The 58,167-nt window shown below is 39.8% G+C and overlaps 3 protein-coding genes across 4 annotated transcripts; 1 reads left to right on the top strand and 2 right to left on the bottom strand.

The window, feature by feature from the left end:
* Positions 1-1,328: 1,328 nt before the first annotated feature.
* On the bottom strand, positions 1,329-18,391 carry mospd2 (motile sperm domain containing 2). Its single transcript, XM_022740550.1, has 15 exons — positions 18,225-18,391; positions 18,063-18,120; positions 17,555-17,710; positions 16,588-16,674; positions 16,236-16,390; positions 14,792-14,852; positions 14,616-14,654; positions 14,371-14,495; positions 13,567-13,740; positions 8,837-8,955; positions 5,379-5,472; positions 4,028-4,124; positions 3,170-3,290; positions 2,893-2,995; positions 1,329-1,847 (listed from the first exon to the last, which is right to left on the bottom strand). The coding sequence occupies exons 1-15, from the start codon at positions 18,255-18,257 to the stop codon at positions 1,695-1,697; spliced, it is 1,575 nt and encodes a 524-aa protein (XP_022596271.1). The 5' UTR covers positions 18,258-18,391; the 3' UTR covers positions 1,329-1,694.
* Positions 18,392-18,669: 278 nt separating this feature from the next.
* fancb (Fanconi anemia complementation group B) lies at positions 18,670-26,716 on the top strand. Its single transcript, XM_022740549.1, has 8 exons — positions 18,670-19,740; positions 19,854-20,009; positions 20,120-20,206; positions 20,497-20,625; positions 21,212-21,381; positions 23,765-24,189; positions 24,272-24,512; positions 25,304-26,716. Exons 1-8 carry the CDS (start codon positions 18,832-18,834, stop codon positions 25,713-25,715), a joined length of 2,529 nt encoding a protein of 842 aa, XP_022596270.1. The 5' UTR covers positions 18,670-18,831; the 3' UTR covers positions 25,716-26,716.
* Positions 26,717-31,344: 4,628 nt separating this feature from the next.
* Positions 31,345-42,821, bottom strand: glra2 (glycine receptor alpha 2). Of its 2 annotated transcripts, none has more exons than XM_022740596.1 (9): positions 42,736-42,821; positions 41,945-42,066; positions 39,349-39,416; positions 37,421-37,644; positions 36,060-36,142; positions 35,820-35,957; positions 35,485-35,699; positions 32,922-33,071; positions 31,345-31,697 (listed from the first exon to the last, which is right to left on the bottom strand). In XM_022740596.1, the coding sequence occupies exons 1-9, from the start codon at positions 42,819-42,821 to the stop codon at positions 31,416-31,418; spliced, it is 1,368 nt and encodes a 455-aa protein (XP_022596317.1). In that variant the 3' UTR covers positions 31,345-31,415. The 2 variants fall into 2 exon arrangements, with proteins under 2 accessions (XP_022596317.1, XP_022596318.1); XM_022740597.1 differs by lacking the exon at positions 39,349-39,416 and adding an exon at positions 39,493-39,560 and having other exon boundaries at positions 42,736-42,813.
* Between the last annotated feature and the right edge of the window lie 15,346 nt (positions 42,822-58,167).

The following is a 58,167-nucleotide window of genomic DNA, read 5'->3' as shown; positions in this document are numbered from 1 at the left end:
ACATCGAACCGGGTTTCGAATTTACTGGTGTGTAATGTTAAATCAATACTGTGGAGGAGCTTCTGACTTCAGAAGCTGTCGGGAAAGACATACAGTATGCACTGCCCATAATTAGCGACACCTACACAATCAGGTGAGACAAGTCTGTCTGGAAATGTCTGCCACATGACCGCTCAAATCATTTTCCACTTCAACCGTCATGGCATAACTGATGGCTGTGTTCTGTCTTGCTCTGTGCAGTGCAGTGTATCTGAACAACATCCTGAGTTCAGTCAGGTACTATGTGGCTCTCACATGCACTTAAAAATCAAGCCACCTATGTGTGATAGCAAAGCTTTTACTTTTATTCTCTAGAGGCTGGCACTCCATTAACCCCCATCCGGTTTTTTAGTACATAGGCACTTACTACCCAAATAGTGCAAAATGCACTTCTTACTGAGGGTTTAAGTGAAACACGCACATGAAAGTTTTACATCCAGCACACACGTTCACTTAAAACTATCCTGTTCCTTCTACAAACGGCTAATAATGGAACAGTTTTACACTCAGAGCAGAAGGAACCATATGAAGAGTTACCACTAATATAGAATGAGTTACAGAACCAGCAGTACAATGCAATCTTCAGGGAATAAACATTTTGTGGCCGCCAAAACAGCCCAATGTTTATAATCAGTGTAGGATTAGTTTACTCATTATTGCTTGAATCTTTCTAATCATCCCTCGAATGCAAGCAGCCACCACCTACTATGAACAGGCTGCAAATGTTGCTGCCAGACAACCCTTATGTGCACACATCTAATAACCAAATTGTAATCATTCCTAGTGCGGCTGGCTCATGTCCTGATTGCTCCGAGCTGGATCTTGTTATAGATATCAGTGCTTCCCACTAAGCTACAAGTGGGTTGTGCCGTGTCCTTGTACTCGCCAGTAATTGCTTTGGTATTTTTAGTTTGCAAGTGTCAGGGTAATTAAAACAAATGGAGGAGATTGTGGAGACAGAGATCTCCTGTGGCTTCTTGGTCTGAGTGTGGAGAGGTTTAGTTAGGTCATACACTGCAATGTTTTCAATTAGACACTGCCGCACTAATGAGGGTTTATTAAAGAGTGTGAATACTTATGCAAAACAGGACAACTGAGTGGCCACAACATCTACATCTCAAGATAAAGTGGGTGGCTAGATGTTGTTTCAAGTTACACAAGTTTACTCTTTTATCTGTGCTTGACTTAACTATACAAGGAGAAAAGTATTATAATGTAAAAAAAAAAAAAAAAAAGATTAGTTGAAAAAAAGTTTATTTTAGATTCTGTAGATTTATATAATGTAAAAAATTATACATCATGATCACAAAAATAACTCATCTTTACTAAATATTGTAACTTTTGCAATAAATACACATTTATTTGTCCATAATCAGTTTTTAAAAAAATGCATTAATGATTTGTTAAAAGTGTCTCTGTTATGATAACTCACAAGTGCCTGGAAAGAGACGGTACAATCTCTCCATATAATAACTCCATAACAACTCACATGTCCCTAAAGTCAGCGCTCCTCCTCTCCATGACAGCAGCCTTTAGGGAGGGCGGGGGAGGGAAGGGGAACGCACGAAGACCATCCCTCGGGTGGTTGACTGTGGCCCCGCTGAAACCGTCTGTGTCTGTGGTTGACAAATGCAGGCGGAAGGAGCTGTGGCATGTCAAGATGTCCGCTGGGCGGTGCCCAGCAGGTAGAGACACAGCAGGTTCAGCACCATGAGGACCAGCACCAACCCAATGAGAACCTTCTGCACCCACAGACACGTACTCAGCTTCTGCTCCATCCGCAAGTTGCTCGCCATCATTCGCATGAGCTGGTGGAATAAAACGGAATCACATGGTTTATTAGTGTAACACTTTTGTAATGAAAGTCCCAGAAACAAGTCAGGCTACAATAGATGTATGTAAAGGAAAATAAAGGAATAGTTCAAGATTTTGTTTGTATTTTAAGCATGAAACTAGAGCAAGGAGGCTATTAGCTTAGCTTAGCATAAAAACTGAAAGCATGGGGAAACTGCTAACCTGGTTTTCTCTGAACTTCAAAAATTAGCCTACCACAACTTCTAAAAACTTAACATTGTATTTTGTTTGTTTTAAACTATACACAACCAGAAATGCAAAACCACAATTTGTGTTTCAATGTGGAGTTAAGCAGAACCTAGTGAACAAGTCAAGTGCAGTGACTTGTTGAGTCTTGTTGTCACTGTGATGTTGTGAGACAATCAAGTGCTAGGAGGCCACCTAAATTTGTTTGTCAAGGAATAGTAACTCTCCCCAAAAGCTCAAATTGTCATTTTTACATTCTTCTTAGTGTACAGATTTAACAAACAGAGACACAACGTGTTCATTTAGGAGCTTTACAGGTGCTGGAAAGCAAATTTTTTTAACATTGGAAAGAGCAAGACTAACTATTTCTCCATTTTCAGTCTTTATGCAAAGCAAAGCTAACTACTTTCCTGTTCCAGCACCATAGTTAGCACATAGAGATGAGTGTTATCAATCTTCTCATGTAACTCTCTGTAAGGAAGCAAATGAGCAAATTTCCCGAAATGATGAACTATTCATTTAACAATGTAACCAATTATTTTACCTAGCATTATACTGGACTTTTAATAGCAATACTACTTAATGAACCTACACTCAACTTACACTTACTAACGTGAAAATGAAGTTATCATCCAGAGTGTGCAATGAAAATACAAAAAAACTATTAATTACATCTTTATTGCGGCATTTCATGTATGGAAATGTATGACAATCTATAATGGTGTTTAAAAGTATGTCAAGGAACAAATGTATCATAACTTAAATATAGTAAGTAATGTAGAGGAACAAGGCTTCTCTTCCACCAGCACTCACCACTGTGTTTAATTCCTGCTGCCCACTGGTCCCTGTATCCACAGGGCTGTCCCTGAGAAGGCTCATTGTTGGTTTAACACTCTCCAGAACATGACAGCGCAATCTGTGGGAAAGTTACAATCTAATGAGTCATGAGACCATAGGGAGGATATATATCCTAGTCCACTGTCATAACTGTCATGAGAACTGTGTGGCGGCAAGAGGCCATCACCAACAGTGTACATAGTCCTTCAAGTATTTACTGTCATGGTTAAATAAAGAGCACAGATGTGTGTACCTGTGTTCCATGATTTTGTTTTTTGGTATTTCTTTCCAGAACTGTGCAAGTTCTTGTGATCCAACATTGTCCATCTCCGCAGCCATAACCAAAAATCTGTCTTGTGGAGAGGCCTGAGAACCTGCACGAAACCATCGAGGTCGACATTAAACCAAAAGATTTATGAAAGCTAGTACAATTAGGACAAAAATGTTGTTGTAGTAAATCCTGGATGGATATCCACATTTTTATGAGAAAACATTGTTTCGAATGCCATTACATGAAAACAAAAAAGGGAAGGATTAGATTCTTCCAGTAAAGGTGAGAAAAGAATTAAAATCGCTGTTTAAATCAATAACAAACCAAGGGAGCTGAGAGAGGCTGTGTTAAAAAAATTCAGTGCAAAGTATTGAAAAGAAAACACCACAACTACATCCTAGAATTAAAGGCGCTCCTAAGATATCGTGTTCACGAGAATGGAAGGGACAGACAGACAGAGAGTGGACCGTACGTAAAGACAACCTGAAAACATAATTCCACAAGCCACAGCTGTCGCTGATGTGGAGGCATAAAAATGCAACCCTAAAGTGGGCAGTGCTGATTCCTCTGAGCTATGTGCAGCACATCTTAACCTGCAGCTGACATTTTAGAGCTCGAAGGCCACAAAATGTTTTTATTCAAAGAGTGCTGTCAGTTTTCTGATGGTTTGTTTTGGGGAGATTACTCTTTTATCACTCTTGAAATATGTATGTCAGGGAAAGAACAGTTCCTGCTGGCACTTTGGGAGAGTAATAGACTGGACCATTTGATTATTCTAAGGTTCAGAATTTGGAAACATCTGCTGGGAGTGGAGTAGAGTGCAAAGCTTAAGTGCGGTACCTCCATGTAAGGACACCACTATGTCTACTGAAGCTCCCGGTTCACAGCAGCTGCTACTGGGCTTCACTCTGTACTTCTCAGGTGCTGTGGTCCGTACCTGTGGAGATATCAGATGCACCTTTAATAAATCTTTTGATTTTTGTTTTGTCTGACTAACAATCTAAAACCATGACAAATTCACTTTACAAATATATATACATGCATTCAGTAAGTATTCACTTTTTCACATGTTATAATTCAGCCTTATGCTAAAATCATTGAGATTTAGCTCAGATGCCTCCCACTTCTCTCAGCCACTTTTGAGATGTTTCTACACCTTGATTGGAGTCTAGCTGTGGTAAACGCAATTGATTGGACATGATTCGGAAAGACACACCTAAGGTATAAGGTCTCACAGCTGACAATGCATATAAGAGCAAAGACCAGGCCATGAGGTAGAAGGAACTGCTTGCAGAGCTCCGGGACAGGATTGTGCCAAGGCACAGATCCGGGGTTTGACGGTTCCCAAGAGCACAGCGAGCTCCATAATTCTTAAATGGAAGAAGTTTAGAACAATCAGGACTATACTTAGAACTGGCGTGAGAAACAAGATTCTTTGGTCTGATGAAATTATGATTCAACTGTTTGGCCTCAATTCTTAGCGTCTTGTCTGGAGGAAACCAGGCACCGCTCAGCACCTGCTTAATACCATGCCACTGGTGAAGCATGGTGGTGACAACATCATGCTGTGGGGGTGTTTTTCAACAAAGAAGCAAAGTACAGATATGTGCTCAATGAAAACCTGGTCCAGAGCGCTCAGGACCTCAGACTGAGCCCAAGGTTCACCTTTCAACAGGACAATGGGTTCAAGTCAGGGCTCTGGCTGGGCCACTTAGGGACACTCACAAAGTTGTTCCTAAGCCCTAATCCTTTGTTATCTTGGCTGTGCACTTTGAGTCAATCAAATATCTCTGGAGAGACCTGAAAATGGCAGTCAACCAACAGTTCCCATCCAACCTGACAGAGCTGGAGAGGATCTGCAGACTTTCCAAATCCAGGTGTGCAAAGCTTGTTGCATCATAACTAAGAAGACTTGGCGTTGTAATCGCTGCCAAAGGTGCTTCAACTAAGTACAGAATGAAGTCAATGTGACATTTCAGTTTTTCCTTTTTAATAAATTTGAAGCAAATCATTATGGGGTATTGAGTGTTGACTGATGGGGGAACAAATTTAAACAAGACTGCAATATGAATGTGAAAAAAGTGAAGGGGTCTGGATACTTTCTGAATGCACTATAATAAAACAACAAATCCTCACATTTGAGAAGCTGGCACACACACACACACACACACACACACACACACACACACACCTTGAAGGCCACTTGATTTTTAGTCACATTGCTCAGGATAATGAGACATTTCTTCTCCATCTCTCCAGAACCAAAGCTGAGCTCCTCTGCAGGGCTGGAGGGAGAGGAAAACACACACACAGTGTGTCTTACACAAGTCTTAAATAAAATACAGTGGTTTATTATTGCCTTTCAGAACAGATACAGCTGCTAGATGCACACAGGAGTTTCCATTTGTTTCACACCATGCTTTGTTGTTTCTTTTGTTAAATAATACAGATTGGGCTTCTGTGATACCTGTGCATTGCTGCCTGTGTGATAGGATTATCCTGGGACTTGTTGCCTTTCCTGCTACACATCACCTTAACTATCTGCTTCTGCAAGTCTTTCTTGGATGATGATATAATAGCAATATTGTGCAGCTCAAAAAAATCATAAACATAAAAATGCAGGGTTTCTGTCAACCATGTTTACATAAATCTAGTCAGATGTGGTCTACAATCAATAAAACACCTCCCATGACTGGATTAGCTTGCCCTAGAGGGGTTCTGTGTACGAAAGCTGAATTGTGGGCCGCTATAGACCACCTGTTGTGGCAATGTGGTTTAACACCAATTCATTTACAAGAATGCACCGCAAATGTCTTGACAAATGAGACAAACGATAAGTAATCAACACAGGTAACAGCAGCTCTCGCCTTAACGCCCTTTCTAATTCAGTTGGTAATGTGCGTTTGTGCTGCATATTTCGCCGCATGTTCGCGTTAATCACACTGACAAATTAACTGACACATAGCTAATATGAGGCTGAAACAATTAGTCGATTTATCAATTAGGTGATAGACCTGTTCACCCTGTTGATATTGGCAGAATTAACATCCTGTGGTTTGCAGATTTCAAGATTCTTCCACAGCTCCTGACAACATATCTTTACACGCAGCTTATTCTTCACACTAATGGATCTCTCTCAGGCTTTTGAGCCATCTGGCCATAGTTAGAGGCTATAAGAGAAATTAAACAGCATTATTATCAGGTTTAAAGTCCAACTGAAATCACATTCAGGCATCCCTTTTTGCAGGAAGAACAATGTGTTTTTTTATTTACTGTTAATAGTTTTTTATTATTCAAAAGGAAGGGAAAAATGGGGGAATTTCAGAAATACTCCTTTTCTTTCAGCATGTTGATGTCTATGCTTCTGTGTTTGATTGACAGCAGCTGACAGGCTAAGCACCGGAAAGGGAATGAGAGAAAATGTAAACAAACTTGTCCTGTAAGTTACAAGCCATGGGCAGATGGTGTGCTGCTAGCAGTGGTAGTGAAGAGTAAGGCTCACAACAGCACCTATAGGGACCTAAATGACATTTGCAGATGTGCTTACATGCTATTTAGTGTGCTGCCGCTGACCCGCTAGCTAATTAAATATCCAGCCTGCAAACTGACATTTGCAGTGCACTTATCCCCGTTGAATGGTTGTTTGTTGGCTCTTTCATCAAGTTAAGGTGCATGACGGAACATATGTCCACGTAAGTTAGATAAGAAGGAGCAGAAAAGCTAAAGGAGGTTGTTGTTCAAAGTCTCTGGCTTTTGTGTGGTGTATCAGGGTGCTGCCTGGCTTTTAGTCAATTTGACTATCTGCTCATGATAGAGTTGACGTTACTGCTTCGTAAGTATGGATTAAAATGAAGCATCTGAATGGCTGTATGGAAACAAGTTTATATTTTAATCTCTGTAGATGGAGAAACTAATGGTATTCTGACAAATTAATACATAAAATGGGAAGTGCAATCATGGAATCAACACAGATTTCTCCCTTTTGGTTTCTTATTTTGTTCCACAGGAGAACACACGTCATGTGTTTTATAGAGCACATATGTATGCTGTAGCAGAAAAAAAATATGCAATATAATTTCTGTTGGTCTTCAGGCAGGATAGAGCTCTGATCATGCATCAAAGCTGTGAAATTCAGAGCTAAAGCAAATCTGTGGCCTAAATTCTAGGGATGAGACCCCTTGCCTCACTCTCTTATTCTTGTTGGTGTGAACTTGATGCTTCTTCTAACCAGGTTCGCAACACTAAAATCTGGCTATATATAGTATGCGATTTCATTCAGTCACCCTCAGTGGAAACTGAACACTTACTCCATTGGGGTCTTTAGTTTTGCCAAGAAAAAAATTGGTGAATAGACAATAATATCTGCCTTCTATGTCTAAAGGTTCTCATTGATGCGACTTGGCTACGTTTCATGGACTAAACAAAGATATATTTTTCTTTTTCATGTCCTCGTGTGTTCTTTTCTCCAGTGAAACAGCTGTAGAGTCTGGCATTTGCTTGAGCTCAGCGTGAGTCTTCTGGCTCTGGGAACCTTTGGCAAACACAAGATCAAAGCCCCCTACTCCCTACCAAAGCCCCCAGCCTCGAATTAAGGCTAACACAGCTCAGAAACATAATTGCATTTAAGGCTCATTTAAATCTGTTTATCACTATAATTCACAGCCCAGAGCTGTCAGAATCCTCACATCAAAGGCGTTACTCCATAAAAAAAAAATGAACTCAACGGACATTATTCATGAAAACGAGGAGTAATATCATACAGAGTGTGAATGCACTGCTAAGTATTTACCCAAGATCCAACCACATCACTGTGTGATTGCTATACTCCTCCGCAATACACAGCTTTTGAAGTTGACACTCTTTGCAATAAAATGAAAGCTTAATTAAAATATATGATGTGTCTATTGACAGGTGTGAGACATGACGAGTGCTCCTTTCTTAAAGGTTAATTGATCACTGGATCAGTCTCTCCCCCTGATTACTGTGGCACCATTAATAATGAACAGCACCGGCTCATTTCTACTCATTGAACAATTGATTGGTGGCATCCTTAATTCCCGCCCACGTGTGACCAGATCAATTGAGCTATAAAGGCACAAACACATCAATAATGACTTTAGGCTTTGAGCCAATACACGAAGAGAACATTTTTGTCAATACCTACAAGGCAATTATAATTTGTCATTTTTGCATATGGCTCCTCAATACACATACACTCAGTTGCAAGTTTATTAGATACACCAGTCTTACCTTCATAATGGTTATAATGTTCAGTTTTGTTATTTTAGATTAACTGGCAACTGATTGTACATTTATTCAGATGGGGCACAGTGTGAAGTCAATCACAGTGCAGCACCTGAACAAGCTTTGGAGTTCGGCAGAAATGTTGGGAACAGAATCAAACTAGCAATCCTTTGGTGACCAGTCGCCCTCTCTGGCTTCAGGCCTTTGTGTCTCTCAGACAAACAAGACGAAGTCCTGCTCAACAACACACAATGCCCTACACAAATTCTTTAGTCCATATGTCCTGTGTAAAATGTGCAGACCATTTTTCCATTTCCTTTCTAACTGCAATGAGACCATGATCAATTCTAAGTAAAAGTACACGCGTGTAGATGACATAATGGAAAGGGGAGCAGGGTGACCTACCTAACATCTAGCAGAGGGCCTTTGAAGGTGGTCAGTGGCTTCCTGGCTCCTTTGGTCCTGGCACTTGTGTCTCCTTTATCATTGTCCTCTGCCCTCAAACTGTCTTCCAGGAAATTCACCTGAAACAACAAAGACCACTTAATTAGAAAAGAGACTCAGAACACTGATAACGTAATCACGTGACTGTTATCTGATTCCTTCTCTGAAAATGAAATGCTTGACCTTTGACCTTCATGAAGAGAAAGCTATCAGTTAATGAAGCCCCTGACAGTCATCTGTAATGATTAATAAATGGTTCTTGTGAAATAATGGTGAAGCATTGTTTTATCAAAAGAGAATCTTTCTTACAAAATGTATTTTTTCTTTTACCAAGAACCCCTTGTGACGATTCCTGACCTTTCTTCCTAGTAGTCTCCAGTGGGAGCACAGAACCACAGGCAGCATGTCCAGTTGAAAATGCAGAACCACATAACCCACAAACACATGACTTTCTTAAAAAAAAAAAAAAAAAGACCCTTGAACGAAAGTAGGACAGAAGTCATGATATCACACTTTCATTTAAGCACAACATCCATAAACTTTAACCCAAATAATCTGCAGAGGGGTCACAAGACCATACAACAGCTGACATGACAGAAATTGTGAAACTTCTGTATAAGCGTTGGACATTATAGTTAAAGTGGCTAATTTGGGGAAATAGATGTTTTCACAGTGTTGCTGGCACCACATATTGTGTAAACAGATGGGCGAGTGAGCACATCATGGGAGCGGAGGGAGGAAGGGAGGGCAGGGGCAAAGGTGAGTGGACTCTGCGTGTGATGGCAACATTTATGACTCAGAGGGGAAGTGTGTCATTTGTTGTGATAAGCAACAAAAAATGTCATCTTAATTTTATGGCTGACTGTCATGCAACTGCCACAATGAAGACATCAAGAGATAATCAGCTGCTGATGAAATGTCTCTATTTATTTGTCATTTTAAAGAGCAAGCTTAACACAATTAGGTGAATGATGTGAGTAGAAAAAAAGTAAAACATGCTCCAATTTGAATTAAAAATGAAACTTTGAAATATTAGACTGTTTCATACAGATATCAGAATTAAACATAGTATTTTGATAAGAATGAGAACAAAATAAATTCATTTTGAGAAACAAATTACTTAAAAACATTTTCATTCTAATAATCACGTACAAAGAAATAAAATAGACCATTATAAAATATATCTAAAATTCAAGAACTTCTCCATGATTTCTACACACTGTGTAAGATATGAAATGCAAAGACAAAAAAAAAGAATCATTGAAGATTTTGCATCATCCTAAACTAAAAGATTAGTGAAATGCTCATAATGAGGAGTGTCTATTAATGATACAGTACAGTAAAGGCACAAAAGTCTACATGATTAGCACTCTCCAAAGTCACGGACCTGGTAAGGATAGTGTTAGTGGACAAGGCACAGATGGCTTTAGTAAAAAGTTGCCAAAAAGGCAAGCTAAAATTTAGTGCTGTGGGTTAATAACGCTGACTACTGTTATATAACAGTAACAAACTTAGTAGTTTTCTAATCTGACGTTAGAAGATATAAATGATATGAAATGATTAATTGGCAGTAATGACTGTGTTACCCGTTTTCTCTCTGAGCTAATTAAACAATGAAATTAGTGTCTCACTTGGTTCAGTGTTTACATGATAAGGTGCAAAACGTAGGTTACTCATCATTTAGCCTACATCCCTACATAAAGTCAGAATTTGTTTTGTCTTTTTAAACAGTACAGTGCAATTTAGAGGAGTTCAAATTGAAATGTGTGGTCCACAACAAGTCAAGGGATGAACATGTCAAGGAGTGGTGTTGACATCAGTCGACTGTTAGGGAGGTGCACTCACAAAAATTCAAATCACGTGAGTACACCTGCCCGTCCAGCCTGTAGAGATCTTCTGGGCACAGAGCTCCTTGTGTGGGTGTGATCCTACACTGCCTTACCATCTCCAGCCCTTGTTTCAAAACAGAGAGAAATGCAATTAGCTTCCTGAAGCCATCAAGGTCTCAGCACAGCGCTGCCTGGAACCCAGAATTCAGGTCAGGGTGGGTGGGTGGTGGTGGAGGGGGAGAGTCTCTTGTTTATTCAGACAAGATGGATCAGAGGCAGTGAGCTGAGTACTGTGGAATGTGTTCAAAAAGGCTTGAAGTGCCAACAGGTTGGTATATTAACGCAGTGCCACAAGTTTAGTCACAGCACAGGCTACCAGAGTCTAAGCCTTAATGCCTGATAAACATATCAAGAGACTGTAGATGCTGCTAATTAACCTGTTAGAACAATTAAAAATTTCTCTTAAGCTCTTATAATAACCTATAATCACCACTCTCCTTTCACCTCACTTCCAGTAATTAAACTAGCCTTTCTTTTTATTGTGTTTCGTTTTAAATACTCTTGATTCATTTAACAATCAACAGTATAATTATTTCCAAACAAAACTATCAGTTTGTAAAGAAGTTAGTACACAGATGGTTTTATCTTGTAGATAACAGCAAAGCCTTGAATGAACCAGCTTCTGGCCAAATGATGGGGTTCATAAAGGTCCCAAAATTAAGTTCGAATTAGTATGTGACCTTCAGCCAGTGGCAAAATTAGAAGTCACATGAATCACCATTAAAATTAATTTTAATTGCTATAATTCACCATTAAAGTTTGGAGTTTATATAAAAACTACTGAAGTACTATTCTCTTACGGTGTTTATTCCTCAACAACCGCCAACCACTTGACTGCAGTCAGGCATATTCATACATTTACTTATATACTGTTGCTCATGAAGTTGGAATAAAATATTTTTTACCTCTTTCCATGAAATGATTGTGACAATGTGATTTATTCTTGACAGATAAAGTGTATATCTTCTCAAAACTTTAGTAGTCAATCTCTTCCAAAGTGATTACTGATGCATTTAAATAGGAATAAACAGAGGATTGTGTCTGAAAACAAAATGATTCCAACTTTATGGGCAACAGTGTATTATACCACACGCTGTGTGTGGTGTCACTGCAGGGTGGTAGGGTAACTTTAGTTCCTCATGCTAATGTGAAAAATATCTTCCTCTCTGCCACAGAGCTGACTCAGAAGTTCTGATATATAGACTGACACCTCAGGGGACAGTAGTGCTCGTTATATTACAGTTATATTATTATACAGTTATTAGGTTTAGTATCTGGAGATGAAATTGAGTCATTGCTCCAATAGAGAGCTATGCATCTTTTCTGTGGGGTTATGCAGGGCAAGTACACCTCACTCTGACCAAAAATATGCCAGGAGGAGGTGTGCTAGGTGATTCTACGTTTAAATTTTACAGTAAGAGCATTAACAAAACTCGTGCCTATGGAGTACTGTTGAGGCAAACAATTGACTGATTAGCATGTCTCTGTTTTGTAAATCTAAATCTGTTGTGCATGACCATTGTCTAATATATTAACAATGGCAGTGCTGTTTGTTCATTGGAGCTTAGGAGACTCACGGGAATAGCTTGGGGTGACGCAGAACTGTTAGGTCTCTCCAGTAGATACAGGTAGTGTCCTATAGGTAGCAGGCTAAAAAAAACTACAGCACTGTTATGTCCTAGTCCTCACATTACATGTAGGTTAAACCCAAGTCTGCTGCAGCCTGACTGTGACAACAAACCAAAATATCTGTAAATAAAACCTGCAACACTAAATAACAACAAAGCAAAAAGAATAAATAACCATGGTTGAAAATCAGATGCACCAAAATTACGTAAATGTACAACTTTCTACAAGACTTCAACAGGCATTTCCTGATAAAAGGCATATCCTGAGATGACCCCCTTAATACCCTCCATCTATTTACATGCAGGCTCTCTTTGCATTCTGCTAGCTAAAAGAAGCTAAATAGATTATGAAATGAGGACTGGATCGTCCTGTAGGGAACGAGTAGAATCTGTGACATAAACTGCAGTCCTGGTGCAAGCAGGTAAAATTCGGTGACACCATAGTGAGACTGAGGTGACATTGCAGCCGCAGACATATTCAAGCTGAAGCCTGTGGGTGACTCAGTGATGGTGCTACACTGTTGCTGCATGCTGTCGTTTGGGGGGGGAAACAGGAATCCAGCTACAGCAGGGAACAGCTTAAGTAACAGACTTGACAACCTCTGTGGATCATATGAGGAGCTGAGAGGATGAGAGGAGCAGTGTGCCTGCTGTGATGCATGGGCTTTGTTGGCAGGATTTAACTGCAGCCAAAGACATTAGGAGTCACCTTCACAGAGACAATGAGCAAAAGCTTAACGTCTACCAAATAAGGGCATTACTTGCCACTTAATTCACAGTTGTCTCCACAGAGCAGCCTGATTACATGCTGTAATCTCTGGCTCAACTTAAAGAAAGTGAGTCAAAAAAGAAACAGGAGGAATCTTTGAGCATAGTGCATCTAATATGACTGGGAGCAGAGAGTTGCATCTATAACAGATGGACAGCACTGCCTGAAATACCAGAATGAGAATTAATCATGACTTAATCACTCTCAGCTTACGTTATACATGAGAGCAGCTACACCGAAGACAGAAACACGGGTCCTGCTAACTGTATTAGTTTCAGCATCAGCAATATTTATTCATATTCATTTACTAATTCTATACATTTTCTTATAAAAAAAAAAAAATTCTAGCACACCTGAATTTCTGAAAGGACTGATAACTAGATATAAACTTGAAAGAGAATGTACCTTTTTGGGCTTTACTGCAACCTCAGAGTTGAAGCTGGACTCCAGAGTTTCTTTACCCTCCATTTCGCCCTCTTTGCTTTCCGTCTCATCCTCACTGACAATGGGTCCATTGTCACAGATGGGTGTTTGGAAGTCGTCATCAGGAAGAGGAGGATAGCTATACTTGAAGGGGTCCTGCAATGTAGCCAAATAAGTTATATCACTACAAGCATGGTTTTTCAAGCACATACTGTCAACTTAAAGTAGCGATACTGTCTTTGAACAGAAAGTTCAATGACTTCGATGTCAATAAATGTCATGATATGAATTATAAAAGGGGAATTCTGTTAAATAATCAAACTGATGTTTATCATTTACTGAAACAACAAAGTTACATTTCACTTTTATTGTTGGCACGACAGTTACAACCTTACAGTCCTGATCAGGATTTATTTGAGAATACCGAGCAGCTACAAGCAAGTAAACTGTACAACGTTCATTATTTCGCCACATCTAGAGTTTAAATCTGTAATTTTATTTATTAATACAAATTTTATGAATAAACCAACAGTACAGTACATATACATATTTCTTAAAATGGTTTATATCCAGAATTTGTTTAAATTGATTAAACTTAATGCAACACAATTGTGCATCACACCATCATTACAATATGATCCCACTAAAAGATGTTAAATGTTACTGAATTTGTAACTAGTTGTGGCAATTAACTTAACTTTTGCAACTGTCTATCAGACAGTACAAGATATAAGGATATTTAAAAAACTTTTAATATCAGACATAAAGAAAGACATAAAAACATACCGTTCCACCCATGTGAGGTGGCAGGTACTCGGGACCTATGAATGTCTGGACCTCAGATTTGGAGGCAAACTTTAGTTTGCTGATTGCCTCGGGACCCAGCCACGACTTCACAATCTTCCACGCCGCTGAAATGAGACATGTTCTATGTTCAATTTGTCAGAATCAGATCAGTATTTAAATAAGTTATTGGCGCACATTAATTGTTGTAATTGTTAATTGTTAAGAGAGGAAAGGCTCAGTCTCACCATTCATGATCCAAGGCATATCCACGATGATCATTTTGGCTGAAATGTTAAGTTAAGACAAAGTGTTTATATTTAGTATGACTTAAAAGTAGCTGTAAATTATTAAAAAGTGAATGTAACATATATCCATCAGGATAAATATTCATTGTGCTTTCATAGCAACTCTTGTTACTTACATAAAAACTTTGGATAATATACTTTGAAGCAATTAATGATGTACTTCACAAACTCCATGTCCTGAAAAACAAAGTGGGGAAAAACAATGATTTTAAAAAACAAAGCAAGACCGAAGGCTTCAACTATAGAAGACGCTTTATGGGTTTTCAACAGGGAGAATGTTTGTTCACTTTTAACCGCCTCTAGATCTGAAGTGACCCACTTAACATAAAATGAAAATTCATTACAAGCTCCACTGAATGATCCCCCGCTCAATCCCTCTAAAATATTATGTCTGGGAAAGAATTGAGGATACATTTTCTTTTTCTTAACTGTCACTTACATTTTTATATTTGATTTGAACTATTTGCAAAATAGATAATTATATGACTTGCTGACACACGCACACATTTTCTCACCATTTGCAGAGTGTGATTGCACTACCTATATCTAATGATTTTCATCATATCAAAGAGTCAATCAAAAAAGGGAATGGCTTAGACTCAAATGCATTTTCTCCACATAAATAACAAAAGGCTTTTCAACAATTTCATCTACTCTTTAGATAGCACCAGAAAATCTAATCATGGCTAAGAGATAAAATTCATATTATATATATATCACATCTAGAAACTGCATATCCAGGTGAAAGGTTCTGTTTTGCTTTAAATCGTTTTTTAGGTGAACATGATAAATGTTCATGTTACTGTTTTATGTTAATTATAATCATCAGACACACAGCCGATATGTCAATAGATACAGCCCCTAAACCCTGCCTGGGCTTCATAATTGGCTAGAAACCTCATTGCTATGCAGGAGCCTCACTCCCAAGCCTTAATGAGATCATACTGGCTACCCTTGCTCTAACTCGTACTGTGGTTCAACAAGCCTCAATAAGGCTGCTTTCCAAACTGATCTTCTAATCTACTCATTTCATATTTGGGTTGCATAGCTATTCATCCTTCCTGCCTTGTTTGTGCTGGTTTATTTATATTTAATTGAGTCATTTCTCCAGGAGAGAGCCTAGCCAATGAAACACAGTCGCTGACAGAGAGCTCCATCAAGGAGCTAACGCCTGTGACACAGTGAGTCTACGGATTAGGCAGTCCACTCGAATTGACCAACGGGATTTAAAGGTTACTTTAATCTCCAAAGTGTAAAACCATTGAAGAGCATCAGTCCCTGCAAGACCACAGCTCAGACAGCAAGAAATATGAGGATCCTCAACAGCATTTCAATCTCAGCAAAGTCACAGCAAAGAATTTCCCTTTTTGTTTTTTTAAAATAAAAGTGAAGCATGTTTAATGGGAAGGAAATGAAAATGTTTCTTTTGAAAACCTGGATATTAAATATAAGAAAAGAAGCTAAATTAAAAATTGTATTAGAGCATAACAAATCAGTTAAAAAAAAGAAGTAATTGATACAATTACAAAAAAAATTCTGAAACAATAATCATGGACTTACTATATTGCTGAGGCCAGACTCACTCATATCAAACACAACAGTAAGTGGCATTCCAGGTTCTTTCTTTGCATACCGCTCCAGCCAGAAGGCAACATACTTCTTCTTGTCCAAGATTGTTTTTGCATCCTTGATGTGTAACTTTACTTTGAACCAGACTAAACACAGGAAACAAGGTTATAGCATATTTGTATAAAGTATATTTGTTTTTTAATTTAAGTATCGTCGTTTTGGATTCGTGTTGAATTATTACATACATTTAACAGACCAGATATCATATCAAACAGTTAAAAAAGGCTAAGTTCTAAGTCCATATGAGTAGAGTAATTATGTTGGTGATAAGCCATGTACATACAGAGCTTGTTGCCTTCTTTGTCATATCCGTGGAGGTAGACAGCACCAGTCTCGAACATCCATCTGGGAATGGTGCTCTCAGAGACATCTGAAACACGCAGGGTGACACACATTACACCATTAACAGGTGTTTGTTCTCATTTAAAGTATAATTATACAAAACGTGGCTTTATAGGCAGAGGGCAGAGGTTGCTTGCAAGGTTGTTACTAGATTTAGTATTTGAATCCTTCTCTGTATTTGGAGGCACAGAATATTTTACATTAGAATTTTTTTTTTTTTTAAATTGTCCTTAAGATAAGCAAATTGAAGCAATTTCATCTGTCTGAAATATTAAACCAGACATGAACAATAGTTTCTTACTTTTCAGAGGAAGTCATGCACTTATCATAACTTCTAAAAAGCTTAACTACCGAGGAACCCAGTTTCCCTAAAGTGGGTCTTCCTTAAACTACTTGAATAGCACACTTGTCGTCAACCTTTTTCAATAACTGAAATGAAGGATCCTAAAGACCAGAATAAATCAAATTTTCTAAAGACAACTGTTTGACAATTGAATTTGTTGGATTAAAGCTGGACTAACTGCAACTCAGACAAATACCTTTAGAAAACAGAAACAGTAGGGACTGTTCTCAGAGGTAGCCTATGCATGGAGATATGGGTGTTTAACACACAATGACACACTGTCTGGATTCATCCCAGAGTGGCACAAAGACAACCAGTGATGTGTGTTGCAAGCTTGCATCTAAATATGGCAGTGTCAACATTTCTACTTTTAGGTAGGGCTGGAAATTGAACTTTGCAATGGACTGAATTGAGCTTGTAGCATGAATAAAATATTGCTTGGGTACTGATTTTTTAAACTCAGGTACTGTATTGGCACTAGTATCAAAAGGAACACCTAGCCCTCGTTTTAGGTGATGTGAAATTGTGCGTAACACATTACACAGCATTCAGCATGACTTCTTACCATTCACACCAAATTCTTTTCTCCACTGAAGACTTTCGTCAATCATTTTCAAGGCATCATCAACAACATAAAGTCTCCATGTCAGGTAGCCCTCCACCAGAGCATCATCTGTTTGAAGCCTTTCCGTATCTCTGGAGTCATATTTATCTGCTGAATCTGTAAACACCGGCATAAACACAGGCTGAATTCAAATTCAAAAGGGGTCAGCACAAGTTTTCACTTTCAACCACGTTGGCCTACTTATAAAGTACTGTTAAGGTTATATAGTGTTGTAAACTCAGGTAAAGACCACCTGGAGACAGTACCGCATTGGCAATACAGAGCTAATGTTAGCTAGTTATCTGTTAGAGCTTATTGAGGCTCCGAGCATTTAGGTCAACATGACGTTAAGTAACAGTTAGTGGACAGTGAACGTACAGTATTTGAATTTATGTAAAGGATAATGACTATACAAGTGCCTGGTCACGGAGCAAGTTATTTCCTGCTTATCCACAATAACTTGTGTTACCTTGGAGTAACTCATTCTTGAATCTCTGTCTCGTCTCCTCAATCTTCTTTTCGAGGTCCTGTCAAAACAGAGTTTTTTTTCACGTCAGGCACGTCTTTGGTTTCAACAGAACAATTTGCAAAACAGCTTAGAAAAGTGCGTTCTAAAGGTCTTTAACGATACCTGCTCTCCTTCGTGTTGGTCTAGTTCAGCCATATTCAGCCGTCCCTGGTAGTTTCCTAGTCTGGTAGTTCCTTATCGAGCTAGCTAGCTTACTAACGTTGACGTGAATCAGTGCGAAGTGTGAAACTGACGTCCTGGGGTCGCCATTTTGGCTCTAGCCGTGGCCACACCTCTCCGCTGTGGTTTTAACTCAAAGAGTAAAGGGTTTTTTGGGTGGCGTTGAAGTTCATGATCACGGGAAATTTAAAGGGTTTATCTAATCATTCTCACACTTGACTCGACTGAATACAGGACTAGCGAGCTAAGTATGTTATAATGTCGTTAACTCACTTTTGTTTACCAACTCTCACCCACAATGCACTTTACAGGAAGTGTTCAATTCCGGTTGGCGCGCTCATAAGAATATACAAACAGTCCGTATGATGAAACGCTGAAAGCTACTGCATGTCTCTCTCGCCAGTTAATTTAGTAACGAGAGGTCCATTTGTACACCTTGGTGATACTTCTGCCATGAACGTGACAGCTCCAAATTTAGCAATAACGTTAACCCAAGCGGTCAATTGGGAGAGATAAGTCCTTGTTGGTATCCGATGCTTCTCTTTGTATAATGGAAAGATTGCTCCTGGAAGATCTGTATCGCAATCCCCATCGGATTTCCCTGTGTGGAAAGATAATCTTATTTAACTGCAAACGAGCTTCAGGCACAAATGACGGCGAAATAAGCGAGTTAATATTCCGCAGCCTTTCATTTGAACGGGAGGACAACACGTTCCTGAAGGCAGCGGATGGAGCAGCTGTCATCAGCAGGAAAAGATCAATTCATGTGGATATTGTAAAATGTAAATGTGCCATAGATGCTCAGAAGAAAGTCGCCACACCTTGTGTTTTAGTGACACGGAAGAGTGAGAAAGGAGAGAGCTTCAAGTATAGCCTTCTCACACTGAGCAGCTCAAACCGATTGGAGCCCTGCATTGAGTTTAAACTCACTTATCAAATGAGGGAGTCTGTGTCCATCCTCCAAGGCCCCACGGTGTTGTGGACTCATGCTGGTAATGTCTTCTATACATCTTTGCAGGCAGGGGAGGTGAGACAGATACCCATTCAGTTTTCCCACAGTGTTATTGGAGAACTTCCCCTCCACAAAGGACAGCTATTTATTCTTGGACAGCAAAATGAAAATAATCAGCTCACGAACCAAACTCTGGGCTATTTTGTTGAGAATGGACATACATTTGATGGCACTATGATTTTACCTCACCCTTATATTTGCATCACACGGTGCATCTTTGTGCTCTCAGCTGAAAAAGTGGATAGTGTGCTGAAATCTGCTGTGGTTGCAGCGACTTCTAACCAGCAAATCGTGTATTTCGAGAATGGAATCGTAAAAGACACATGTCAGCTCCCCTTCCAACAGCCTGAAGATATTCAGTTGGTCAACACTGGAAGGAATGGCTGCCTGTTTGTCATATCATTTCACCAGGGGCATGTTTGCGCTGTGTGGAAGGAAACATTTCAGGTATGTAAAAAATGGGGGTTCACTATCTATGGAATACTTGTCTTTTCTTTTGCTATCTTTCATCCAGTTTGCACATTTTTAATAAGCCTGCTTTGTTAAACTCTCTTCTCCAGATAGCCTCCCACTGGTCAGGTGTCAGCTCAATGCATGTGGATGACTTCCTGGGATGTGGAACAGACCAGTTGCTATTGGTTTTTAAGGATGAAGGTGTAACAGGGCAGCTCCTGGGAAATTTCCTCATCACTGACCTCTGTGGTATTTCATATTCTGTAAGGCATATGTCATGAACTAGAGTTTGCCATTTTATAGTGCATTTTTCTTTGATAAAGTGCATATGTGACAGAGGTCAGAATGACTCATTAAAAATACACGTTTTCAGAATGGACAGGACACTGGAGCACCAACTCGATCTCCTCCAGCAGAGAACTATCTGCTCACTCTTCAAGCCTTAGAGTCCAGACTACAGGTGAACATTTATAAACTATTACTGGAGTGACAACACAAGTCTTGTAATGCTTAACAGCAACATTGCTCATTTTATTGAACATGGCCATCTTTCTACATACATTAGTTGTATAGTGATGTGTATCTTTGTCAGAAAAATATCGTGTTAATACAGTGATAATGATTTGATTGAATCCATAACCCCAGCCCTTTTTATTCCTCATAATCAATGACCTGATGATGGTATTTGTATGAGATAACGACCTATATTCCAGTTTCCAAAATATTCTGTCAATCAAATCTGTCATCTAGAGTGGATTGACCATGCTTCAGGAGCTTCAAAGAGAAGTGAGAGTGAAGGAAAGAGTCGTGCAGCAGTCGGTCCAAGCCCTTACTGACGCGGTCTCAGAAAGAGAACCTATTCTGGCGGAGCCTGAGCAGGTAATGTTAATGTAAGAAAATATACAACCTTTACTTTCTGCTAAATGGCATGTGTTGTGTTACAGTGTTTAGCTATATTTTAGAGGGCTGAGTGGTGTTTGTAAAGGGGATCAACCCAGCAACTCATGAGGCTGAGGTAGCGTTCCTACAGGCACTGAGGAAGCAATGCCAAATGTGTGCAATGAGAACAAATGCCACAAATGTTTCCTTGTCTTGTCTACTTTATGTCTCATGATGTCATTTTAATTATTTAAATGCTTTTGTTGCGGTTTTGTGACATGGTTATGAGCCTTGCTTAACTTCTAACTGGTGGCCTTACTGACATAAGAAACACCCACAGCAAATGTTGCATATGGCCCAAAACAAAATTCCATGAAAAGCGAATGCTAGGGATAATTATCCTGTATTTTGACAGAAAGTATCACTTCCCAATTCTCTGTGTTTTCAAATAGCATTTTAAAAGTCCACTGCGTTTGTACCAAATAGACTGTTGTTCAAATTGAAATGTCTGACAGAAACTGCTATTGCTGTCACTGCTGTCACACACTTGTCATTGCTGATTATAGTCTTTGCACTTTCTGTCCAGGAAGGCCTCATTGCTCTGTGGGACTCTGATGAGTCAAAAGATGAGGCCTTGGATGACAAGATGCAAGACATGCCAGCAATGTCTTCAAAACTTCAAGTTGACAAGCTCTGGCATCGCATTGCTGAGGACCGAATGGTTGTGGGATTGATACTGACGACTGACAGCTCTGTGTAAACACCATTTGTTTTTTTAATTGAAGTGAATTTTATAGATTTTTCTGTGTGAAGAATAAGTGAGCTTTATGAGCCGCGGCATCAGCCTTCCAAAATTTCCAACTGAACATGACATTATCTAAACACTAGGTAGTGATCCCTCTAAAAAAAAAACACATCCACATAATGGGTTCTTCTGGTTGAGTGGGTCCATCTGTGTATGGTAAATATACAGGCGATATTAATATGACGCTCCATCTACAGTATTAGGCAAGTGCGAAGTACTGCTGACCAGCTGTCTGACTGTATCATTGATGCCTGATTAGATTCGTCAGAACCACAACTTTGTGGTGCCAGATCTTGTTGAGTAAATCACATCTGTGAGGTAAAACTTTTCCTTGTCCTGAAAGAACTGAGAGTTTTTGCGTTTTGCAATCAACGAGGCAGTTTTATAAAGAAACTTAATGCAAAATGTCTGTTAAGGAATATCAATAATGAATTAAGGATGTTTTTTTTTTGTTTTTTGGCCTTTTTGATTGCCCCCGAACTTAATATGAATTTCACAAGCCAGCTGCATGGTGGCAAGGTTGTCACCATGGCAACAAGTTTTTAATAACATCTCCAAGCTCCTTTAGTGGGAACAAGAAGCTATCAGATTCCTCCATCCACCTGTTCCTGTTTTTTTTATTTGAGAACATTTGAAGGAAAACTACTTCTGGCATGAAGAGCCTGTACAGTGCATTCAGAAAGTATTCAGACCCCCTCACTTTTTTCACATTTTGTTATGTTGCAGCCTTAAGCTAAAATCGTTTAAATAATTTTTTTTCCTCATCAATCTACACTCAATACCCCGTAATGACAAAGCAAAAACAGAATGTTGGACATTTTTTGCAAATTTATTAAAAAGGAAAAACTGAAATATTACATTGATATAAGTATTCAGACCATTTGTTATGAATCAAGTCAATTAGCGCTAATTCAGAACAAAAGGTATCTCAATGCACTTTTCAAATAGAAGAGGTCTAGACCTTCTCTTTGTAATATTATTTACAGAGGCCCAACAATTCCCAACAAGAGCACTTGAGATTTAGCTCAGGTGTCTCCCATTTCTCTCAATCATTTTAAGATGTTTCCACACCTTGATTGGAGTCCACCTGTGCTAAATTCAATTGATTGGACATTATTTGGAAAGACACACCTCACAGCTGACAATGCATATCAGAGCAAAAACCAAGCCATGAGGTGGAAGGAACTGCCTGCAGAGCTCAGAGACAGGACTGTGTCGAGTCACAGATCCTGGGAAGACTACAAAACATTTCTGCTGCACTGAAGGTTCCCAAGAGCACAGCGGGCTCCATAATTCTTAAATGGAAGAAGTTTGGAACAATCAGGGCTCTAACTAAAACTGGCTGCCCGGCCAAACTGAGCGATTGGGGGAGAGGGTCTTGGTAAGAGACATGACCGAGAACCGGATGGTCATTCTGGCTGAGCTCCAGAGATCCTGTGTGGAGATGGGAGAAACTTCCAGAAGGACAGCCATCACTGCAGCACTCCACCGATCTGGGATATATAGGGGGGTATCTAGACGGAAGCCTCTCCTCAGTGAAAGTTTCCATCAAAGCACCAAAAGGACTCTGACTGTGAGAAACAAGATTCTCTGGTCTGAAACCAATGGTGAAGCATGGTGGTGACAGCATCATGCTATGGGAAAGTTTTTCAGCAGCAGGGACAGCAAGACTGGTCGGGGTTGAGGGAAAGCTCAACGGAGCAAAGGCCCAAGGTTCACCTTTCAGGGACGGCTCCGTGAATGTCCATGAGTGGCCCAGCCAGAGCATAATCAAACATCTCAGAGGAGACCTGAAAATGGCTGGCAACAGATGGGCCCCATCCAGCCGGACAGAGCTGGAGAGGATCTGCAGAGAAGAATGGCAGAAAATTCCAAATGTGCGAAGCACATACCCAAGAAGACTCGAAGCTGTAATCGCTGCCAAAGGTGCTTCAGCTAAGTACAGAGTGAAGGGGTTAGAATACTTATCTCAATGTGATATTTCAGTTTTGCCTTTTGAATAAATTTGCAAAAATCTGTAAAATTCTGTTTTCACTTTGTCATTATAGGGTATTGAATCTCGAAATGATGAGGGGAAAATTTGAATTTAAATGATTTTAGCGACAACATAACAAAATGTGAAAAAAGAGAAGGGATCGGGAGACTTTCTGAATGCTCTGTATGTGATTGGTGCACTTGTACTGCTGGTGTCATTTCACCACTTAGAGATATCGGTGTTGTTAATCAGTTTACAAACAGTCGCACATTCACTCACACACAGTCCGTAGTTTTGTATCTGATTACCCGCCGTCCATGTGATATCTGATTGTTAGTGATGTGCTATTTTTGTTGCAGACCAGTGGCCAGTGTGAGCTTATCCATCCTGACAGAGACGGGCCAGAGCTCAACGCCCGAAGTCATCCAGACCCAGAGCCAAGTGCTGTGGCTCTCCACACCCTGCCCCTCATCATCATCCTCCTCCTCTTCCTATGCCTCCTCGTTCCCAGAGCCCGCAGCCAAAAGAAGCAAGCAGCACAACGCCGGTAGACCCGATGATCTCAACACATGCAGACTGGCTGTGACTGCTGTGACCAAGCTGACTCCTCTGTTGAACTCTGGCTGTGTCAAGTGCCGTGTCATGCTCCATTACGTCCAGAGACAAGATGCTTTTTCCCTCGTGAGCAACCCAACACCGGTTGTCCTGCACTGTGGTCAAGTTGCTCTAGACATCAATGGCGATTTCCAAACCCAATTGCTGAAAAACCCCAAACTCAAAACAGGTAAAATCACAAATACCCTACGACTTGAGATTTTAATTTTGACACAAGTGGATGTTCATTATTGTCTTCTTTTTGTGCCCAGATGAGGTTAAAGAGGACTTGCTGAGTCTGTTGGCAGTGCTGGATCGCTGGGTCTTCCATATAGACTCCCCTGATCACAGCTTAGGTGACATAGACGGCTGGATTCAGAAAAGAGTGGGTTGTGAGAGGATAGAAGTGAGCCCTCAGTATCTACTGTTACATTCTTCGGGACCACCAGCTCTCATGCTGCTGCGCTGGCATCAGATAACCCCTTTCCAGGGGGAACTGTCTGTCCACTCCAGGTAAATCATTTTTATTTACAGATACCAGTGAGATGGCTGTATTATTGACCTCAGAGTTGTAGGTGTTGTTGGTTTTGATAGTACTGGGTTTTGGCCATAATTATAGTATCAGTTCATAAAGGATAACAGTGGATTTTTTTTTATCTTAAAGCGTGGATGTTTCCTGCAAATAAAGAAGTTTTCTGTTTACATTTAGTGTTACTTACCAAAATCCATTGTGTCTAGGTCTACAAGTTATCGAAAACCAAGTCCTGATTTTTCCATTATCTTCATATAATTTTTTGTGGGTTTTTTTTTTTTTTTTTATGAAGGGCTTCCTTTAGTTTGTATAATTTGAAATATTATATGCTGCAATTTTTGATGGTTGTGTGAAGCCAGAAAATTTGTGTAACAGATAATCTTTCAATTCTTTTGCAAACTTTAATGTTACTGCTCATTGTATTGGTTCAAACACTGTTGCCAGGGACTCTCTTGAATAATTCAGTTTTATTCAATGTAGCTAAAGCTAGTTCTGCAACTAGAAGTGTGTACTGTTCAATTTATATTAATATATTCAAAGTTGAAGATGACCAGGATGGATGTCAGTGTGATATTCCATTGAATTAAGATTCTCTGCCAAGCAGAGAACTTAAAATTACAAATCCTGCAAATAAACTCTAGCAGGGGGTGAAACAGATGATAAACGACATGAATTATAAAGAGATATGAAGACATGTAATGTTTTTGTCTCATTTATTATAAGATGTATTATGTAGTAACATGCACAATCTGGCTCTGTTCTTCCTTGGCAGCCAATTACAGATGCTCCAGTTCCTGGACTCTTTCTTGGGTTACATCCCTGTGTCCTGCTCCATCCAGCCTGTCAAAGGTACAAGAGGACAGGGTGCAGCGCAGATATTTTCTTTGGCACTGGAAAAAGAGGTGGTGTCACTCAGAGAGTGTGTGTCATTGCTTCTTTGTGAAAAAGATGAGGATGAGAAGACAAGGAGCCCTGGGCGCGATGACACACCTGAGCCAGGTACTGTGGAGGGGCTGCAGAGGTGTAGAGAGGCGTGGCAGCGGGATGTGGAGATGAGTAGGATGAGGTTGAGCCCCCTGGTGGATGTTGGGAGGTATCGTAAGCTGAACCTAAGCATGTCCAAAGTCCAGCTTGATGGGGATTTGGCAGCTCTCTTGGAAATACAGAGAACTTTGCTCCACTGATATGCTACCGACGTAGTTATTGTTAAAAGTCATCCAATCACCGACATACGTATTACGAAAAAGCCATTGTGTCATGTCTAATAATTGAGAAAAGACCCCCGTTGCTGCCTTGGTTATGTCCTGAGCTGAACCGTGTGTGCCTGCTCTCTCAGAGAGCCTCTTGGGTTCATATCTTTTGAGTGTCTGTTGCTGTGAAGAGCCTTAGCCTATTTCCATTGGATCACCTCTTGGGTGTCACAACCTTAATCAGACACTGATGCGGTACTGCATCTCTGCTCAGCTTATTCTTCTGTTTATATCCCTTTAGACCCTGAGTGTTCGAAAATGCTCTTTTACGTCTGTCGTTGCTGCTGCAGTGTGCTCTTCAGTAGGAGACAGAGACCATTTTCATCCTTGAGTGAGAAACTATTTGTGTAAAAAATAAAGACAACCGATGACAGTAGAGCAAGGGGTTATACATTTGCTCACTGGCTGTAGTTGACTGAAAGCTTTTAGTGGTATTTCCTCTCATGGTTCAGTTATTTTCCTGTGAAACGATGTAAATAAAACAGTTCTTTGGTGCTGTTGCTCCTATGACGCTGCACAGGCTGTTAGTGCTGTAAGTTAAAATGCCATTCGTCCAAGTAAACATCGAATCCTACTTAACAGGACCTAGTCTTAGTTGGATACATAAGGTCTGCAGCAGCTTGACCCGTAGTATTTGCTAAAATGGATTTTTTTTTTCCCCCTATCCTAGAGGGGGCTGAAAAACGAAGATGTGCATTTTGCTCGTTCTACTCCATGTGTTTATGGAACTTACTCAGTCGGAGATCCACTGCCCCTCTTTTACTACTTTTAATGTCTCTGCCTCATTGCACATAACAGCTTCCACTAGACTCACTGCCACAGGTCTCCAGTAAACATAGCTGTAACATAATTACTACAGATTTCAGTATTTCCATCAGCTATTCCCAAAATGTTATTTTATTATAGTAATGGTGCTGTGAGATGATAAAACACTATAAAAGTAAGAAATGTTTTTTGATGTGTTAGAATGAAAATAAATCTCTTTTCAGCTCAGTTAGTTTTTGCTGTTATGTTCAGACACACACACAAAAGACTTCACAATCTTTTTTTGTTTTTGATGTGAGACAAACACCTCTCTCAAGGCAAGCGATGAAGAAGAATTGTCCTGTGCAGTAAATAACACCAGTAAATGGCCGGGGGGGGATAGATCACATGTGAAAAGGAAAATTCATCTGTATTGGTGTTCCCCTAGAGCCCCAACTGCCACCCAGAGTAAAATATATGTTTTGTCATCCCATTATTGCCTGTTAAGTTCTATTAACTCTGAATGGTGGAAGTAGACTGCAGGTTTTCTACAACATCTCAGACAAACATACAAACATCTCAGATATCTCAAATTGACGATAGGCAGATTTCTGCATCTTTTGACACTTCTGCGGCTGCCAGCTGTCGACTGTGACTTTAGTATGGCCGCCTATTTATGCCAGGAAAAGAAAGGGGGGGGAAAAACCAGACAAAAAGTTAGTCGTGATTTGAAAAATGCTCATGGTAAGTGAATAGTAAATAAAAATTATGAGATAAAAAGTTAAAGTAAAAAAAAAAATTAATAACAAATCAAAACATTTCGTTTGTATTTCCTATCTAAAAATTACACTTTTTATCTGACAATGTTGTTTTAGTATTTCATAATATTTAATTGCTATCTCATAATTTGAAATGAACTGACACATTTTGGTATTTAATTAAATAATAAATATTTGAAGACCCACATTTACTGATCATATAAGTGTTCATATTCATAATTAAAAGGTTACAGTTTCAGATAAAAATTCAGGATTTTATGTCTTGCTGAGCTGATGATACTTTTTTATTGCTTTAATATTATTAAGTTAAATCTAGTTGTAATCCAAATTTGCAATTTCATTTTTAATGGTGGGTGGACATTTGAACCACAGCTTGTGCCTTTTTAATAACATCAAGTTGAGTCGTCCATAACAAAGAATGCCACTGCTAAGCCATGTTTATATTGATACTGTATGACGAGGGCACTGGTCTGGTCTTTGCCTGCAGTTGACTGTTATTGATTGGGGTCACAGGGTTTCCTCCTTTGGACTCTGGAACTCAGTGGGTCAACCAAACAGGGTGGGAGGACATTGATTATATCTACAGCATAATGAACAGTGCACACACCACATACAGACATGCCACATAATAAACATGATTCTATATGCAGGGAGCTCCCATATGAGGCAACACTGGTTCAAAGACAGAAAATCCTCATGAGTTGGCAACATTTAAATTGAATGTTACCATATTTAAATTATTTAATCGTGAAGCTCTAGGACATCTCACCAAGTGTTATATAATTACATCTATAAATACTAGTATTTGTTGAGGTTGTGCCTTTTGCTTATCACAAAGCAACACATTTTTATTAAGCCCTTAGGCATAATACTACACTAAACAGTACACACAAGCTGAATTATACTTATTTGATAATGCCCGGCTAATAATTTATACCATTTCTCACCATGTGAACATTGAATACGAAGGCTGTTGAGCTCGATTCAAAAACAAATTCTCAACACAATGTCCACTCACCTTGTTCCTAAAGCTTCCAACTACACCCTGTGGCTTTTTCTCAGCAGACAGCTGCACAGTTGTCATGGAGATAGTTTGGTCGCACTGAAGTTGTGGTTTTCAGATGTGGTTACATTTTAAAACGGCCTCTGAAGTTTTATTAACTCACGGGGCACACAGTTCTCGGTGTGAATTCATTGACACTTGCTTCTCACGAGGCTACCTTGAGCCAATAAAGGAAAAGTGCGGAGATCAGTGCAACCGGTCTGCAGATGATCACACGTCAACCCGCAGCGTGTCTGGGGCTGGAGTGCCACGTGTCTCAATGTACCGCTTTTGGTGCAGCATACATAAAATAGATACCACAATTACACACACACACACACACACACACACACACACACACACACACACACACACACACACACACACACACACAGTGCTTGTTTTGCTGTTTGAAGAGTGCCAGGGAAGCATCTGAATATACACAGTCGAAATGATGTTTTGATTATGTAGTGCAATATGTGTATTCAGGCATAGGAGATACTTTTGGCAAAATCATGCACCAGTGTTCTTAACTTCGTTAATGTCCTGCTTTTCTCTCACACTAGCCCTATCAATTGCTGTGCAGTTGCTATGGCAACCCCCATTTCTTGCCTCTCTCTGTCTCTCTCTCTCTCTCTCTTTCTCTCAGACCTCTCAAAGCAGCCTCCCTAAACCTTAATGAATGAGGGAAAGTTGTTTCCCTCTTAAACACCATTATAAGCTGCAAATAATGTTCCCCTCATAAGCTGTCATTCTAAATTTGATTGCATAAAGGCTTGTTGCATCCTTGCATATTCAAACAGCAATAATAATGGATCATGATGTAAGGCTGTGTCGGTGAAATGGATGGTATTTCCATGTGAGGATTAGTATTATTGATTAGTTTATAATCCCTGTGTTTTGAGCATTAAAAAAAGCAGTTGGATTATTCATGCAGCCTTCGCAATAAGCCTACCACAGGCCATGTATTCATCTTTAAAACAAATAAAGGTTGATGGATCCTGGCATTACCCACACTGTGGTAATGAATAGTGTTACTGGGTGGATAATGGTTTTACAGGACATATATCTGAATATCGAGAACCGATGTGGTCACCCCTCTCTCTTTATTGATGATATATATTGGTAACAACAGGTGGGAACGGTGTAAGAAAAATCTTTATTACCTTGTGTATATAGCTATTACAGTTGTCCTTTCTTGTATGTGAGCACCAGGCCAGTATTTTCCATTGAACTGGTTGGCGAGCCCCAGCTGATGGAATCTCCACGCTACAGTGTGAAGGCCATTATCATGCATTAATGGAAACCCACAGTCAGATCATATCTGTGTCACCCCAAGCCACCCACTGATCCACAGCATGTGTCATCACCCTGACTTATGGGCTTGGTAAAGAGCAGAGAGCAGTGTTTGTCATTTTCTTTGATCTGATCTGCAACCAGGCGCAAAAAGCATTCTCATGTGTTTGTGCCTCACTTGATAGGTAATTTTTTTTTCTTGAAAGGCATCCATCTCTTCGTTTTGTATATGAGAGGAAAGCAATATATGGTTTAATCTTATCAACTATTGCATGTAAATATAACACAAAGCCAAGTCTTTAACCTTACATATAACAGGAGAGGTGGAAATAAAGTAAATATTGTGCACAGTCAATTTTATTGATGTACAGGCCAGTAAATCTTCACCACAGTATATCAGGAGTGCAAGGACCATTAGCTGCTCTGTACTATGAATGTTACGCAGGTCTGTCTTTGACTGTCGAATCCTTCTACAAACATACGTCACCATCCAGCAACAAACAGGCCAAGTGAAGGGAAACAGTCCACAGAGGTTGAAGAAGAATACAGAAAGCTTTTTTTTTTCTTTTTTTTTTTAGAAACATAACCTTTCCTCCATTACAATAAATATTTCATCAGACTAAATCTACAAAAACATAGTCTCAAACTCTAAAAGCATACCTAAGATACCTGGAGTATTTACCTGGAATATAAATGAATTCATGTGGTTATGGGCATATGACGACATTGAGTAATGCAGTGCATGTTCACAGTTTGTAGGCTTACATATACATTTGCTCAAAATTGGCCTTTATACTTTATGAACCTAGCCTGTGAAATATATGAATTTATTTAATAAATTACTTTAGAATGAAAAGGAAAATTAATGACTTTCAAAACATCTGAATTAACTTACATTGGTTTTTAGGTGACATCAGTTGTCCATGTATATGATTTATAATACACTTAGAGAAAAAGGAAACGACACGAAGTACCTTTGGATGTCTGGCCACAGGTAGAAAAGCTCAAACGGTGCATTCGGCTCTGATAGACCACTAAACAAGAGGAGATGCTTGAAAAAATAGAGAAGCATAGTACTTCATCTCACCAAATCTTTTGATATCTAAGGCCTCAGGTATTTCATAAAAATGCAGTATCCAATTCCCAATTCCAGATTTTCATCTGCTTTGTTCACGCTCATGCCTGAGACGTGTGCTGCTGCCTAACGTTTGAAAGATGCATCTGCACGTGCTTTCTGCCTGTATATTTGAGACGTTTGTCGCTGTATTTTGTATAAACACAAGAAGTGCCGTGACAATAATACACTATAAAACAGTCTTAAACATCCTTGATAAGAAAGACCCCTTTTTGCAATCACAAAAGGTCTTTGAGGGCCTGACTAAGCTACCTTACAGTTACAAATCCATGGAATGTTTCTTTGTTCCTTGTTTGTTCTGATGCCAACGCAGAACTGATTCAAAAAATTTTGGTCCGTCTTGTCCAGCATGTTACTAAGCCTTGAGTTAAAACCGTTATTCCAGATTCTTTAGGAAATATTATGCAGCAGTACAACAACAAAAAAAAAGCATCTGTGCCTCAAAAGCTCTTCATGTTATCAGAACATGAGCATTACTGTATGATGCATGAACATTATACATTATCCCTGAAAGAACATCGCCATCATCACCATGGTGCCTCTCAATGCACAGTCTCCCATCTCATCTCACTGTGCTTTCTGAGCATTTCTCAATCTGAGAAATGAAAAATAAATATTATTTGTCGAGGGTAAAGTCTTTACTTCTTGTGGATGTCCTCGTGCCTGATGATCTTGTAGGTAACCCAGTAGAAGACGTTGAAGATGAGGAAGGCCAGAGGAAAGGCAGCCCTGGAGATAGTGTCTATCCTCTTGGCTCTGTCCACAAACTTCTTCCTCATGGTGTCTATGTCTTTTGGGACTGACGGTTGAGGGTTTGGAGCTGGAGCAGCGTTCTTAACAGCTGAGCCATCCTTCGTTGGCAGACACTGGGTCATATTGTAGCCAGCAAAATTAAAGCGGCCTTCACGCATATCCTCATCCTGAAAAAAACATATGCACATGTGGACAGAATGACCTTACTTAGTGTTTTTTTTTTTTTTTTTTTTTTTTTTTTTTAAAAGACTGCAGCTCAGCTTTGATACTTTACTTCTTAATGGTAAATGGGCTGCACTTATCTAGTGCTTTTCAACCTTAACAAATAAAGCCCTTTACAGTTGCCTCTCATTCACCCATGCACACAGTGTCTTGCTCAAGGACAGTTCAACATATGTACAGGAGGAGCCGCGGATCAAACAGCCAACCCTGCAGTTAATGTATAATCTGCTCTACCGCCTGAGCCACAGTCGCCCAGTGGCCACAGCCACAGTGTTACTGCAGTGCAGTGAATTTACATGGACATTAATCATGAGATATTACAAACACTTTTAAATAAGAAAAAAAATCCCCAATATAACCTGATGCACTTACAGTGACTGCTTAGGGGATGAATCTTAATTCAGGCAAGTAATAACCATGTTGCACTACTTCAGTATCCCAACAAGCATCTATACAACCATGTTAGCAGCTCTGAGGCTGAAGTTAGCCACAGAGCTGCTTTGAGCTACATGCTATCGTCAGCCACAATGTCAATGCTAACATGGTGGTGTTTAGCAGGTATCGTGTTTATCATTACAATACAACACAAAGTACAGCTGAGGCTGATGTAGATATCTTCAGTTTAGTTTTGCAGGTTTTTGATCACACACCAAACTGAAGATGGTGTTAGATGATGATATTATTTTAATCTGTTCTGTACAGAACCTCTATTGCATGTCAGTCCTTGAAGAGGGATCCCCCTTCCAACCTTTGTTGTCTGTTCTGCACTCCCTGAGCCCCCTGGATGCTGTATAGATTGTAAAGCCCTTCGAGGCAAATTTCGCAATATTGGTCTAAATAGATAAAATTGACTTGAAATTTGTCAAAAGTCACCTGTCTGATGTTGAGATATTTCAATGCATAAGTGAAAACTTTCACCTGTTGATATTGCTAAAGGAAAAATTCAGAGGATCACCAAGTCATTAGGATCATCTTGTGGTTGGACTCATACAGACCATACATCTATACAAATCATCTGTACAAAAGTTAATGGCAATCCATTCATTAGTTGACGAGATATTTCAATCTGAACCATTTGGTACAGCTGACCAGTCTACATCACCACACCTCTATTGTGGCTTAAAAGTCTGATAACAAGCAGAGGCCTCTTAAAGTCTTTTAAAGCCTACCTTGTGATTCCTCCTTTGTCTTCGCCTCAGGCGAAGGAACTCTTTCTGTTGCCTGGAGACAAAATTAACCCCAGCATATTCTAGCAATGCAGCAAATACAAAGAGCAGACACACAGCCATCCAGATATCAATGGCTTTCACGTAAGAGACCTGGGGGAGAAAACAAATTTCCTTTGTTAGATCCTGCAAGGTAACATCAGCTAACAGCTCACATGCAATATGAATTAGTGCTTTAACTTGATATTGGTTGATTTTTTTTTTACCCTTCTCTATTCATTTTGATTCCTAGATCTGTTAGATTTACCAAGTGATTTGCACTCACTGATTCTGTTTTTTCTCTTTATTTTATTTATTATGACAGTTAACTTCTAAATGATTATGATTAAAGGGGGTGTTTATTAAAAGGAATATCAAAGCTGCCAGTAATATCAGAGATCGCATGGCCATAAACAGTGGGAAATAATTGTTGATTTAATTACCGAAAGAAAGAGAAGTGTAGCATTGGTTTTTATCTGTTTCTTTTGAGAAAGTGAGGATGAAGTCGAAAGCCTTAACTACTCATCAGTGTGACCTCCTATCTTCATGACAGCTGATTAGCATGTGGAGAAAACAACTCAGCTTTATGAGGGCACTTTAGGCATATTGAGTTATTGTTTTCTTGAATCAAAGCTCTCAAAGGCTCTCTTTAAATATTTATCAGTATACGTCTTTCATGTTAGAATCTCTGTTGTGGCTCAGACCTTAATGTGCTCAGCTGCAGACTGATACGTGGAGAGAGACTGATCATCAAGATCTGACAATTGATGCCTGTAGTATCCTTCGTGAAATATGTGCAAGGCAATTTACCCTGATTGAAAATAAACTGGCACCATCTTCCGCTTCTGTTGGTAATGTACACATGCTTTAGATGACAGCAAATTGATTGCTGTAACAGAAATGTTAAAGGTTCTGTAAACGAGATCTTACACAATACTACAGCAGCAAACATCTATTTTCTCTGTAAAGACATAGTGGAGTAATGGCGTCCTGAACAGAAAACGATCACCCCCCTCCTCAAACTTAATCTGAACTTCTCTGTTCTTTGTTTGGGTTGCCGGGACGGCAGCACATGCTTGTTAGTGCATGTATGTGTGCATGTTAAAGCATGTGAGTCCCTCCCTGTTAAACCATTGGTTCCCCTCACGTTTAATACACAGGGACTGCCACATGTGAAATGGCACCTTGCAGTCACCTTCCAGGATTTCCTCCATTGAACCACGGTTTCGGTCTAAAAGATCTCCAACAAAGAAAGAGATAAGACCAGAGCACAGGTGGACTGGCTGCTGGGACTACTGGTTCTAAACGGTCGGCCGGTGGACCGTCAAAACATCTCTAAAGTTTAAAGTTTTTACCGGCTCCATCAGTGTCATTCATGTGGCCAATTTCAGTGGATAAGTCCAAGGCTGAATTTCTTTCTCAGCCCGACCATGGAGCCAATTCAGGTCTGGCTTTATGAAGAAGAAGAACTCTATGAGCTGCTAAAGGGCTGCAGCTGGACTCAGAGCTAGCTTTTCTTCTCCTCGATGCGCAAGTAACTTGATGGCTGCATAATGTTACCTGTCTGTTTTCATTAGGGACTGGCTACAGAAGGCGTGATAACATTAGCTAACTTGCTGTTACCCATATTATGAATTTGTTCAGCAAATGTTGCTATTCCTAGCTGGCTTACTGACAGTTTTGCTATGGAGCATTTGACGGCAATGCTAGCACGGGCTAATGGTTGTGAGAGGATTGTATTTTGTTGGCTCTCGGTTACACTGGATAACTTTATTCAGTTGTGATTCAGTTGTGCTTCTTATTGTGTGTTTAGTGGCCACTTTTACTGGGCTTCGTAACACCTTGCTGACTGAGAACATGAAGCCGACAAAGCTTTTGTTTTAGTCTGAGATGCTGGTGGTCTCGAGCAACACTTGGCAGTGGCGATCATTTACAGAACCTCTCTTGCAATGTACTTCAACCACATATCATTTGATTCATTTGATTCATTGATGGTTTAGATAAATTTTGTCATATTGTTTCTTTATATTTGCCAGGGATATGAATCCATAGATAATGGATAATCGATAATAGATAATCTACTTCAATCATACTAAGATCTTTTACATGTGACAAAATGGTGACATTTCTACAATCCATGTAGAGTTGCAGATAAATGTCAACTTAAATTCTTAAATTTCTCCTAAAAGTTGCCACAAAACTCTACACACATTATATTTCAACTCTAGTTATCACAGTTTTGGTCCTTGCACTGATTTGTCCCTAACCTTTAACTGTGAAACACTTTTAAGCAAGCAGCTAATAAACATCTGAATATATGAGTGACCAAACTTGATTTAAATATATATACTACAATATATAAACATATACAATTTCTAACAAATGTCTGTAGTGGTGCATGCATTTATATACTCTCTTTACAATGTGTTCTACCAGTCGAGGCTTTTATGTGCTTTGAATAAATTAGACCTGTATTAGTGCCACGAGTTTACCAGTCCTGCTGTAAAGAGAAAGAACTGTGGTTTACCTTTGGAAGAGAAGCTCTAGAGCCCGAGCTTTGGGTGGTCATGGTTAGCACAGTGGTGATGCCCAGTGCCACTCTGGCAGGAGCAGCATCCATATTGATCCAAAAAGACACCCATGAGAGGATGACAATCAGGAGGGAAGGAATGTACATCTGGATCAGATAGTAGCCCATCTGGCGCTCGAGATGGAATTTAACTTCAATACAGGTGAATTTACCTGTTCAACAGCAAGGAACACAAACACACTTCAGTCACCGCACCGGGAGGAATGTTAGCTGCATGAAGTCTAAACAGCACTGGTGTGTGTGTGTGTGTGTGTGTGTCCGTGTCCTCTGACCAGTGTTGTAGTGTTTGGTACAGTAGCCGAGCTCCTTCTCTTCCCTCATGATGAACTGAGGCAGGGTGAGCCCCTCTGACACCTGCACTGCACCGTTCTCCAGCCACTCAAAGATCAAGTCATTCATGGTGTAGCCAACTAGAGACAGAAGAGAACATAAGATGAATCAAAACTGAGACACTCATTAAAAGCTCACTGAAGAAACTGCAGCGACAAAACCGTGACAAAGTCAATCCTTACAACTTTCCAGCTGCATTGTACAAGTTTGCACATCCATCGGAAAGTTCTTCAGATCCATCGGGCAAGACAGAATGAGAGTCAACCTGTGATGTGAGACAAAGTCGTACAATAAGATACAGACTACACCAAGGAATACATGTTTGATTCTGACAGAAATATGCTTTAAAACTTGAGCTGCTGAGTCGACACATGGATTGAAAATAATTTGCTTGAAAAATGAAATTACAGTTGGTACACTTTTTTTTGTAATCTCAGTATTGTGCTTCTTTCTCCTGTGTGATAGCCTCTGACACATCATGTAGGATTCCCTTCAGCAGGTTCCTATCACACTTTCATTACTGCAACTTATTGTCTCTTTGATGCATTGTGGCCCACAGTCTGTTCACTCTGTCATTTTTCTCATGAATGGAGAGAGCGGCTAACCGCCTCTCATCTCTCGCGTTGACCCTCTCTGCCTCCACACCTGAGCTCCCCTGAGCCTTGAGCTGCTCTTTAAATGGACTCAGAATTGATCTGCTCTGTATCGTATCACTGCAGCGAAAATTGAATGCTGTGTGTGATTGAAGTTGTATTGAAATGAAATGAAACATATTTTCATATCTTATGCTGAATTTTGCTCAAGATTTGTGCTGATAAGACTTAAAAATGCCATCCATCCTGATCTGGTTGCATGTTTCACAGTTTTCGGCAGTGTCTATATGGATATGGATATGGATATGGAGACTAACAAATAGAAGGATTCCCTTTTTTTCCTTCGCTTTTGGTTCTATCTTTGCTTTGGATTCTCAACAATGCCCCTGAGATTCGCTTGCCCTCTTGCAATCAGTGTTCCTTTATTAAAAATCTACATTGCACATGGGGATGTACTGTAGTTCAGTGAATTATGCCATTTCAAAGGAGAGATCATAATGCGATAAAATCCATTTAGCACTATGCTTTAGATTGACAGACTTTGATGTTTGAGAGGAAATGTAAGAAAAGCAATAAGTGAACATGTCCAGGGGCGATCTATGCATCAGAGCTTTTGCTTCTCTGTAGTCTCATCTTTCACTCCACAGATTCCTACCTCCGCTACAGCACTGCAAGGCCCAGATGCTGTAAACTAGGGTTGCAACTAACAATTCTTTTCATTACCGACTGATAAACGGATCATTTTCTTGGTTAATAACTTGGTCTGGAGAACATCAGCACTGACAATTGCCCATCACAATTTCCCAGAGCCCATGGTGGCATCTTAAAATATCAGTTTTTGTGCAAAAAGATTTTCAGCTTACTATTATAGAAGAAAACTGGAAACATTGAAGCTAGAACCGGTGTCATTTTTAATGCTTTCGTTTACAACAACACGTTCAACACATAACCTGATACTGTAGAGGACAGTCCCATCCTTAAAAATCCTCAGCAGCTTGTTGTCTGTGGTGACATCATGGAAGTTTGCTCCTTTCTCATTGGCAAAGAAGAGGTCAGGCTTCCATATGGAGTCCAGCATGGACGGGTCCAGGTCGAGGGAGGAATCTGGGTATTTGCTATACGCCAGCCGAGGGTCATTCCACTTCTGCCGCAGGAAGATGTTCACTCTGTAATCCTGCAGAGATGACAAGCAGCTTTGCATATTTTGTAGTGTGGTGATTGGGGTAATGAGAAAGCATGCCGGCGATGGGGCATCAGTCATCGGTATCGTTTTTTTTTAATGTCATATAACTGTCGTTTTGATAAGGTGAATAGGAAAATTGCATTGGTCAACCTACATCTGCATGATTACTCTAATACAGTAAAATACATCCATTATAAAATAATGATAATAAATTAATAGAACAAGCAAGCAACTATACCAATTCTTAAAATGTCAAAAACCTATTGTTCACATGTTTTCTCGAGTGGTAGAATGTAACTAAGTACAAGTGTATTTGTACTTGAGTATTTCCATTTAACACTACTTAATATTTGTACTTCTCTGCATTACTGAAAGTAATATTCTACTTTTCCATCAACTACATTCATTTGACAGCTATTACTTTGTTACTTTGTAGATTAAGGTTTTACATAGAAAACATGATTATCTTAAAAAAATATAGATTGAACAGTGTGTAAAGTTGTTAAAATTATCTCCACTTGTAGTTTACACATGAATGCATATATAATATTATTACATTAATATAGTACACACAATAATATAATGCTCTGGAAGGGGCCATTCTGTATTACGTAATCTTTTGATACTTGATGTACATTTTACAGCTAATTCTTTCACTTAAGGAAAAGCTTTCAATTCTCCCTCCACCACAGATTGAAAAACATTTCAATATTAATGTAATATTAATGAGAACATATGAAATAAAATGGATAATGAGCAAAAAATGATTTCCATTGCACACCACACAAAATCTATATCATCAGTATAGCGACACTATCATCTACATGCCTATGTAATTTTAAATTTCATATATACATTTGCAAAACACTGACCTTATAATACTGTTCTTATTAATCATTATTATCTAAGTGCCATTATGGAAGCTAAACGGTGCATTTGTCAGATGTAGTAGCTGATGAGGAAAACTCTAACAGTGTAGTTAGTCGTAGATTGAATGTCACAAAGCTCAGTTGCTCAGAGTAATTGACATGTCATGATGATGAGAAGCCCTTATGTTGTTTGACATTTCATCAGCATATTGGCGGTTCCAAATATTTGCCTGCGTGTCTAAAGCCGTGTAATGCCCTGGCAATCTTATGAGCTCCAGCTCCTGTGCAAATTAACATCATCCATTCATGATCTAAACAGTTATTATCAGTCATTATGGATCCTTTGATCAGGATTGGTTTCTGTGCAGCTTCGCAGGTTTTATGTTTGTACCCGAGATGCTTTCACACATTGCATATCTACATCATACATACCCCTTATCATGCCGTATGTCGATGTAGATGAGCTTCTGTTTGAAAGCCCAGCCCCTCCACCCCCACTCACAGTTACCAGCTGTACTTGAAGTGACTTTTAGTTGTTCTATGAATTATTAAACCTGGACTAACACGTGTAAAGAGGAGATTAACTAGCAGATTTAGAAAGATTTGTGATGTCTGTGCGTGTCATGGACCCGCCAATAGACTCTTTGATGGCAAAAAAACAAGTATTTTTATGAATAGGAAGACATAGCATGGATAGATGTTTAAAAAAAAAAAAGAAAGAAATTGTTTAGGTTGGGTAAAAAAAAAACAAACAGGATGATTCAATCTGAACTCCAGAGCAGGGATCAGGGCTTTAGAACATTTCCAAGCACAACGCTCAACTCACCATTGTAGTTTCTGCTATAGAACCAAAGCTGTTGATAAATATGTTGCAGGTAACATTAACTGGTGGACCTGCAGGTTGAGGGATAGATAACACATTGACACATTGTACAGGGCAGAAAGCAGCCAAAATGCCAGAGGAACTCACCATGGTTGTCTCTGTGACAGAGCCGAAACTGTTGATAAAAATATTGCATGTAACGTTTACAGGGGGACCTGTGAAATGGAATGACAATGAAATGACAGGAAAAAGCCTTAAACCATATCTTCATGGACGACTGGGTTTGAAGCAGTGAAGATCTTTCAACAAGAAATTCGGGGTCCGTTGGTTTACAAGCTGTTGTTGCACTGTGTATGTCAATGTGCATTAACACCAACAAGCAGCTCTGTTTTTATCTTTATCATTATCATTATTATTATTATTATTATTTAATGGGAGCTTCAGGAGTGGATGATGACATGTCGCATGCTTTGTTAAACCAGAGGCAAAAGATCACATACATGGAGAGGATCCATGTTTGGTTTTAGTGACTGAACTTATGTTTTCAGATTCTGCTGAGTGTTTTTTCAATGCAGTTATATTCAAACTGATTATTTAACAATCAGTAACAATATCATACTATATCAGCTTGTTACAGTCTTTAAACTCAAGTGATGTGATCTCTTGTATGGTGATCTTTTGTGGTCAACATTCTGTAAACACATCTTTTCTACATCCTGTCCTTACAAATTCAGCAGAGGATACATGCACACACACACACATGCACACACAAACAGTAATGTAGAGCTGCAACAATTAGCTGAATAATCCGTTAGTCGATTACTGGCAACTCTTTTTATGGCTAATTAATCATTTAAGTATTTTTTTTTGTTTTTATTTTTAAACAAAAATGCCAAAAAGTCACTGGTTCCAGTTTCTTAAATGTGGATATTTTTCTGAATTGTTTTATCTTCTGTAATATTAAACTAGCTATCTTTGGTTTTGTGGACTGTCAGTCAGAAAAAAAAGCAGTTTGAATATGTCAATTTCTTTAGTATCTTAAATGAACTGAAAATGAAAATAATCATCAGTTGCAACCCTACAGTCGTGTATTAGCTCTGATATAAAACCAGAGCATCATCTACCCAACACTGTGAGTAAAAAGAAACCAGCATGCTCTAATGAGTAGTGTCATTTTTACTCCAGAGTGGCCTGAACTGAAATCTGTTTTGCGAGGCTTGCCAGGTTATGCCATCTAAAGTCACTGCAAATCTTTTCTCTCCATCTGATAAGTGAAGTTGTAAGCCCTTCCCATTGCCCTTCCCCTGTGCGTTCTTCATCAATATTGCATGGCACTTGGTATTAATATTTGCCTCAGTTTGTCGTCAGGTGGCTACATTTAACAGCAGAAGCAGAAAAATAAAGCGGTGCCTCCTCACAACAAACTCAGCAATGAAATCTAGGTCAGCCTTCAGAAATACAGTTCAACGCTCCCTTCAAAGTATGACTAGCAGGTTCGCTACAGAAATCATCTGTTTACATCGCAGTGGGTTCATGCAAAAGTGTTTGTTTTCTAGCGATAAGGTGCTAGATTGTGTATGAGACAGGGAGCTTTATTTATCTCTAAATACAGAGAGAATCTGAACGCAACCAGCAGCATTCAAATCAGGCTTTATGTCTTTTAATCCATGTGTGCTTATCCTCTCTTTATTAGCTGGAAACAGTCGCTTACATTTCACCCATCCCCTCAAAATGCCAGCCGGAGTTAAAGAGACTGTCCTCCTCTCATCTCAAGTTCATTTCAGCAATCTTGTCAACATTTTCCCTTCACTCCCAGATGGAGAGGAAGTATCTGGGCCATGTATTTCTGAATCCTGCTAATCAATCCCCCGTGCCGTATACTGTCTATACTGGAATCCCCCAAACTGCCCGACAAATCCCAGCCCACCTGACCCAGACTGCAGTGGGTCTGAGCCCCAGCAGTCCAGCCTCTGCCTCCCCTCACTCAACTCTGTTCCAGTGACAGATGCTGTGTCTCTCTCCAGCATCACAGTAACAACAACAGAGGAAGTCAGTAGCCTGCAGCCTTGCCACAGGGGCACCATCCATCATTTGGCCTGTCATGGTGGCATCCCCGTCTGCTCCCAGTACCAGTCTGAGACTGGTCCTTTACAAGGACCCCCCACGCCCCCCTCTTCCCGTTTCTAAATTATTATTTAATGGAGATATGGATTCTATTGCACATTATTTCACCAAATGAAAACAAGTGTGCAATGTTATGATGAGGGGTTAGTTCATGATTTAATTCAAGGCAGGACAGTCACTCCACTGTCAGCTGGAGTGATTGATTGTTCTTATCAAAGGAATGGCAGCACAGTACCTTCTAAACAGATAACAGCCAGTGGATCTCCAGATAAGTAATAGTCAGACTCTGCTGTGTTTACAGTTACACTTAAGGGAGATGGACCTACTCTACATGCAGAAACACTCCATGTGCATTATTGACAAAAGGTGGTAGTTGTGTGTGGGTTATTTGGGAAGGGGGGGACAAGGCAAGACTCAAGTGTGTGAGGTGAAGTGTGTGAAGATTTCCAAAAGACGAAGATGATGATAAACACACCTTTAAAATTCGGTCTTATTCGTGCATCATACCCGGACGTGCGACCCATGAGTGAGTCCAGAAAGTCTGATGGAGACAGGTTGGAGGATGATCTGGAATCGTGCTCCTTGGCATCCACAACTCTGGAACACACACACACACACACACACACACACACACAGCCACACAGCGTGAGGAAAAATCACTTGTTCAGACAGAAGTCAGATCTCAAAACCGGGCGTTAAACCTTATCTGTCGCCAAGCAGCTGCCGGGGAGTGATGGACACACACATGGAAACTAGAAAATGCGTTAAAGCGCACACACGTATCAGATTAATCTTATTTGATTTCGACGTCTCGGGCATTTCCTTTAACATCATGCAAGACTACTACACAGACGCTACAGCATGCTGTCATTTATAATAGAAGCATTACAGGAATATAGTTGTGATGCCGCAGGATAATAGAAAATAATACCATTACGTGCGTAAATGTCACTATAAAGTCATCGCATTAAAAGAAAGAAATCCTTATTGGGTTATTATACGCTTTAAGAATATTTTAGGGTGCGAATGGAGCTCACAACAATAATTCAAACTGTTGAAAATAAACAGTAACTTTAGTCAATCCAAATCAAAGCAACACTCAAGCAATTACCAACTTAGTCTGTGAAGAAAAAAGTCGCCACCCGTTTTATATTGTTTCTTTATGTAAGCCATCAAATACTTGAATGAATGATCTCATTTTCCAGACTTCAGAAAGAAGAAATAATTAGTTTTAAATCACTATGTCTAGTAAATAGATCCCCTTACCTAAAGTTGCTCGTCTCCATGAAATATGTAAGTAAAGCTACCAAAACCTTAATGAAGGAGCGATTCATTCCTGGTGGTTTCCCCATGTGCTCACTTTTCTATTTCTTCCATATGTTTACATTGGTCAAACACATAATCCAAATTGGGATGCTGCTTTCTTCCTGAGCAAGTCGCGAGCGTTTGGGTGTTCTTGTGTCACACAAAAATACAGGAGACATTCCTCAACGCAGCCACACAGCATGGTTTAGTTTCATTCAAACTCTGACTCCCAGAAACAGATTTCTCGAGGCGGAGGTGTGAAGGAACATCAGTCCTGTGGCCAAACGTCGAGAGGGTGAAACTCCAAAACGCATCCCACCACCCCCCCCTCACCTCCTTGGAAGCTTTGGCGTTGACTCGCTCTGTGAAGACAACCTTTCCCACCCCCCCCGTTGGCCCGTGTTGTTACTTATGAAGTGAAATATTTCGCAGGTGGAGGAAGCGTCTTCTGTTGAGGAATGGGAGAGGAACGCCTTTTCTCATTTCAGCACTTGGACAGCTCCCGGCTCCGTTACGCGCAAGCGCAAGGCTTAAAAGTGGTGGACGTGAGTTGGTTCTCAATAAGTCCAATAAACGAGAGAGGTAATTTGCAGAAACACATTCAAACATCCTGTTACATAACAATAGATGTCTCTTTTAAATATTAGAGCTTTTGTCTCACGAGATCGCCCTGATCGTGAAACTCCCAGTGCGCGCAGCGAGGCGTCAGGATCAACTGGCTTTAGGAAGTGTGTATGTTTTCCAGTGGTGTAATTAAGAACATGAACTGATATCGGTAATGTCACGGTGTAATATTAATCTATACCCTCCAGTTGAAATAAGCCTATGACTTAACATTCCTCCTAATTTTGCATTTTGCTGAAATCAGAAAAAAACAGACGGACGCTGATTGACTGGTTTCTCTGACATCATCCTAGGCTGTAATTTTACGCAATATGCTTTTTTTGTGCGTGTGTGCCCCCATCCTTGTCTGTTTGGAGCTACCTACATCCTCACAGAGATATGAAAAGTGTAAACAAAGGACGCACCAGCGAGAAGCCGCTGGGAGAGTATTTGGTACCCTGGTTGCCCTGGAAACAGATTTCCGAGGCACATCATTGGAAATGCTGAAAGGTTGGCCTCCCAGAGCGAGACAGAAGAGAACTGACAGACAGACAGTCAGAGACACAGACAGAGACAGCAGGAAATAATGGTCCCTAGGGGTGGAGGGGGTAGAGGTTTAGTAGGCCACCACGCAGATCTAGTAATTATTATTCAATATAAATGTATACAAGCTCCTTGTATTGATACAGAGGCTGGATGTGAACCTGGCAGTGTGAGGATGTGAGTGGGCTGTGAGGCTTCACGACCACAGGCATGAATGACTCATTCCACATGAATACACAGGCATGTGCTGTGGAAGAACCAGCTAAACTTAGTGAGAGGGTGGAAAAAAATAAAAAAAAGTATTTCATTCACATCAAGTGAACCACGGGCATCAGTGTTGCGAGATTACTCCCAGTGCATCACATGCCTGAGTGCTGTGACATGCTCGGGGCCATATTACACTTTGGTCTGACACTTGGTTTTTACTGACCAGTCTCCAGATGATCTCGGCCTGTCTCAGCCCGAGGACGAGTCATAGTGTCTTCCTCCTTTAATGCTGAGGTCCAAATTACAAGTGTCACATTGAATCTCATGCTTTGGGAAATGTATGGCTTGCCCTGGTCTGGGGATTTAATATTTTGCCATCGGAGGTCTTGTGCACGGCGTGTTCTGCAGCAAGTTCAACCGGCATGAATACTGGATGTCCTGTATGAATTATTTACCAACAGGCACATGTACTGTATGTCCATGTTTTCTTTTTTGATTAACAAAGGGAAACAAACAAAGTCAGTTTTTGTCTCCCATGATGAGCAGATTCACTGTTACGTGCATGACTCAAATGTCACTGTGTCTGATCCAAGTCAAAAATAACAGCTATAAAACCCGAAGTCTCTTTAATGATTACATTTCCTACTGGTAAGGGCCAAAAATTCTCTTTGCACTCAAGTCATTTATTACCCATCTCCGAGACAGCTGTGGTTGGCTTGTCTGTGTAATGACAACCAACCACAGCTTCAATTGGCCATTAGTTTCCATAAGGAAAGTCTTTGGGCCAGGTGGGTCACATAATTAAAGGAGAACAAGTCAAATCCGTGTGTCATTAAGAGGCGAGAGGGATGTAGTGTACCTCTCCGTCTGTGAAAGGGGAGAATAAAACAGAACAATTCTTAAGACATGGACTGTCTGTCTGTCTCATTTATCCAGCAGATTCCACACAGCCATTAAAATCACAAGCTCAAGACAGGCAAAGGCGCTATTTTAAAGCTGCCCACACACAACAAAGATTGGTCGCTGCTGCCTGGTACTCTGTGGGGAATTATGGGTTTTACATCATCTGGTTTATTGTGTTGTCTAAAGGGATTTTCAGCACAATTTATAACTTTGAAATGAAATCAGAAGGTTTCCTTTTTTTTTTTGGTAATCTCTCTGTTCTAATACAACATCCTAAAATAACATACACATCAATTGAACATGCTGTGATCTTTGCATCTGTATTTGTACACAGAACTGTTTTTTTTTCTTCTTCTTCTTCTTTTCTTTTTTAAAAGAAGAATAAAGTGGAAGCAGTAACCAGCTTGAAGCTCCGTGTAGTCCGGGTAGCCTGTTGTAATTGATCCCCCTCAATAACTGAAGAGTTGTAGACCGACTGGAGAGCTCACCTGGAAACAACAAGCAAGGCTTTACCACCCTGATGCTCATGTGCACTGGACTGGAGACAATTGAGAGCTGCAGAGTATCCATTGCTCCATCGATTTCTTGTATCTTTATCCCACTTAATGACTTTTTCGGTCTATAATTCAACTCATGGAGCTGATCCCGGGCCTAGCAGGAGATAGCAGAGAAGCAACTTGTGGTGGGAGCTATTTTGATGAGGAGGAAGATGCCGGAGGAAGAATGCAAAGGATTTAATGAGTGGATTCTTGAAGAGGAGCAAGGATTTGAGAATTCTCTAGTGCCTCAACACCCAGCACAATTATCATAAGCTCTCTGTCATAGCAAAAATGAAGCTATTTTGAGGCTCCTATGTGGCACACAAGAGAATGATAACCATGTTTAGATAATGCACACATCCTGGCTTCAGCACAAGCACATGGACAAATGGTGAACATACTCTTCTCTATAGAGTCATGTGGACCACATAGGTTCAACCATGAACAGCCTCAATGCTCCACTCTTTAGGTCACTTTATCCCTCCGGCCGAGTGAAGAGAGCAGCCGTGGTCTTCACTAAGACTCATCTGTCAATCACAGCTTTCCTTCATCAGTGGGAGCGCACTGACAGCCACAGAGCCTTTCTCCATCACTGAGCACTGAAAAAACCCGCTGATCCCCAGTCTAGACCCCCATACACGCTCCACACTCACCCTGTCTCTGCACATTCAATCAGCCGAATGAAACGCCACAGCACATTTGCAGGGTGTGTACAACCTATCGAACATTAATGACTGTGTTCAGTTTGTTAAGCAATTACACTTCCTCAAGTGAATCCGTCACATTTTCCATCCAAGATCTGCATGTTCGGGACCCCTTCTCCCCTGAGCTCCGGTTTTCTTGTGCAGTCACCCAGGCCCTAAACAGCACACATACACATGCTGTTCCCTGGCCAGTGTCTGCTCCGTGTTGACACTGGCTCACAATTTATCTATTTCTAGCTCGCAGGCTTGTCTCACTGTGCGTTGTCACTGGAGTTGCGCAGCTGTCAAAGTGATGCAAGAACAGATTGAAGACTGGATGCAATTTCAATTGCTTAACTGGTTTACATCGGTTTCTTAGATGTATGTTATGGGACCAATTATGCACGAGAGGGACACTGAGAGAGCAGCAGGGCTTATTCTCTGTCTTTTTTTCTTTTTTTTTCAGATATTTATGGGGAAACTGAGCTTGTGTTGAATATTAATGCGTGTTGATATTCCAGGTTAATGTGGTGGGGAAAAATTCCTGTGGCAGGGAATAACATAGCTGGTTGCAGCATCTCACCAAGTCTGTCAGAAGAAGCAAGGAGCGTTATGATTGTTGTCATATAGTGGAGTATATATGTGCAGATGTACAGTTAAAAGGCTCACGGTTAGAATACAAGACATGATGTGCTTGCACAAACATGACTTCACAAAAGTGATTAGCATGCAGCCTGTCAAATGGAGGAATGCATTAAAGATGACTGACTGTCACACCGCAAATGAATCCAGTTCTATAGAAGTGAGCAGCGGACTGTACCAGGGAGGGTTGTTTTCTGTCCCAGTGGTCTGTCCTTGTCCCTGCTGTGTGTTTTCCTGAGGTAAAAGAAGAAAAGGATCGCTGGCATCCCACAGAAACAGTATCTTCTTTGACTAGACACTTGCCATGTCTCTTCGCCAACTCTTCATGTCTGTCTTGCTTTAAATTATCAGAAAAGTGTATGGCAGGTTTACTTTATCCACAGCTGTGCCACGACCACGTACACCTTGAAGTTTTCTGTCAGAACTGAAATCGTTCATTCATCATGTTTCTGTCATGTCTGTTGTTTTCCCTGGAGTTGGCGGTTTTTCAGAGTTCAGCTGTAGTGTTTCTCATTAACCATTCTCTATGTTATTTATAGGGATCTGTGCGTTAATGTGATTAATGCTCACATTTTATGCCTCAGACCTTAAATGCTGATCAGTACATGAAATGCATCAGGGGCTGAACTGCCTGCCTGTCTTGAATGTAATGTTAAAAAATTCACAGATGAAACAAGATTTCCAAGGTACCACAATAAAAAAAAATACTTGAGCAGATGGCGTTATTTGTGTAACGCTCAGTGATGTTCAGTTTGTTTGGAAACATACAGAGCCACACTGACTGATGTACCATATTCAGATATGCCACTATTGATCTTTGTGTTGAGCTCATTGCACCATCCACCTCCAGTATGTCTTCATTCTCCTCCTTCAAGACCGTGTGCTTCATGAAAAGTTTACATTGCCTTGCAGAACGTTTAAACATCAAAGATGCTGCTGTAACTAAAAAAGATGCTTCTGTTGCAACTCACTGAAGATGTCAGGATGGATATCACAGCGACAATATGTGTCTCCTACCATTACCAACACTTTGTAAAATGTTTATAGCTTTTAACTAATGACTTTCATTCACTTTTACTAAATCATTGACCCAAACATTCTTCTTATTAATGGTCTACAACTCATCTACAAAGTGAACATGCTTTATTAACAATTAATTAACCAATTTCTCCTTTAAAAAAAGAGATAAACTGTTAAGAAATGATGATTTTTTTAGAAACAGGTATAATTAATGTAAAATGTGCAAAATCATAAAAAAAAACGGATTATATCATTTCCAAATCAGAGTGTCACATACAGTATATTACAGTGAAATGGTGCAGATCTCATTTGATGTGGAGACGGCCAGAGAAGATACCGGACAGCCTCCAGGTCTTATATGTGTCTTTTGAGCAGCTCCACTTTCATTAAGTCAAACATTGACTGAATTCACCGTCTGACCAGTCAAAGGTCTGAGCTTATACATACTTTCATAAGAACCATCACAGCCTTTGCTTTCATTTATTCACAGCCATGAATCACTTGAACTTGGAGGCATCATACAGTGTCCAGTGACCAGAAACAATATTCTTTCATCTACTTGCAGTCCTGCTGCCTATTTTTCCACTCTATCCTTTAAAAAAAATAAGAAAAGTAAAATTAACTTAATTTAATCAGCCACTGAATACACTAATGAATCTCATTAGCAAACAGCATATATAGAGAAACATAAGAAATCCCTCAAGATCGTATCCTGTGTAAAAGGGAACAATCAGATTTTCAGAAGTTGAACTGAAATAAAAGAAAAAAAGAAGTTCCTTCACACTGATCGTATGGAGATGATTAAACAAGATATCAGAGGTTTTACCGAAACCCAGTCCGCCTATGGTGATGGGAAAATCCTACTTTAAACTTGATGGATGTAAAGTTATTTCCTCCAAGCTGATTGCCATGGGAACAGTGCTGTAACTGTCTCCTCCATCTGAGACAGTTGATAATTGTCTTCTACTGAAGACCTCTCACGTTGAGAAACTACTATAATAATATAGAACCAGATACAATCCAATAGATGATGAGCAGGTAATTGTGAGCAAAAGTGGTTTGTTTATGTGAATTTTCTGTAATCTTTTGAAAAAAGAACATTTCAACCATGTCCTTCACCTTTGGGTGAAAGCACCGATGAGGAATAATCAGTAGGTTGAAATGAGGAGGGCGCTGTCACAGCTGTAGACACTCACAAAAGCTCTTCTCTCGACATAAAAGGGAATATGTGGAGGTGTCCAGGTTTGTGCCGACAAAAACCCACATAATTAGAAGAGAAAGAGAAATAATGACATTAGTTAGCCTTTTTAATTCCTCTATTTGGACTTCACACTGTGCATAGATTGTCACAAGGTCAACCTCAATTTCTAATTCGCTTCTATCTAAATTGTACTCATCAGCTAACATATTCAGAGCCTCTCCAGAGCAGCCAGCATGACTTATGAGGAGTGGCTGGAAGAAAAACGACACGCAGAGAGAAGAGGAGGGAAGAGAAAAAGAGGGAGAGATATTTTTAATTCACCATTTTCTCACAGCTTTAAATAATCAGTGAGAATAAAATGGGTAAATCCAAACAATTTGCCATGTTAGAACATTAAGGACGAAAAATACAGACACAGAATTTGTTTTACTAGTGTATAAAGGACCTTATGCAATGCTTTATAAGTATGAATTTTAATTTCACTTGTTACAATGTCAATCATTGTCATTGTCCCTCACATCTTTGCACTGCTTTCACTAGTCTGGCACTGTTATCACTTTGGAACCATTTTTAGAACACTGTGGGGCAGTAAACACAGTTTCCATGGAAACATCAGCGAGACACACATTGATAAGCGGATTGGAGCAGCTGTATTTCTCTGATGACGAATGGAACCTCAAAAGCTGAGAGGGCTTCAGCTGGCGAACACAATTAAACGCTGCCAATATATTCGGGAAGAGGGATCCACATAAGCAGAGGAATCTGTTTGATTTCTCATTATGAGGCAGATAACAAACGACTCTTATCTGGTTTTGCCAAAAGCACCCTCTGCCTCTGCCTGCCAGCCTGCCAGCCTGCCAGCCTGCCAGCCTGCCAGCCAGGCTGTGGGGTCTGCTTCTGTGTCTGAGAGCAGCCGCAAATGGGCAACAATTTCCAATTAGATTTTACTTTACAAATGGATATATTGATCTGGTGCAGCTGTTCTCATCAAGCCAGGAAGAAACAATCAGGCACAGTTTAATTTGGCGTCAGTCAATAGTCTTAAGCAGATGATGAAGAAGAAGAAGAAGAAGAAGAAGAAGAAGAAGAAGAAGAAGAAGACATAGGAAGGTCAGTTTTAAAAATAATCATTTCAGAAAGTCACATTATGAATGCTTTTTTAAAGGCATTGAATAAAATTTCTAGCACAAATACTTTGTCTGCTTTTGCTCACTTATTTTGAAGTGCTTATTGTTACTTCACTTGGCTGTTCGACCTTCACTCTGCATTATTTTATGCACACAGTTTTACATCTTGTTTTGTAATGAACAATATTTGCATATTCATAGTTTTTGGATTTTACAATGAGGGAGAAGGATTAGATGCATTTTTAACAAGCTAATTCGAACTTTTTTTTATTTTATTTCTTTTATGGAAAAGCCAGATCGGACGCAGAATTATTATTCCGAGCAGAGTGTTTTAATTGTGTGGAGGTGATTTTTAATGTTGGGCACTGAGAAAAGTTTACATCAGGAGATTATATTTACACTGTGTGCCAAGTCGTCCAGGGTTATGGGCTGAGACTCAGCTGCTGCGAGGACACACAGAGAAAACAATTTGATCACAGTGCAACTGATGGTGTCGTGATAGATGCTTTGCCTGACAGCAGCACATCTCCCCTCTGTGGCTTTCATGGTCCTAAAAGGGCTGCACAGAAAGTACGGGAGCACTGACCTAAAAAAAAAAAGAAAGAAAAAGAAAAAAGTTTTTTTTCCCCCCACAAAGCTCTGGGAACATACAGCTTCATCATTCATGGAGCGTAAGGTGTACCGGTGAACCAACTGTCCAGTGTTAGGTAAGGTAGTGACAGCTGGTACACTGGTGAAGTATGTCACCAGTTTTCAGCTTTGATAGAGCACACACACGACCCTGAAGTGCACATTCTCATTCTGTTGCCATACCGAGTGTGGATCAATGTGGCTGAGGTTCAGTGATGAGCTCGTTCCCCCACTAGCACTCTGATGGCTCTGATTTCCTAATGAAACAGGGCCTACAGAGAAAATAATGACATTCTACTGGCCTCTATCACTGAGTAGAGCCCAGCCACGTTCCTCTCTCCTCGTGCAGGGTGTGTGCTATGAGTAAGAAACACACAAATGTTGTAATGATACACAGGTTGAATACGATAATTTACTCTTTTCAAAATCCCTACCCATAAATTGCAGCAGCAATAAGCAAAGAAATTTGGGTCAAATTGGTCCCGTCTGCCGCACACTAAAATCAGCTTCAGTGAACCATCGGTAAAATAATTGAAAATTGTAATGAATGCCTGCTATTACCAGGTCAGCAAAAGACAATCTGCCATTATGTTCACAATAAAAGCCCAATTTTTCCCTTGATGCAGAGGAGCTGCAGGCAGGAATACATGCACAGTCAAATAAACATAAATGGCATGTTATAGTAGTATATACCACAGACCATGTTAACGTGCATGCTGGAAAATTGCTTTAATGTGATCAAAGAGAGGAAGAAGAATGCTTTTGTAACGTAATAGGTTTGTCTATGTCACACTGACATAAACGTAGTGAACCCTGCCAGTTCCCATCATAGCATTCACCTCATTTGTTCTTTCCAAGCAAAGAGCAAGGAGTGTGGCAGCACCAGGGAGAGCGTGCAGATAAAATCCATTTGGCGAACAAGTAATCACTCGCAACAACGCAAGGAGCCGCAGTCTGCAGTGTATTAATGTGCGACTTAAATTTGCTAATGGCTTCCCTCAGAATCATGTCCTGTTTGTCGAAGTAAACACAAAACCATATCGAAACATCAACCATTTGGAGGTCACCAAACCTGTAAATGAATAAAATATGAGAAGATGCATTTATGTCTAATTAATATTGACATTGTGTTTGGGAAAGACACACAGCAGGGAAATTATGTTCAAGGCTGGTGGAGAGTAATCAGCCTGCAAATGGACGCCATGATGCATTACTTCAATATAAAACTTGAATGATGCTACTCTTAAATTTGACATAATTGCCTTTGGGAATGGAAATAGTTTCAAAGATAACAAGTGTTTACAGAACAAGTATTAAGGCTTGTCCATCCACTGTCAGCTATTCAATATATTGATTCGGTGACCATATGTATGTATACCTTTATAAGAGCACATCTTGTCAGTCTTTTGAATGTGGAGGCAAATTCTCACTGTTTCACTACAGAGGCGAAACAAAAAAAAGAATCTGCAGTCATAACAAGGGATGTAAAAGTAATCACACCGAAGAGAATGAATTATTAAAAAATTCTAATCAGGTCAACACCAGATGGGCTTCCATCTAATGTAGCAGTTAACGCTCCATTTCAAGCACTTCAATCCTGTCCAGTTCATGTTTTAATAATTTTTGTTGAATATCTGACATTTACCAATACTCTTTAAACATCTGTAAGATATTATCAAAATATCCAACAAAAATGAGAAAATTATTAAAAATATCTGTTTATCTGAAAATATTTGTAAAACATTTGGTAAAAAAATGCTTAAATATCAGAAGAAATAGTAAAATATCTGACAAAATTTGTAAAATACCCTGAAGGAGTATAATATATCTGATAAATATAAGTAAAGTATCAAACAAAAATATTGGTGAAATAAATGTCAAATATCTGAAAAATATCTGGAAACTATCTGACACAATTTGGCACAATAACCATTATCAGTAAACTATCCCAAAAATATCAGTATTATTAGTATGAAAATTTGAGAAACAAGTGTGGGCAAGCTTTTCATAATCCAGTAATTGAGTCCTTGTACTGTGGATTTATATTTTTTAGAAATGTAAATCTTAAGAGTTCAAAAGGGACACAGATGTAAAGCACACACACATTCACACACAAGACTACACGCTTTCATCCCGCACTCCGGAGAGTCAACAGGAGAGCAGCTGCTTGGAGGTGATACCATTCAAATAACATAAGTCGCCTGTCATCCAAGGAGTAGATAATTTCCCTCAGGTAAACTCAAGTGCACTACTTTCTTAATCTGTCAAGTAACATAACAGGAGCCCTCAGGAGAAATGTGACTTTCAACATTTGTGATAGGAAGAAAAATCACATTAATGCCATTGATTAATTGAAAGTACAGGCTGTCATGCGGCCATCTACTTCCATCAAGGCTGAAACCAAAGCGGCTAATGAGCGAGAGTGTTTGTGTGAATGTCAACACAGAAGAAACATTAGTTTGTGATTAATCCACAAAATAAAACATTTCAGTCAAGCTCTGTTCTACTTGTTCTACAGGTTCAATCTCATTAGAGCTTTTTCCTCTGGCGTACAGTATTATAATGGGAAACTGCTTCTGAGTGAATGTTGTCACAAATGTCACAACTCTATCTGAATAATACAGTGGCAAAGCAAAGCACAACATCGCAGCACAAAACACGCAAGCCAATCAGAGAGCACAGGTGCATATTATAGCAAAACAGAAAAAAAAAACATTCTCAAGTTTGTGTTGCCCTCTTAAGATTCTTAATACAGTCAAAAAAAAAAAAATCACATCATCCAACAAAACCAACCTCAAAGCTGCAACAAAAAACTCTTCACTCAAGCAAAAACAGTGTGGTTTTCGCTTTGGCATGTCGTCATGAGCCAAGTACATGACCTCAGTGGGTGTACGTGAACATTATATTTGTGTTTGCAAACTTTCCATCAACGTGTGATAAATAATGTGGGAGGTGAAGCACGGATACTCTTGGGTGGGAGACTTCTGCAAAGCTCGAAAATCAAGAAAAGTAAAGTAAGATAATCCACTAGATGGCAGCAGAGTATAGACTAACATTTTCGTCTATGCTGCCGTCAGGTCAGCTGCTCTAACAATCAATTTAAAGGGTTCTTTTCCAATAAAAACATACTCACACTCCACATCCATCAGTGAAACAGCTTCAAGCTTACATGTAAACTGAGAATCAGTTATTTATTGTAATGTGGTCCCTGCCCTTGGCCATTGCTGCCAGGCAGTAAGTGATGGGAGTGGTGGGGGAATCCAGCAAGAGTTTCCATCAGTATTAGAGCAATGCTCTCTTGAGAGAGAGTGAACTAACTAACTCTGATCCAGTGTTTCAGTGTTTCCTCCCTGCCGTACTTCTGTCATCTCTTTGCTTTACATGTTGCTGGAATCAATTGTTTAAACCTTGAACATTCAACGCACAGCTGATGGTTTCCTCACGCTGCATCCTGCACACCGTGGAGAGTAACAGAGCTGCAATGACCCAATTATCTCTGGAGGCTGAGTCACGAGGGTGTGCATAGTTGCTCTTTGTTTTTTTTCCATTCCCAGAGTTAAGTCTGTCTGTTGAGTCCTCCACATGTGGCCACTCCCAACTCTTTTCAGTCTTAACACCGGCAGAGATCAGGGGCAACAGATGCAACACAGCACTGTAGCTCTGTTACACTGTGTTTTCTCAATCCTTTTTACACTCTAGATTTTTAAGCAGGTCTAAGGGGATCCAACAGTAACACATGCTTTTTTTTTCTTTTTCTTTTTTTTTTAAACCATCCCTTTTTTTTTTTGCACATGGGCTTGAGGAGATAACTGGCCTGGATGTAACTTCCTGCCCAGCCCCCAGCTGTGCGTGGAGCCGTTTTCTGACTGCCCTCTGCCTGGGGCCTCGGGGCGATAAATTACATGAGCTCAGCGCTGCTTACATGTTCATCACTCCCCTTGACCCGCTGGAGTCGGTCACCACCACTTCACCACTGTCTGTTTTGACTCATAAGCCCTGGTGATGCTTTGTGTTTGCACAACCTCCAGCAGAGATTGACTTATGAGAAACTCCTCCAAGATATGATGATTATTTTGTTTTCCGTGGAGAAATTGCTAAATAAGAGGCCATTTGTGAGCTTCGATGAAGATTGATATAATCAAATTCCCAGCAAGGTTGGGGATTAATTTGGAAAAACACTGGATAAAAAGTTCAAACATTGTCCCTGGCTGGCATATGTTTTCAACTTTTAAGCAGGACTTTGTTTTATAGGCAAGTTGCATAGATTACACTCTTTTGAGAGCCTTTGGGGGATAGTGGTAAACAACATATTTCCTCTGTATTTTCCCTGACATTAAACATTATTTTCCACTTATTTTCAATTACTAAACCAGATGTTGATTCCAAACCTCATGTGCTGTTCACTTCACTCCAAGGACGACGCATCAGGCGCAGCTGTATGCTCTGAGTTCAAAGGGAACAGATCTCACATAGACATACGTTCATTTTCTATTGAGTTGTTTTCTTATGTTCAGATGAACCAGTGTGTGTAAACACATTTGGGACATTAGTCACTGGCTTTGGAGAAGGTTTTATGAGTTGAGAATTTTCTCAAATGACTGAGGAGCAGCCGAACATGAAAGTCAGCAATGCTGGAGATTCACAGTTTCCCCTGACAGTGAAAACATGACGGTGAAGTGATTCTTTAACAGAGAATATTATCATTATTAGTCATAAACAATAAAATGACACAATGTCTCTGTGACAAAGGATAAAGATACGTATAAAACTATGTAAGAACATTCTGCCTGTGTTTGCTGAATCATGGCTTTCTTGGGAAAACAGAGTGAAACATCTGAGCTGGAGGGAGTTTGTCTGCACGAATCTTGCTGAGCTTTTTCTGTAAATGTGTGAAGTAACTGGTTGTTTGCTGCCCTGTTTCTTAACATCTGTTTCCCTTAAAAAGGGTATTTGGAAAAACAGAATTAAATTATCTTTAGCACACAATCAATACTGGACTGCATATCTCCCAGAAATTTATTTTTTTATAATATTTTGTACTATTTTAAGACTTGACTCTTTTGTTTTATTTTATCACCACTTGTTATTAAAGTTCTATTCTGCAGCGTTATGAGCTGACACACTAAGGAACGCCTGGCAGGCCATACTTGTCCAACCTAGTCATGTAACGTTCACACTGATGCCAACTTCACTCTGAATATGCTTGAAAACTGCCTCTCATTTTGAGCCCATTCACAGCGTCTGCCATTTTCTCTGTGGTTTGTAACCATGGTGGCTGTTGTGTTTGGTGCAGCGCTTCAGCAGCTTTGCTTTATTTGCAATTAGACGCTGCAGGATTACCTCAGTTTGCCTCTCCTGCCTGCCATCATCTCTGTTTGACTGTGCTTATTCTTAATTAGAAACATAACACAGATTAGAACAGTGAAAATTATCCATCTTTGGTTTAAAGAAAAAAAACAACACTTCAGAACGACAGTATGACTGTATTTGATACTTTAAACCAGTTGACCACTTTATAAATCATTGGGCTGACAGCTCCAAACAGCTTTGTCCTGATTCAGAGCCGGGCAGCTCCATCTGCTACAGGTGCCCATTTTTATTCATGAAGTATCTCCAGAATGTAGTTTCTATTTCACCTATCAATTACTTATATGCTAGATGACATTGCAATTATAAAAATGTTGTCACGGTGATCGTGTCGTGTCCTGGGTGTGTTGCTCTGTAAGTGACGTGACCATATGTACTGTATAATGTCAGATAAAAAGGCTTTGTCTGATGTGTTTTGTTTTGCCATGGGCCACCCTAATAACAGTTGCATGCCTGCTGTCTGCCAGCTGCCATGCCTGCTGTAACAGCCAGCACAGTGCTGGAATGTTCCCATGCAGATCCTCTATTCACACACACACACACACACACACACACACACACACACACACACACACACACACACACACACATATGCAGCTCATGCACACTGACAGAAAGAAAGCCAACGCAGAGCGACTGTGGCACTTTTCGTTTATGCAGATGCAAATTTCTGATAACAAACTGAGGATGCATCAGCCAAATGTTTTCTCTACTGACTGAGCGTGGTTTATCACACAGGAGGGAAATAATTAAAAAGTTGTTGGACACTGAATGATAAAATGAGCTTTGGAAAAAAAACACAGTTAAAATATATTAAATGTAGGTGATTATATGCATAGATGCTCAGTTGACGGTTGATTTACAGGTCTTTTTTTGGGGGGTACTTATTTGCTGGAATTGCAGATCTGGTCATCTGAGAAGTGAAACTTTTGAAAAAAAAAACCTGATTTACTGACACCTACACTATCACTTTCCAAAAGTGACCCATAAAGGAAATGTGTACTGTGCATTAAAAATAAAAATGATATATATATATATATATTTTTTTAAAAAGGACGATATTGTCTTTGTAACTCTGAAGCTGACCAGTTAAATATTTGTCTTTTCAGAGGCTTTTGTGTTTGCCATGTTGGGCAGATGCCCTGTTTGACCATGAAACAAACCATTGAGAATTGGCCACTTGGCCACTAATGAAAAGACTGGGTTGGATTAGGGGGTGCTCAGACCTCCTTGGAAACCGGATACCAGTGCACTGGATTGATGATGACTGGCATTGTTTCTGTAAAATGGCCCATCTTTGTGAAAGGCTGCCATTTATCACATTTCTCCACAGAGGTAATATCAAACATGAGTCATGTCTTTCAAATCAGACACCTTATGCACCCATGTGTATGTCAGCATGGAAGTACCTAACAGTGTTACCTTGGGTTGGTTTTCACAGACCCTATAAAGCTATAGTTCTATAACTGTATGCATGTACATGTGTATATTACTATGGACGGGTAATATAAATTTTATGCTTTTTTATGGATGAGATAGGAGGAATAATCTGCATTTGTATTTACAGTATTATGTAATACACTTGTTTATCTAATATAGTTAAGTTAATTCCACTTAAAAGTTTTTTTTGCCCATTTTCCACTTAAAAAAACACCCACAGTTTGTTCTTCGCATTTATATTTCACAGCTACAGTGGTTAGTTTCTGTTCTTCCAAAAACTAAACTCCCAGTGATCTTTGAAAAAGCCAGAAGGTCGTTTAACAACACTTACTGCTGTTCTGAGGGTATTTTCCAGAATTGGTAAAGACTCTTCCAACCATCCATTGCACAATAAAAAAAAAAAAAATAAATAAGATTTTAAACCTATTTGCCAAGTTTGCCTCTGCAGTTCCTAATCCAGGTAGCTCCTGAATATGTACAATGAGAAA

The sequence above is a fragment of the Seriola dumerili genome, unplaced genomic scaffold (assembly GCF_002260705.1).
Source record: "Seriola dumerili isolate Sdu_G_001 unplaced genomic scaffold, Sdu_1.0 BDQW01000052.1, whole genome shotgun sequence".
NCBI classification, from domain to species: domain Eukaryota; kingdom Metazoa; phylum Chordata; class Actinopteri; order Carangiformes; family Carangidae; genus Seriola; species Seriola dumerili.
Note: the sequence above shows the minus strand (reverse complement) of the source record. Positions and strands in the feature narration are given on the sequence as shown.

Excerpts from the sequence above, each read along its gene's own strand:
- mospd2 (XM_022740550.1), bottom strand. The coding sequence starts at position 18,257 with ATGGCTGAACTAGACCAACACGAAGGAGAGCAG. Across the intron at positions 16,675-17,554 it reads AAAAGAATTTGGTGTGAATG|ATGTCTCTGAGAGCACCATT; the intron begins GTAAGAAGTCAT and ends TGCGTGTTTCAG. Across the intron at positions 14,496-14,615 it reads TATGCCTTGGATCATGAATG|CGGCGTGGAAGATTGTGAAG; the intron begins GTGAGACTGAGC and ends GTCTCATTTCAG.
- fancb (XM_022740549.1), top strand. The coding sequence starts at position 18,832 with ATGGAAAGATTGCTCCTGGAAGATCTGTATCGCAATCCCCATCGGATT. Across the intron at positions 20,626-21,211 it reads TTCTGGCGGAGCCTGAGCAG|GAAGGCCTCATTGCTCTGTG; the intron begins GTAATGTTAATG and ends CTTTCTGTCCAG. Across the intron at positions 21,382-23,764 it reads CTGACGACTGACAGCTCTGT|ACCAGTGGCCAGTGTGAGCT; the intron begins GTAAACACCATT and ends TTTTTGTTGCAG.
- glra2 (XM_022740596.1), bottom strand. The coding sequence starts at position 42,821 with ATGGGGAAACCACCAGGAATGAATCGCTCCTTCATTAAGGTTTTGGTA. Across the intron at positions 36,143-37,420 it reads ACTGTCCTCTACAGTATCAG|GTTGACTCTCATTCTGTCTT; the intron begins GTTATGTGTTGA and ends CTCACATCACAG. Across the intron at positions 35,700-35,819 it reads TACCAAACACTACAACACTG|GTAAATTCACCTGTATTGAA; the intron begins GTCAGAGGACAC and ends GCTGTTGAACAG.